A 60,948-nucleotide genomic window follows, 5' to 3' on the forward strand; every position below is an offset into this window, starting at 1 on the left:
GTTCACCCGAATAAAGCCGTGATTTAGGAGCTTAATAGTAAATGACTCCAGACTCGAAGCCCAGACCAGAACCGGTCCACCACATCATTTGATGTGACCCGTAAAAGCAAAATCATGTGCTACAAATCAGAAACTCTTTAACCGTCATACACAAACGCTCCCCCCCCCCCCCCTCTCGCAAATGCGACCGATCAACCCCAGCCAGGCGGACTGTGAGTCATTCCCATTTCTTCCCGCAAGGGGGCGACAGTGACCGATACATCCCCCAACGAACGTGTTGTCAGTCGATTTTTCCGGATGCACGAAATGTTTTAATGTGAGCGCGATAATCAAACCTTGACGTGTTCATTCTCTCAAAACACACTTGGGCAAATCATGCCGAAAGAAACACAGACGCATTGTTGAATGAATTTATGAATAAACCTATTTGACATGGAACCATTTGCAGTTGAGAGAACGGATGAGATCCCCACGACGACGAGTGATTCTGCGCAGCGATTGGTCAAACGACGCCCTGTGAAGGAAACGGCACAAGCTGTCAACAACCGCCACCGACGACAACCTTCTAAACTTTTTTTTTTTTTTTTTTTTTACAAACGGGCAAGTGCGCACTTTGAAATTACTGCGTTCTGTCAGGCTCGAACATGCTCTTTCCATTCTGACTCAACTTGATGGATTTGTGAGACAGCTGAGCAGCCTGGACAACACCCTGGCGGACAAAGAGCGTCAGAAGCGAGGACGACGTGAGCACAACAGAACAGTCCTCCTCCTCCTCCTCCTCACCTTGAAGCTCCTCTTCCTCTTCTGGATGTTGCGCTCGGGCTGGAAGAGGATGACGTAGAGTTTGGGAATGTAGAGCATCCCGAGGGGAACGGATGCACTGAGAGTCATGGACACGGTCAAAGTCGCCGTCTGGATGAACATCTGAGCAGAGGACGCAGCGTTTAACGGGCTGGAATGGAATCCGGATTACAATGAGTCTCAATTTTGAGTTTTGAGTGTTCCATTAACCCGCCGAGCATGTTTTTGGAATGTGTGAGGAAAGCGGAGTACCCGCAGAAAAGCCACACAGGCACGGGGACAACATGCAAACGACACACAGGAAGGCCGGAGCCGCAATCGAACCCCGGCACCTCCTCCTGCACTGTGGGGCGGATGCGTTAACCATTTGATCACTGTACCGCCCATATTACATCTAACACAGCTGATATTTATCTCATTTAATAGAGGTTATGTAATCATTATTTCTTCTGACATTTTCGTTTGACGTGGGCTTTGACATTTTTCAAATGTAAAATATAGCAAAGGATGTGAAACACAAGTCTAATATCAATATTCAGCAGCTCTAGACTAGACTAGACAGAAACAAGCTGCTTGGTTCCATAATTACAGCCTGCATCAGATTATCATTTTAATCTGTCCAATCCCAGCCGGTGTCGCTTGGATGACTGCAACACTTTTCTCCAAAGACCATTAAAAGTCTGCTTTCCTGACCTCAGACTGAACGACACCCAGCCCACCCCCCACCCCCGCCCCTTCTACAAAAAAAATCACTCACTAAAAGCTTCATGAATCCCAAACAAACATCACAACGGATTCCGTTTTTCATTACCTCAATTCGGCCACAAGATGGCGACAGTGAACTTCACAACATCGGGACACTGTCGTTTGACTTTGGTTACCATGCAGAAAGAAAGCCATTGTTTCTGTGTTCTGCACTGCATGCAGATCTTTTGCTTTGACTTTTTTTCTCCACCATGGGTCCGAAGCAAGCGACGTGTCAAATGAATTAAAAGCTTGAACTCATCGACTTTGCAAAGCGGTGCGTTTTTTTGAAAAATGACACTCCAAAGCACTGCACTCAAAGGACCTCGCCTAACGTCAAGATTTTTCTCTTGCCGGCGTTCATTCATGCAAAATCTATCAATCAGATGACTCAATTATTTGATTGGATAATCAATTCCAAAAATATGAAATAGAAGGAATTTAGGCTCGATTCTCAAGCGGCACTGTAATAGCAAGTGAGTTGGTTGGTAGGCACTCGGGCCCGAAGGATTAATTGGCTCGCTGATTTAATCGGCCGATATTAACTTTTTCTAAATCAGTGCACACACAAAAAAAGGAAAAAAAAGATTTTTTTGGGGTGTGGGGGTGGGGGGTTGTTTTCTTTTCAACACATTACAACATATGACAAAAATTCAAATATCCACTCCTCCCACCCCAAAATATGCTCCGCACCCAAAATTGTCCAGATTTTTCTTTCTGTTGTGGGATTAAAACGAAAAAACTTTGTGAGACAGTCAAAAATCATACTAAGCATTACTGGACCACCCAAAAAAACACTTGATTCCGTTTTTAATTAATCGGCAGATTAATCGCTGATCCGAATTTTATTGCAGGGAAGAGGTCGTGAGCTCCGGTGTACCTTTTCGGTGGATTGGGCCGTCCCGAAGAAGATGGGCACGAAGGCCAGCCAGACGATGCAGGTGGTGTACATGGCGAAGCCGATGGGCTTCGCCTCGTTAAAAGTCTCCGGGACCCCCCGGCTTTTCACGGCGTACACGGTGCACGTCACCTAGCGACACAAATGCGGTGGGTCAGGGCGGTGGTCGCTTGCGCGCCGTGGGCGGGGCTCGACTTCTTACCATGAGCACGATACTGTAGCCGAGGCAGCAGATGATCGACAGGTCGGACATGTCACACTTGAGAATTCCTCGGGCCAAGTCGGGGTTGGGGGGCCGCAGCTCCTCGTAGTCGACAATGGTGTGAGGCGGCACCACGGCGAACCACACAAACACGCCCAACACCTAACACGCGCGCGCACACGCACACCAACAAATCTTGAATCCCCCAAAAAGCAAGTATCCAACCATCCAAGCGGCAAATTGACCGACCATCCTACCAAACCAATCGAGGGACGAATCCAGCCGTTGGTCATAAGTGACGCATGGCGACAATTAGAGCAGCCCAGAGAAAAGTTGGCAAAATTGGTTCTTTTTGCCGAATACCTGAACCTAACGATGGACAAACGAAGCTTCATGAATCACTAAATGGCGTTTTCCATTGCATTTTCTGGAGGAGTCAAAAAGTGCTTCATGAAGCTTCGTTTTCCCATCACAGCCTGAATCGACGGTATCCGTGACGCCGGGGGAGAAACAGGAAGTGGGGTTCTCACCTGGACCGAGACCAAGACGAAGGTGATGAGCAGCTGCGACGTGGGGCTGATGAACTTGGGCGGCGTCACCGAGCGCTTGCCCTGTTCGAAGATGCGATAGATGCGATTGGTTTTGGTCAACATGGCCGAGTACGTGATGGCCATGCCCAGGCCCAGCAAGAGGCGCCGGAAGGCGCACACCACCACGCCGGGCTCAGCGATCATCAGGAAAGTGATCAAGTAGATCAAAAAGATCCCTGAGGGAGGACACGGAGTCGCATCATGAAATCATATATTGCCGCCAGCTTTAGGAAAGATATACTGTATTTTATTTTTTGTTTGAATGGGACTGGGCTCGTTTGATTTCATCTCCTTCAGCGGCACAGATCTTGTAAGTTACCAGTCTCGTGCGGGTGCACCAGTTTTTAGTGTAAACTGGTATTCTGGTCTCACGGAAAACATATTTCATCAAACACAAATATTTCAAGTCACCTCTGAAACGTGTGACAAAGCCTCATTTAAGGCGCCGGGACACTATGCCCATGTTTGAACTTCCTGAAGGGAGCAGTCCGTGCGATTCCTGCAGTCAAGTGTGAGTGATAGCGTGTCACGGTATGCATCGAACTATCGTAGAGCAACCGAATGGGTCCCCTCGATCGCTGGGAACGGTGTGGTGTCCCGTTTGTAGATTAAGCTGCAGTGGAAATCATAGAAATGTCTTTCCGCGTGCGCCCACGCAGCTTCAGGGGAACATTGGTCTCGAGTGTCAACCAACCGGTCTAAACCGGGTACCTGTTCCGAGTGTGTACCAGTCTAGTGTTTGATCCGGATCTTTATACAGCTTCAGCAGATCTTGCTGATGAGATTATCATCCGAATCGAATAAAACGAATAAAATCCAGGATAGAATTGCCCGCCCCTTCCTTAGTGCGCCTGGAGTGCGGACTATCTGGGTTTAGCATGTGCCAGTCTTTCACGTGTCACCAACCTGTCAGCAAAACGTAGCTGAGCTCCCGGCCAGAAGCTCTGACGATGGGCGTGTCGTTAAATCGGACAAAAGTGATGACGACCGTGCAGGTGGCCAGGATACCGAGCATGGAAAGGGAGGCGGGCACCAGGGCCCAGGGCGACTTCCACTCCAGTTTGATGATGGGCGTCGGACGACAGGCGGTCCTGTTGGGGACCGGCCGCATGTCCGCCGGGCACATCTCGCAGGTGAACTGGTCCACTTGGTACTGATAGCCGTCGCAGAGCTGGAGACATTTGGGCAGGGCAGAGAGAGTCCTTTCAGGTGTCAGGAGTATTGATTTGTCTGCTGACGTTTTACTTTGACTCGCGGGTGGTGAGTTTTTCAATCACTGTGGGCTACCTTGATTCATGCAAGTGGGCAAACCGATGCCGCCACGCTTAGAATAATCGCGGGTGTCGGATCAAACCCTCCAAGATCGTGTATTCGGGGCCAGGTCGCGGGGGCAACAGATTTAGGAGGGAAACCCAGACTTCCCTCTCCCCAGCCACTTCGCCAAGCTCTTCCCCGGGGGGGGGGGGGGGGGGATTCCGAGGGGTTCCGGGCCAGCCAGGAGACATCATCTCTCCAGCGTGTCATGGCTAGTCCCCGGGGCCTCCTGCCAGCGGCACGTGCCCGCAACACCTCACCAGGGAGGCGTCCAGGAGGCATCCGAATCAAGATGCCCGAGCCACTTCATCTGGCTCCTGTCGATGTGGAGGAGAAGAGGCCCTCCCGGATGAGTGAGCTTCTCGCCTTATCTCTAAGGGAGAGCCTGGACCCCACGAGGAGTAAACTCATTCTTGGCCACTCCCATCTGGGATCTCGTTCACGGGTGAGGGTGGGAACGTAAATGGAGCGGTAAAGGGAGAGCTTTGCCTACTTCAACGCAACAGACCGATAAAAATCCGTAGGTGCGTTCCAGGTTTTTACAAACTGATTTGATGACTCACTCCACACGTGCGGGTGTTATTTGTCCAAATGATTGACCAATCTGAAGCATTGGAAATGGTTCGCTCTCTTTGACGGCATTTACCTCACAGTGCCAACAACAGGGGACCCCCTTGACCATCTTCTTCCTCTCTCCTGGTTTACACGGTAAACTGCAAATGGAGTCTGGAAGCGACTTATCTCCCCCAGACCACTGCATCTCCTCCACCTGACACACACACACACACACACGTAATGACGTCTCACATAGGCGCACGCTACGCTAGTTTGGGAACGATCGTTGAGCGTTTACGTTGAGACGCAGGTTGTTGGTCCACTGGCCAATGACGTGGTAGCCGGGGTGACTGCGATTGGTCATCTGGAACTGGAAGATGTCATAACGACCCGGAGCGTCTCCGTTCTCGTTGAACAAGACGCTGGTGCCTGCACTTCCTGTTTTGACAAGACACCGCCCCCGACCCCATGTGACCACACAACTCCATTTTGTCAATGTTTTCAACTACAAATTTTCCTCAATTCTCCGGAGAATAAAAATGTGAAAAACCCAAGAATTCCAGGAAAATCCGGAGGACTTGGATCTCTGTAATCTGACCGTTGAAGTGGACGTCTCTGATGTAGCCGAGCAAGGAGCGACCCTCCACGGGGTCCATGGCGCCGCACACGCCGCCGTCGGATTGGTTGCCACAGAGCCGTTGCTGCATGCTGTGCAGGGCGTAGGCGACGGCGTATACGGCGTCAATCACAAACTGAACTTTGCCTTCCTGCTCGTACGGAGAGTCGTGGCCGATTTTCTCCTGGCCTGCAAGGGGGGGGGGGGGGGGTAAATGGACACAAGCACATTGCAATTGGTACGACTAGTGCGCGATTAACGCGAGCCGGTTTACGACGGAAAGCCGCTTGACCTCCATCTACTGGGACGCTCTTTGTCCATTTTTCTCCCATTTTTCTTGCTTTTTTTTGTGTTTTGTATTTTCGACCCCAACTCCTCCGAAAAGCTATTCTTGGAAGCACTGACACATCGTTGCAGCGGGCCAACTCGCATCAGGTCTACTGTCATGTTATACTTCAGCTGCAAAGAGAATTATTTGAGTTCACCTGTGCATTTTTTCTTGTCGGGCTCCACTTCGACGCCAGGTCGGGTGAGTTTACAACGGAAGTCGTCTTCCCAAAACTCATTGAACCAAATGTTCCGGCGGTTGTTCTCCAGTGAGCGAGACATAAAGTACTCGTCAAAGCCTGGAACACAAACACATCCTCTTGCCGGAGTGCACACATGAACAGTATTCAACTCACTTGACAATGCGTGAGGGATTTGCTCCGGGGGGAACCAAATTTCAAAGGCGCAGTTAAGTTGAAGTCCCCACGTCGTAGCAAAAACGAGAACACACAGTCTGTGTGTGTGTGTGTGTGTGTGTGTGTGTGTGTGTGTGTGTGTGTGTGTGTGTTCTTACGGTCTATGGACGCTCGTTTGGGGAGGATGGTGACGGCCCCCTCGGCGACGTCCTCCAACTCCATGACGGGCGAGCTCTTGGCTCCCCAGCTGTCAGAGCCCACAAACAGGAAGTGGCCAGTCAGGTTGGCACGCTTGGCCGCCTCCAGAACCTGTCTGTCACAAGCGAAGGGGCCGGATTATGGTTGGTCGCCCAGAGGACGGGATGGATTTGGCGGCGAGCGTTTACTTGATGTCGTCCTCGTTGGCAAAGATGATGATCCCCCTGGCGTTGCTGGTCTCCATCAAACGATTGACGATCTTGTCAAACTCGCCGTCTGTTGGCTCACGGGGAATCTTCACCGACTGGGCGATACACACGCCACCTGAAACAGATGTCGTTTTATCTATGACTTATCATAGACATGACAAGAATCGCAGCTATAACATTGTAATAACGTGACAGAACCGGGCCTATTACATTGTAATAACACAATTATCAGTTTATATCAATGTATGCCATTCCAAACACAGATATTTATGTGATTTGTGTCTGTGAATGGACAAGCAGCTGTTGAAAGGGGCCGGTATGCCTCAAAGAGAATAGCCATCTGACCGGCCTCTCTTGAGATCTGCACGAAGGCGTCCACTCCGCTCTCGCCGTAGTTTCCCTCGGAGGCCAAGGTGGACACGTAGTTCCAGCCCAGGGCTTTGACGATGTCCAGCATGGCCTGCGCCTGGTACGAGTCCGGCGGCACCACCCGGGAGAAGAAGTCGTAGCGGTTGTTGTCGCTCAATTCCGGTGCGGTCGATGCGTAGCTCACCTGAGGGATCTGAGCGACCGGCACAATGCGTCAGCGACCGATCCAGATCGGAAAGATAGATGCGTGCGTGGAGGGTAATGCCAAGACACACAGGGACATTCTTAGTGTGAATGCATAGCCAGACGATGCATTGGGGAAGTGAATGGACAGACATGTTTACGTTTCGCGTGTGAATGGATAGACGAGGTCCGGACAAAGACAAGGACAAACGGCAGTCAAAGGGATTACGGTCGTTGCGCAACAAGCCCAAATATGTGCCACGCTTCAATCAAGGGAGTAACAATCACATTAGGACGCATTGTGTGCGTTGGCAGATTAACATTTCACAAAAGCGAAATGAGATGAGCGGAAGGTTACCATGGCGACCGCGTTAGCGTGTTCACGTTAGCCTGCTCATCACTGTTGGATTATTTCCTGTGACGGACGTCTTTCAAGTTGCTTCTGATTGCCTGTTGCGTGTCAGCCCCGCCTACTTTCACTGCACTGCTCTTGGACGCCCCCCACCCCTACTCCTGCCCTCGTGTGTGTGTGTGTGTGTGTGTGTGCGTATGCACACACGCTCGCAGTTAAGAACATTAAAAGCAGCAGTGAAGCAGACACTAATTGCTTCAAAATTAATCCGGCATGCATAGTGTGTGCTTTTCCAGTGGAGAAAAAATAATAATAATAATAAATTTAAGCGATTATGATAACCAGCATGTATGAAATTAATTTATTTGTGTTTTGGATCAAATGAATTAATCAATCGCTAACTAATCGATCATCAAATGAACTGAAAACGACTGTGATAATCGATTCATCGATGATTCATCTTAAAAATTGGCCAAATGGTCCGATTTGAGCTGTTCAGAAGGTTTGATATCGACTCGTGATCTTTTGCGTTGAGACAAAATCCGACTTTGGAGAACAATGAACATTTCTGGTAGAGAGCAAAGCAGAAATTCCATCATGATCAATTCGTGGGGAAAAAATCATTTAATCTGTGACATTAAAAAAAACGGGCTGCGCAACACATTTTTGGACTTGACCTTTTCATGCATGTAAACTTTTCAAGATGGAATTTTTTCACAACAATTCTGAATTTGCCTCAAGCAGATCAGGTTTGATCGCCATCATAATGTAATAATATTGTAATAATATAATAATATAACATGTATTGTAGTCCTATATTTAGGGTTAGGTTGAGCAACAGGTGGATTTTTTTCCCCCCTGAAATTTTATCGCAATAAATTTCAACACGTGGTAAAATGTGCATGGCGCAATCTAAAAAAAAACAATAATCCAAACAAAAACCTGTTGCAGTGGACAAAAATATGACTTTTTTTTTTTTAAGCTGGCATGAAAAACGCATTTCATGACGCATAAATCCATCATGGATTATAATTTGCTGTTGTTGATTGATGCCATTCGACGAATCAAATCATCTAGACGGTGATCGATTCTAATATTTGATCGGGACAGCCCACATGGACAGCTGGGATAAGTAAAGGGCAACCACCCCCTACAAAAAAAAAAAATCAGGGTGGCGGGGCGAGTTACCTCAAAGAGCCGCAGGATGTTGGCCACCATGATGGACACAGAGCTCGCCGAGGCGCCGATCACCGCCACCACGCGCTCGGGCTTCCGGATGAGGGGAGGCCGTCCGTCGGAGCAGCGGATGTCGGACGTGTCCTTCTGGATGATCGCCTGCACGAAGGTTAGCGACTGCTCCAGGGCGTACGTGTCCCGGGAGCACGTGTCCAGGATGCGAGCGCCCAGCGTGACGTTGGGCAGCAGCGCCGGGTCGCCGTTGATGCGGTCCAGCGCGTACAACATGGCCTCCATGCGGTGGATGCCCTTCTCCTTCTTCAGCTCGCCGCAGGGCAGGCCGTGGGGGCCGCGGGCGTGGATGGGGAACAGGCCGCCCAGGGTGATGTCGCCCGGGATCTTGATGGAGTGGGGGTGGAAATGCTGGTGGGAGGCCCACGCCCGCACCGAGAGATCCAGGAGGAGGAGGAGGACGACCGATGAGGTCATTCTGATTCTGCGAGCCGCACTTGGTTTCTCTTCATCCTGCCGCTGTGTGCTGCCTGCGACCAATCAATACAGGAGCCAATCAATCGCAGACTTAAAAGAAAATCACCCCCTTCCCCCTCCCCCTTTCGTTGCGGGTTTGGACAGTTTGTCTTGATTTTGTTCTGCCTCTTGTTTATTTTAGGTGTCATTCCACTCTTGGCCACTACATGGCGCCACAGCATTTTGTTTGACTCCAAATTGAAAAGAAGACTGAAGTATTTCAGCTCAGCCCACAGACGGATATAATAACCTGGACTGCTCATGACACCTGTCTCACCGGCGGCCATCTTACGTTTCCACCGCCTAAGCTAGCTTGACTTAAAAACAGTGAATTCTCCGCAGCAAGAAGGTGGAAGTTGGACTTTTCCGATCCCCGCCCACCCCCGCCGAGACCAAGCTCAGCCCGGACTGCCAATTGTATCCAAAAAGTCGTTTGATTGCCACAATGCGGTGGCAAAGCATGACCTGAAGCCAGTGATGGGGAAACAAAGCTTCATGAAGCACTTTTTGACTCTTCTAGATGATGCTCTTGGTTTAATGCAATGGAAATGTCCAAAATTCCACTGCATCTTTAAACCGAGAGTGCCATCTAAATACCGGTAAATCAAAAACAAGTGCTTCATGAAGCTTCGCTTGTCCATCAGTCCCCGAAGCTCCTCCCTTCAGTTCCTTGCCACCAACATGCCATGTCTCAACTTCCACAAATCCATTTTTCATACACTTGCCTGTCCAAATCGAACTTCCAGCCACTGCTGCGTCTCGCTACCAAACTATTTGCCTCAACCAATGACATCTCCTTTTCGACGGGGACATTGCAACTTCAAACTGTAGCTCAGAAGCGGCAAATCTGCCCGGTTGGCTCATCCGATTGCGAACCAGTAGGCTCGATCTCACAGAGCCCCGGTTAAAATTTTCCTTCATGTAAGATGTGCACTGTCACCGGGCTCACGTTGAATTTTCACCCTGAGGCTTATTTTTTTTTGAATTATTTCATGTGCACTTCAAGTTGATTATGAGGTGAACCCCCGCCCCCACTCCACCTGCTGCAAGAGCGCAATCTGGATTATTGTCGACATTTGATCCTCAGGAATGAAACACTGGACCAACGTCAGCTGTTCGATGAGCGCTTAGCAAATAAATTGTTTTAACCACAATATCAGTCATCAGAAATAGCCACACGCGTTCAAATGTCTTGTCGTTAATCAAGAAGCTTACTTACGCAGCGAGTGCCTCCTCTCGGGTCAGGTAGGAGGGGGTTGCTGGGGGTTCACGTCCCGGCTGCCCCACTGTGGAGATTCTGCTCTGGTCAAGCTCACCTGGCGGATGGGGAAGTTATCGACCACGTAACGCAGACGCTCCAATCAACACAGAGTGTGTGTGTGTGTGTGTGTGTGTGGGGAGGACTTATGGAGAAGCGGTCGTTGGCTGACAGTGACCTCTAGTGGTGAGGCCATAAATCAAGTCTGACAAATGTCAGCCAATTTTATTTTGGGCAAGTGGCTGAACTCAATTCAATCATCAGGATCCAACTCAAATTTTAAGGTAGATGTTTTATCTACTTTAAAAAATGCAGTTGGATCCAAATGATTTTTGTGCAAACGCTTGGCAAAATAAAATTGATGACATTCAACAAAACGTTTGTCAATGCACCCCAAACCGCCATGATTTTTTTTTGGTGTTACACAGGCTTTTAACAAAGAAAAATAACACTGTATTCTGAAGATGTCAATATTAAAAAACAGACTCAAAATGGCAAGAAATAAAGGATGTATTAATTATAATTTAGTGGAAAGTCTCACACGCACACTGAAGTATGTGTTGAGGTGTGGCTTTAAGGGGCACACCCGAGTGACATACAGTGCAACACAAAGCTTCAAATAAATAAGTAAAAAAATACGATTTAGACGGAATAAGACAAAAAAAAGGATACATCACTTTTTTTTTTTAACCCGTGTTAATGCAAAAGGGAATAAATTTCCCCATTCTTGACTGGTCATCTCCAGCTTCAGATTTTTAAAAAAATGTATTCATAATCTACTCTGTGTTTCAAATGGAATGTTTTGTCTCCATCATGGCAACCAATTAACCCGCCCAAGTTCCGGATGCGTTCTCCTGACTAATACACAAGAAGGAGCTGCAGCATTGAGAATAAATAAAAACTTTTTTTTAATATTTGGTGGTGTAAATATATTGCGAGTACAACACGAGAAGAAGACGTTGGAAGAACGACGACGAGTCCCATCATGCATTGCGCTATATTGCAGAGAGCTTTGGTGTCATTTACCGAAAGGCGCAGAGAAAACAGAATCGCATCTGAAAACAAACATTCAATAAAAATTAAAAGAATCCCTCGAGAGGAGAAAAACCGTGACAGGAGACTGCAAAAATTAAAAGGTTTCCCTTCTTGTGCAAATGAAAAAGAAAAAAAAAAAAAGTCTGGCGAAAATTCTGTTTTCTCTGCTTTTCTCAATAACAAATGAAAATGTAAACTCAGCCAACAATACTACATTCAACAGTCACATGATCAAGTTGGCTCAGCCCACGCGGCGTTCACATTTGCTTTCTTATTTTTTGTGTGTGTGAAGTCAAATCTTTTTCAGCATGAGCCAAAGTATTCCTTCTGATCAGCACCGATGAAAACACAGCCCATTTCCTGAAGCTACAAGTCCATATAAATAATCGTCCTCAGGAAAAAAAAAAACACACAAAAAAAATCCCAAAAAAACAAAGAAACACAGCAATCTAGTGTTGGTGTCGGGACATTCTGTGAGCTGATTGGACCGTTGGGAGAGAAAGATTTGACTTGCTGACGCCAGCCAATCGGGAGACGTGCGATGATGTCACGCTGCCGCGTCAAAAGCTTACAAGACAGTCGATTAGGGACGCCCGAGTGCCAATCCGGACCAGGGATGGGCAAAGTAGATACAGTACCGGTCGTTCTTCGTTGCAGCCTACAGAGCATTTACATCAAGTCCAAAAATATTTGTTTCATACATTTCATTCTAGAATGTCATTATTATTACTTTCTTTTTAATCTCAGTCTATGATGTATTTATTGCTGACAATATCATATTAGTTCTTGGTAAATACACACACATTGATTTTTTTTTTTTTTTTAATGGCATTAAATTGGTGAACTCTTTCGAATGAAATGAACCGTGAAGAATCAAATGGAGTAGAAAGAGAGAATAAAGTGGTCTTTTCTTATTAAAATAAACTATTTTACATCCATTTGAACACGTGTCCCTTGAACACAAACGTTTGCCCAACCCTGATCAAGAAGCCTGAACGGCATGCTGCTCAACTCTGAATGAAAACCTGTTCACACCGCAGCCACGTACGATCCTTCAGAATGTTCCGCGGGGTGGGGGGTGGGGGGGGTTCAAAAGTGACGTTTTCATGTCTTATGTCCAACTTGCTGTGTGTCCAAATTGTCTGGACAGCCTTTAAACGTGAAATGAAGCAACCTAATCCATCAATTGCGAGTTAGCATTTGCTAACTTTTACGCTGGCTCCGGGGAACAAGGCGGCGGAAATGAATACATTGATTTGATTGAACACCTCCGAAGCGGGTTCCGTGGCTGACCCTCACTGCTTTAAAAAAAAAAAAAAAATCCTAAACATCTGGAAAAATAATTTTGCTGTGACAAAAAATGTTTGTCACTACGGCGCGGATGGTCCTTCATGTGTAAGAAAAGTTGTAGCACGGGCAATAAAATGCAAAAATGTCTTTGGTGTCCACATCAGATTCAGTCAGCCCTGATGAAAATGCAGCACAGTAACAAAACGGGGCTTTTGTTTTTTTTTTTTTTTTGGGGGGGGGGGGGGGTAAGTAGCCAAACAGTTGCACAGTCATTTGATAGCATTTTCTCCCATTGGATGCAGTTGATTTGGGCATGCGCCATCTGCTAACTATAATCTGAGTGACCCCCAATAAGACCCCCCCCCAAGGTGTTTTTACAAGTGAACTGACAAAACAAGTCATTTTGATCATGCATATTCTATTTTCATTTTGCATGTGTCCCTGAAATGGCTGTCTCGTGGCTCTCGAATGTCAGACGTTGTGGCGCGTGAAGAAATCGGGAGGCGGGGATTAAGGATTAGCGCCAGGACAGGTCACGTTTGAAAGAGGTTTCGAGATGAAAAGTGATTTTTCTGAGGGGTGGCTCACTGTGGCCGCTGAAAAGATTAGCATGATGGGCTTGGCATGTGGAACTACCCTTTTAATTCTCGGGATGCGTCAGGAGTCATTCATCCACTCAGCTGACGGTGTGAACAAGCTTTCAGTTGCCGCAGACCGAGGGGGCTTTCTGAGGCGTCCCTAATCAACGGGACTGTGCATCATGTGATTATTTACAGTCACCGACACAAACGCTGCTCTCTAGTCACACGCAACAAACATGGCTTCCGGAAGAACCGCATCACCTCCCGTTCGTTACTATTCCTGTGCAAATGCTTCGCTCCAGCTGCGGCCGATCGCTCCCAACACCGTGTGATGTCATCAGTGAGGCGACCGGAACCTTGGACTGACCTCAGAGCGGACGTGATGTTCGTGAAAATGGAAGACCTGTTGCCATGGACGCAAAGTCCCGTCTCCCGTTTGCTCGCTCCTTCGCAATGGCGCTGTGACCATGTCAGAAGAGGAGACTCCGCCTCCTGCTCAGATTATTTACTGATTGCAGAGAAGGGGAAAAAAAAATTAATTTCTTCATCTCTAAACAATCATCTAATTCCCAAGCGCACATTTGTGATGTCACGTCAATTTTGGGCCAGGGTGTTCGTTAGTCCAGTGTCCTCGCGTAGGAGTCCATAAAGGTGCACACATGCATTACCTGGATCTGCTGATCTCGTTGCTTCTCGTTCCAGGTGAATCTCCGGCAGGGAAAAGATGGACGTCGCTGGAATAAACATCAGAGTGAGACATCCCTTCTTTATTGGTGTATTACTCTAATTATAATAATAATAATAATACATTTTATTTGTGGGCGCCTTTCTAGAAACTCAAGGACACCTTACAACAAGCAGTTAAAATCACGAGTACAATGTTAAAAACAACATCAAATAAGAAAAAATAAATACAACATAAATAAATAAAATAAAATAATGGACTACTGCAATAGTAGACGAGCGTAGTAGTGGTCACATACGAGGTGTTGAATAGTAGTAAGCATCGTACTTGTGTAGTAAATGGGTCATAGTCGTCGTCGGACAAACCATTATGGAGCTGCCAACGCGGCACGAGGAAGCGGTGACTGATCTCTGATGAAGGCTGAAGTGACAGCCAAGATTTTCTCTTCACTAAAAGAAGCCTTAAACTTCTTAAACTGTCTTAAAAATAAATATATAAACAGATCGAAAGATTTAAGTGAAACCTAGTCACGTCATCGTACTAGTAGCGGTAGTAGTCAAGTAGTAATAGTTGTGGAGTGAGACCAGTCAAACGATTAAAATATTTAATCGCGATCAAATGTATAATTGCAGAGTTAACTCAGAATGAGCCGTAATTAATCGCAGATTTTTTTTATCCATTCTAAATTTCCTTTTATTTCTTTTTCTCCTATTTTTCCCCATTTCAATCCTCTCATCAACATAGAATCGTGGATCAGTTTTCTTCGTGCAAAATTATGCCACTTCAAATACAAGTTGAAAGAGTGTACAGTTTTTTGGTGAAACCCCCCCACCCCCACTGGTTGAGTTTAACAAGCTCATAAATCAACTGTGTCGTTTCTCGAGGAGCAAAGTCACACAAATACCCGGACAATTCCGTCGTTGCGTGGACTTGTCATTTTCGCCTGCATACGCCAATAAATAACGAGGTGGCTGTCTAGTTTACCGTTAGATCAAATGTATCATACAGGGGGGGGAATCCCTCATTCTAGCGTCATGCTTCAATGGGCCATTCAACCAAAGTGGTGCTTTTTGCATCATCCGCAGGTCATGAACAGGCAACTTCAAAACAAAGAGTCGGATTTGAACTCGGGTGATAATTTTAAAAAAAAGTGTGTTTCGGGACATCCCTATTTTGTAGCAATCGAGTGCAGGACTCTTATCTTGTCAAAGCAATGCGGTAATCGTTCTCGTAGTACCAGTCTCGTGTTTACTTACTGTCAGGGAGTGTGCACACTCGGTTGCCAAGGTTACTGAAGTAGCAATGAGTCATAGCCTCAGCTGCTGAAGTTCTTTTCTTTCCTTCAAACTACACACGAGCATGACAAGAGCACAACACACCGAGTCATCGGTTGGAATTAAAAACGACAATTGGCCCACACATGTGATTGCTGAGTGTGTGTGTGTGTGTGTGTGTGTGCGTGCACGAGGCCTTCGCCGACCTGCAAGAACTTTGACAACAGCTGGACGCCATTGCTGCCGAGCCTGAAAACGAACACACAACCCCAGCCGGTCACAGGATGATCCGTCATGTGGTGCGTCTTGATTGGGCACATTTTTTTAATGGTCCTGTACTGTAAAATCTGCGACATGTGGTAGTAAGTAGTGAGTTACCGGGGCGTGTGATCGCCGAGGTTCTCCGGGGGGTACTGAGGATAATTTGCTGCCACAAATTCCTCGTTGGAACCGATTCCTGGCCAGCTCTCTTCAGTTGGCGTTCCTGTGAAAACACACACACACACACACACACACACACACACACACGCGCGCGTCGTCAACATGCATTTGTGTCACGGCGGATTAAGAGGATCACAAGTTTGGTTCTGACCCAACAACTTGAAGATGAAGTGAAGTTCCTCCTCCACGGTGGAACCAGGAAACAATGGCCGACCTGTTGTCATCTCGTACAAGATACACCCCACGCCCCTACATGCCAGCACGCACACACACACACACACAGGTGAGAGGAAGGTCTCTGTAGATGAGCCCGTGTGTGTTGTCCCGGTCACAAACCACATGTCGATGTGTGTGGAGTAGTCGGTGCTGCCCAGAAGGATGTCCGGCGGGCGGTACCAAAGGGTGACCACCTCGTTGGAGTACGTCTTGGTCGGGATCGACTTTGCCCGGGCCAGACCTGCGAGACCAAATCCCAACTGATAAGTCGTACCGCACGGACAAAGAAGAGAACGACAAGAAGAAGCGCGTGGAATACAAAAAACAACGCCATGGGCAACCACTACAACCACACGAATAACCTTTTTTGACCCAAGATCGACTTTTCAAGCTGGCAAACTCTCCTAATCGACCCTTTAAAAAAAAAAAAATGTTATTTCCGAAGCTCTTCACAATAAACAGACGCCAAGAAGTAGCGTGCGTGCCTGCAGCTCTGTGAGCCTCATTAACTACACCGCTACTAAATATAATTATAATAGTCGGCTTCACAGTGCAGAGGTACCGGGTTCGATTCCAGCTCTGGCCTCCCTGTGTGGAGTTTGCATGTTCTCCCCGGGCTTGTGTGGGTTTTCTCCGGGTGCTCCGGTTTCCTCCCACATTCCAAAAACATGCCATCCATCCATCCATCCATCCATCCATCATCTACCGCTTATCCGGGGCCGGGTCGCGGGGGCAACAGCTTTAGCAGGGAAGCCCAGACTTCCCTCTCCCTAGCTACTTCTTCCAGCTCTCCCTGGGGGATCCCGAGTCGTTCCCAGGCAAGCTGGGTGACATAGTCTCTCCAGCGTGTCCTGGGTCTTCCCCGGGGTCTCCTCCCGGTGGGACATGACCGGAAGACCTCACCGGGGAGGCGCTCAGGAGGCATCCGAATCGGATGCCCAAGCCACCTCATCTGGCTCCTCTCGATGTGGAGGAGAAGCGGCTCGACTCTGAGCCCCTCCCGGATGACCGAGCTCCTCACCTTATCTCTAAGGGAGAGCCCGGACACCCTGCGGAGAAAACTCATTTCAGCCGCTTGTATCCGGGATCTCGTTCTTTCGGTCACGACCCATAGCTCGTGACCATAGGTGAGGGTTGGGACGTAGATCGACCGGTAAATTGAGAGCTTCGCCTTTTGGCTCAGCTCCTTCTTCACCACGACAGACCGATACACACGCAAAAACATGCATGGCAGGCTAATTGAACACTCTAAAATTGTCCTTAGGTGTGAGTGTGAGTGCGAATGGTTGTTCGTTTCTGTGTGCCCTGTGATGAATGAATGAATGAATAGTAAAATGAAAAAAAAAAAACAGAACATTGCGTCACGTAAAACTAAGCCATTATGTCGTATTTGGCAAGATATTTGCACGTTTGGATTATTTTGTAGCTTTTAACCTTTAAATGTAAAAAAAAAAAAAAAAAAAAAGACATTTCACTCGATACCCTATCCATTGAAAAATCATGTGACAGCCCGATAGAGAAGCACGTGGACAAAGAGCGCAACTTCTCACCAAAATCGGCCAGTTTGAGTTCTCCTCGCTCGTTGATGAGCAGGTTTTGCGGCTTGAGGTCCCGATGGAGAACTTTCCGGCGGTGACAGTAGGCCAAACCTCGCAGTAACTGGAAGAGGAAAAGCTGCGAGACGGCGAGGACAAGACGAGATCCGTCACGTCGACGCCTCGACGGGTTCAAATCGCACGCGTGCGTAAATGGCAACCATAAAAAAAATGGGCTGACGCACTTGGACGTTGTGCATGTGGATGACGTTGCCGCAGTCGTCCAGGTACTGTTTCAAATCTTTGTCCTGAAACACACAAATATGCTCAATGGGGGCATGTAAACGATGCAGAAAAAAAAAGTCACAATCGTTCGTTTGTGTCTCACCAGGTACTCAAAGACCAGTGTGAGGGACTTCTGTGTGTGGATGATGTCATGAAGCGTCACGATGTTGGCATGTTTCAGGTCCTTCAGTAGAGACACTGATGCAGAAAAATGAGTCACTGAATGTTCATGGATTGAATTTTTTTCAGAAGGATGACCCCCCCCCTGGACCCACCCCCACCCCAATTGTTTTTTTAGAAGCACTGTTTGATGAGCTTCATGCTAAGTGTGTGTGTGTGTTATTTGAACAACAAAATACAGTCGTCCATTTTGTTGAATGTCGTCCATGGGAAAACGAAGCTTCATGAAGCACCCGTTTTCGACACCTCTAGATGGTGCTCTTGGTTTAAATATAAAGGTCATTCATTCATTCATCTTCTGTACCGCTTGATCCTCACTAGGGTCGCGGGGGGTGCTGGAGCCTATCCCAGCTGTCTCCGGGGCAGTAGGCGGGGGACACCCCGAATCGGTTGCCAGCCAATCGCAGGGCACAAAGAAACGAACAAACATTCGCACTCACACTCACACCTAGGGACAATTTAGAGTGTTCAATTAGCCTGCCACGCATGTTTTGGAACGTGGGAGGAAACCGGAGCACCCGGAGAAAACCCACTCAGGCCCGAGGAGAACATGCAAACTCCACACAGGGAGGCCGGAGCTGGAATCGAACCCGGTACCTCTGCACTGTGAAGACGACGTGCTAACCACTGGACTACCGGGCCGCCCATATAAAGGTCAGTGCAATGGAAATGTATTAAAATCCCCCCCCCGAGAGGAGTCCAAAACGTACACATGCGCTTCACTTGTCCACCACTAGTTGGTGACGCTTTATGACACTTTGCCTTTGAAGTGCTTTGCAACCATCGTTTGGCATCTATACGCGATTCCAAAAATCCTTTTAGAGAGTCTTTCACGAGAGCTCAGGCCCACCATCGATACAACACAGATTTTGGACATGACGACGCACGGGACGTCTACAAGCACCTTCTCTGATAGCCGTACACGGAGCTCCTTCTTCATGTTCCAGACGAATTTCCTTCAAAGCCACCAAGTTGTCTGTCAGCTTACTGCGGCCTTTGTAGACGGTCGCGTAGGTGCCCTAGACACGCGTGTCAAAGACGCACAGGTCACAGACAAGCAGGACGGGCTAAGAAGTGAGCGTTACGTGTCAAAGTTCGGACCTCTCCCAGTTTGTCTAGTTTGATGTAAGTCTCCAGTTTGCCGAAGCCGATCTCCGACTGCATTAAAAGAAAAGGACAGGGGGAGTATTTAACGTTGACGACAAAAGACAAAGGCTCCACGGTCACACAAGGGAGACGGACCAGAGAGACCCTACGCAGCCGCCTGCTGATTGGCTGTTCGAACAGAGCCGGGCCAATCACGTTGCACTTCTCCAAGTAGTCGTCGGGAAGACGGATGTCCGCAGGCAATGACAAACGTTTGTTGATGTCCTGCGAAACACACAAAATAGTTGTATTTTCGGGTGTTTTGTGTAAACGGGGATTAAAAAAAAAAGTGATATGTCCCTAAATTGTAATCGGACAATTCTATTGTTAGTCACTCCTAACACGTGCTGTTCAACGGTTAGCCTGTTTGGCTTTCATTTCTATTATGAACGGGGGTGAAGTTAGGCTATTGCAACTAAGCTAGCAGCTAATTGTTTTCAACTAGCCCCTCCAGCAGAGAAAAGCATACATTTTCACTTTTGGATGCAGCATTTCATCATCAAACTCAATATGAATGCTCGTTTGTCGAGAGCCGCCAACACATTGGCACCGGCCGGCGAGCGGGTCGACACTTCAGACACACGGGGGGGGGGCTCTCAACTCAACTTTATTTATGTGGCGCTTTCACGACAGCTGCAGCTGTAACGAAGCGCTTTACAGTAATATAAAACAAAGCAGCGCCCCCCCCCCCCTGTCTGCTTTTTAGTTTTAAGTGGTTATAGATGAAAGAGGAGTTCTTTAGAAAAGCAATCGGGGAAAAAAAAAGTCTCGTTTACCTCCGTGGATATCTTCTTGGTCCTGAGTCGAACTCGGACTGGACTCTGGACATCGTCTGAAGAGGACGTGGGCTCATTTTCTCCGTCAGAGCTCATCTTCACATCCTCGTGTACGATCTCTGCTTGGACACAAGAAGGAGTGCGAGAACAAGATACGACGCGGGGGCTGGGTTTATTATGCTTTATTTATTTATTTCTATTCGAGTTATTTTTCAGAACTTTTTTTGTGTGTGTGTGTGGCTTTTATAATTCAACGCATGGACCCGCTGACTCCTTCAAATGAAAAAAACCCTAAATTACACATTTTACAATTTTTGTAATGATGCATTTTGTGTTATACATTCTTTCTTTTTTCAAACACTCAAAATGTTCAGAGGCATCTGTGCTATCCATGCATATATAGTTTTTATTAGTTCTTTGAGATTTTTTATTCTTTGAAAAAGGAAAAAAAATTGTGTCTGGCGGTCCCAACCAAGCCATACTACCAATCCCGACCGGACGTGTCTCTGGCGCCACCTAAAAGTTGCACAATTGGAATGACCTCAACCCAACAATGTGGCATGCTTACGTCTGTCCAAGCGAAAACAAAGCGATTGACGTAAAAATCGCGTGAAATGCATGTATACACATTAGGTTTACGATGCATTCAAAAATATGAATTATAATGGGTCTCTATGGTGCAAAATATGTAAATTGTGAAGATTAAGGTATCAAAACGTTTTTTTATTATTGCTGCAATGCCTGAGAATTATCAGCCGGTGGCGTCATAAAATTTAGGCCATTTTAGAACCCCCCCCATACGTTTCAGTTCTCTCGCGTTTTTCCGAATGTCTTTGCCTTTGATTCAAAGACATCATTTTTACATTTATCGCAAGCGGTGCACTACAAGGGATATATAGCGTGGACGAACAACACTGTAGTTTACAAAAGCGGTCAGTGTTGTCAACTTAGCCATTTGGTCGCTCCGCTTACAGCGGAAGTCGAGCCAACGTGTTTCTTTGCAATAATATGTTCTAGGATGGCGGACTAAGAATTCATCAGATGAAACCACCCGTTTTTATTCATCAAGGGCGTGGCCATTTTAACACTGCACCGTCCTCTTCTGTCAACTGGAAATGACGTCAAAGAAAAATTTCCAAGATGGATTTTTGTTGGGGGGGGGGGAGAAAAAGGCAATTCCATTTCAGGCCAACCCTGAAGCTCGAGTCCTACCCAGTCTGCTGCTGTGGTTCAAGTATGAGCTCAAACTGCGTCCTAAACCTCGAGGCCGGCGGCTGTACGACTGGAAAAGAGACTGAACGGAGGAAGACGAGCCTCTGACTTTCACTCCCGCCGATGTAGGACGAATCGTGCCGGTCTCTGAGGGGTTAGAACAAAAAGAATAGAAAGATTTGACTGTCACATCCAGTGTACATACAATGAAACGTTTGTGTTTCAAAAATATAAAATACAGATCATATAATAGTGATTTCAAAAGTCACCCAATTATACAGTACAAATAACAGTAAGGCCTAATGGAATACTGTTAAGCGTATAGTTACCTTTAAATACTAAAAAGACAATATTGCAAAAGTATCAGAAATGTGAAAAAGTCTTATTGTGAGTTGTTGCCGTTTTTTTTTTAAGTTTTGTTCACAGCGGACAGTACGTTATGAGCGAGCATTACCCGAGTCACTGTGCGATGTGACGTCCTGGTGGTCGCTCAGCGTCCGCTCTCCTCCCCCACCAGCCCCTCCCCTCCCCAGGGTGAGTGACAGCTGCCGTTTGATCTTCCTCATCCTCTCCATGAGGGGAGGCCGCGAAGCTGAGGGGGGCGGGGCAGCCAGCGTGGACGACGCACCTGCGCACAGGAAAGTCAACGTCTCATTACGGTACGCTGACATGACGCACAATGCTAACATTTGGTACGCTGACATACAACACAATAGCAATGTGCATAATAAAAGCACTACAGTAGTTAAATCAACGTGCTCTGTTTTGCCCACTTCATTTATTTGTGGCAAGAGGCAAACGTTATGGCTTTACAAGAATTCAGCATTAAAATGATATGAAGCATTTGACAAATTTTTGCACAAACTAAACCGGAGCTTGGTGACACTGATTTAGTGACCTCACGATAACAGACTCTGATACACACCGTGTCAAACTTGGGAGTTCAACGTTGCTGCTGTGAATTGGGAATTTCTCCATTGCGAGACTAATAAAGTTTTTTTCTTAAATATCTACGTCGTCATATCTACTTGACTCACATGACAGATCTGCAAATGAATTGCACATTTCTGAAAACTGACACCATTTTCCCTAGGCGGAATTACACTACAAATATTTGACATGCCAATTGCCCAGAAGAATGTAGGTACAGATATCTGAAAGGTTCCTTTTGATTAGGCAAAACTGAATTGAAGATGATCTGAAGTCACTGCCAGTTATGACGTCACGGCGAGTGGCGACCTCTCCGGCGCGCCGTTATTTACGTCATCCTCCCATAGCATGCTTAGATTTACCGCACTTCCCGAACAAACACACTACAGTACATTCTGATTCAAGCTCTGTCCAATGTATCAAATGAATACAAACGAAACACTTAATGTACTTGTGTTGTGAGGTATTGCTGTACTTATATTTAAGATATTTCCGCGCCGCAACTCAAACAGACCGGAAACGGAAAATCTTTTTTTTTTTGTTTTTTGTTTCGGCGCACGGGCGCAATGCCTCCTGGGAGATATTCGATAATCTTAGCTCTCTACTTAACAAAATGCATTGTGGGACGCAGCGACCGTTGGTGACAGGGGGCGATTTATGATCATTTCATATTCACACAGCACTACAACATGGCAAACTCACTATGTAACGTACGATGTGATTTCAAACACAGCCAGGTTGCAGCTGTTAGCAAGCGACGGTGTCGTCTCACTTTCCGGCGCTAACCGGGATACGACTACGCTCTCGTTTCGATATCGAGTACCTAAATATAAAGCGCGGAGGCCGTCTATTTGCTGCACCTCAAGCCTTGTAAAACGGAGGAGTGGCGTGAGCCCCCGATTGTCCGCCGCCGCAAGGCAAACATCGCGTCCTTTTCCTCCTCTCCCCCCTCCTGTTACGGGCAACGTGAAGACAGCGGCAGGTTACTCACCGGGAGGCCCGGTCCTGGCGTCGCCCGCCTTGTCTTTGGCTCGGTTCAGCGTGACAGTGTGAAGGATTTTTCCTGCTCCCAATAATCTGCCGCCATGTTGCTCCTTCGCACATCAGTGACGTCACGCCCCCCTCCCAAACGTCTTGCGTGCGCATTGTCTTGTCTGTAGTACTGTACTACACTTCTAACGGTATATATTTTTATAAATACATCGGGGAAAAAATCATTCCTCCACATCTTTAATTAAACGCATCATTTTGAGGAAAAAATCTTTACTCATTTATGCTGCTGCTCCTGCCGGCTCCTTTTCACAATGACTTCTGAAAGCAATTTTATCCTTGTTCTCTACCACGGCATTTTGAATGTGTTTGTATCAGTCGAAAAACAAAACCTGAAAATTTACAAGAGATAAATAAATTGCTTCCGAGCGAGAAGGAACATTGGCTATAAATTACATTTCAAAAGTTTTTTTTTATTTAGACATCGGGGGAATTCACAGTTGACATGGTCATTGACGGACTGGCTAATCAATCAAGTTTTCTCTTGCTAGGCTTAATGGCAGCCATGACAATGAAATGCATAGCGTGCTAAAGAGTGATCTTTCGGTGGATGGCTAGCCATGACTCACACAACCCAACTGAACATTTTTTAAGACAGTCCTGCTATCTTTATACACCAATTTATCCTCATGCTTTATTCTCCAAATGCATAGGTTCCGCTGAATTATGAATTTTTTAAAAATGAAATTGGTGTCATGCGTCCGTGTGCGAGTTAGGCTAAACCCCTTGTGGATATCAGTCGCTGCAGTTTTTTTGCGATTGTTTTTCCAAGTTGCTCACTTTTCTGCAACCCGGAAATATCCTGGCTCTGATTTTTTTTTAAATTATGAAGAGGTCTATTAGGCTATGTTATCTAATTAGCATAGTAGCGACTGCACTTGTAGGCTTTGCGGTGGAATATGTCGGGGTCGACTATATTGGCTATATAGTGTGTTACTAGCACTCCAGCCACGTGGCAAGCAGCATTTACTCCATACCTTTGACACCCGCATTAAAGTCAATGTACTGGTACATTTGTTGCAGCTCATTATTCGGATATATTAGTTAGTTAGCATGTTAGCAACCTCTCCACTCGTATTCAATTGCACAATTTTGCACATAATCATTGAGGGTGAAAAAAAAAATATATGTAGAGTATATATTTTGTTTCTTCACCAGCTACTAAGTTTGTTGGGAGTTAAAAATTTTGGCCAGCAAGGAGACGTTTGATTGGCTCTTGAGGTGGTGGAGGTGGTCCTTCTCTTGTGGCTTCCGGCTCCGAGAGTCCATCATCGTCATCATTGTCTTTTTCTTCTTCTTCTTTGCTTGGATCTCCTCCTCTGTCTGGCGTTGTGTGAAGTCCCACGTTCGCTCTTCGGCCTGACGACGACAATAGGGCGTGAATAGATAGCGTGACAATAGTTAAATAGCAAAAAATGTGAAAGAAAAATGATAAAGATCGGGCTAGGAACAGGAAAGAAAAAAATTGAGGAGAACAAAAGAGAAAGAAATCCAGGGATACACGCAGAGGAAAAACGGAGGTAGTTGAGAAAGTGAAAAAGAAAAGAGGCAAACACAGCAAGCGAGGCAGAGAAAGGGCGAAAGAAAGTCAAATAGAAAAAGAGTGAAAGATAGAAAAAGACAGCGGGAGAGAAAAGAGATCAAGCCCAAAAAAATACAACTGAGTGAATAAAGAGAAAAAGGAAACGCACAGACAGGGAGAAGGAGAAAATTAGAGAAGGACAGAGAGTGCTAACAAGAAAGAAGAAATTACAGTGAAAGACCAAAAAAAAAAAAAAAAAAATGGGATGTAGGGATAAAGAGAAAGAAAAAAGGAGGATGATGATTGGGTGAACGAGAGTGGACAAAAAAGAGCTTGAATGAAAAGAGTGAAAAAAGCAGGTGACATGTACAGTGAAAAAAAGAGCAAGACAGAGAAAAGAGAACAAAAAAAAAGACAAAGAAAAAGCAAGACAGAAAAAATTGAAAGGAGCAACGAGCTAGTGCAAAACAACTCTTCCCCCTCCCCTTGTCTCTTTCTGTCATGTCTTTCTGTCCGTCTGCGCGCATGCCGGCAACTCACGTGCTGCTGGGCGTCCGTCTTCTTCTTGCCCTTCTTGCTCTCTTTGTCCATGCGAGCACTCTTGTCCACGTTGTCCATGTAGAAGTTGGTTTCGCGCTTGGCCTGCGACACTTCGGTGCGCAGGCGCTGATGAAGAACCATCTTCTCGTACGCCAGACGCTCGCTCAGATGCGTCCACTGGAACCTGTGCAGGTACTGCCGCGCCCACGATTTCCCTGTTAGCGAGCTCTTAGCACGGCGAATGGCGAGCGGTCGCCGTACCTTGATGCACCACAGGTCGGACACAAAGGTCTGGCGTTTCCGCGTCGCCATGGGCGTGTTGTGAAGAGACGCCGCCACGCGCTTAGCCACGCGCTTGTCACGGAACTCCACCCAGCCCTCGGTGAAGTCGCTCCTCCTGGAGCCCGATCGCTTCTTCTTCGCCTTCACCTGGCCGTCTGCACCCGCGGCCAACAAAACACAAAATGGTCGCTTAGAGCGGTTGGCAAAGTTGTCAACACTGTACTTTGGAAATCTTCTGGTTGCCATTTTATGTAGTGGTGCATTAGTGGAGACGAGCTTGAAGCAGCATAAAAAAAATTATTCACGCGGACAAAATTCATCGATAGAATCAATACGTCGCCTATTCGTACCTTCGGGTTGCAGGAAGATTCGTCCAATCTCGCCATAGACAGACAAAAGATTTCTCATATGTTTGGGCCTGAACCTCGGAGGGATGTGACCCAGGTACAGAATTCCTGGGACACACTTTTTGTCCGAGGAAGAGGAAGTCTTTGCCACCCCTTTAAGGGTTAGCTTTTTACGCTTTTCTTCTTTTTGAGTGGAGAGCTTCCCATCTTCCATCTCGTCCTCTTCTTCTTGAGTTGTAGTTTTCTTCTCCCCCTCCTGCTCTTTTCCTTGGGTTACAATACCATCTTCCTCCTCCTCCTCCTTCTCTTCTTCTTCGGCTGTAGTATTCTCCACCTCGTCCTCTTCTTCTTCTTCTTGAGTTGTAGTTTCCTTCTTCCCCTCCTGCTCTTTTTCTCGGGTTATAATATCTTCCTCCTCCTCCTCTTTGGCTATAGTCTTCCACTCCTCTTCCTCCTCCCATTGAGCTGTCATCATATTCCCTTCTTCCATTTCTAGTTGAGCCGTCTTTGTCTTTTTCTTCCGCTTGTCCATCTCGGTTCACTAGAAACGACAAGATTTGGTTAGAAATAAACGGAGGCTACACGTCTATATGGAACATAGCTGGTACAAGTGTACGGTTCTTTACTGCATCTGATATTTTTGTTACTACGTTCTTTTAAAAATAGGTTGTAAACGCGTCAACACAAATTAGTGTAAGCGAAAGATTCTGTTCATTTCACAAAGCAATGACGTTAATATTTTTCATGTTTTATGTGGTATAGTGTAGAAACGTTCACCAGTATTAAAAAAAAATCCACATCGCATAAACCCATGGGCCATGACTAGACATTGTTGTCTTTGATAAATTTATGATATTACATCTCCATCAGTGTTATTTGAAGTTTTGTATCCAAAACGAATGGAAACGCACTTACACAGCAAAAAAACAAATCCAAACACTGGACCGTGAATATCATTCCTCTTCACGTGCAAAAGACGTCGCATGGTAGTGACGACAAAACAACGACGCAGGCACATTTCCTCTTAAAACAGGCCCTTTCATAATTAAGGCATGGTTTACATCGCGATTCTAAGAGGTGGGGGAAAATATTTCAAAATGTGTTAGCATTTAATACATATAATTTTGATTATACCATTTAAATATTTATTCGTGATGTTGAAGTTGGTTGAATCCAAACATGATTTGGAATAACAGTAAAATTCATTCATTTTGTTTTAAAAAGAGGGCATAAGCCACCTAGAAACAAAATCTAACTATTTGGTAGCACCAAAACACGAAACATAAGGTCATTGCTGAATTTTTAACAATATAGCGTAAAACAATTGGATTTTATTTATTTAGAGACAATATCCAAACCGGTGTACTTTTATTCTGAAGTTACATTTATGGGAAGTGAGTTGCCGACATTTCCGGGTCGACACGAACATTCCAACTTGATGTAACTTTCAATCCATTTCTTTGCAAATTTATTTTGGAGGTAGACTTAATCCAAAAAGTCGACGAAGGCTGATTTTATGGTTTTCTTTTTTTTTTTTTTACAGGAGTTTGTGTCGTGGATTGTCAGGACAAATGTTGTGGCACATTCTGGACGCTCGAAGCTATCGTTGAGCTGCAAACAAGATGCAGAGACCGGTGACCACTCTGCGCTTAAGTCCGCAGATCAAAGTCAAAGTCCTCAACGCCGGTTTTCAGACGCTTGATGACGTCACACAAGTCAGCGCACTCGAGCTTAGTCGAGGTACATACAGTATTCGTTTTCCTCCCATTCCACTACACAAAGGGCTTTGGCTGAAGAGCTAAAAATTGGTTTCAGGTTGCACACACACACATAAATAAAATCAATGAATATGAAATGAGTCTGATTGGCTGGCGATCAATCCAGGGTGGCAACCCGCCAGCGACCCAACATGAGCACGGGAGATGTTAATGAGGACGAGCACGATAGAAAATGCATCGATAGTATTTCAGCAACCTAAGAACGGAGTAAAATGACCAAGACCCAAAGATCTTTCCATTTCAGAGGCGGGTCTGAGCCAAGAGGAGGCGCTGGAGGTGCTCCAGGCCGCGAGGAAGGAGGCAGGAGCTGATGAAGAAGGAGCAGGTGATGGCGCTTCTCTGACCGCGCTGGACCTTCTGCAGAAGGAGGAGGCGCTAACTCGCATCGTGACGTTCTCCTCACGGCTGGACGCCGCGCTTGGAGGAGGACTTCCTGTTGGGAAAATCACCGAGATCTGTGGAGTGCCCGGAGTGGGAAAAACACAACTTTGGTAAGAGAGAAACACACAAAATCTATTGGACCTTTTGAGGTGGTCCTAATGGAGATGGTCCCAACTGCTCAATAAGCCGCAGTAATGTTCTTCGCCGAGGATAAAATGATTGAAAGTGCAACGATGGCAGATGTGACACAAATATGCCCTCAGTCTCCAGCTGGCCGTGGACGTTCAGGTGCCTCCTTGTTTCGGCGGTCTGGGAGGTCAGGTGGTCTTCATCGACACGGAGGGAAGCTTTGTGGTCCAAAGAGCGGTGGACCTCGCCGCCGCCGCCGTCCGCCATTGCACCCTGCTGGCCGAGGAAGCGGAGCAGCGAGACGCCGCGGCCGCCTTCACCGTGGAAACCATCCTGTCCAACATCTTCACGGTAAGGTGACCGACTGTCGCCACCCCCTGACGCAAAGTCCGGGTGTGGTGATCATGAAGATCATTTCCCGTCCCCCCTTGGTAGGTGCGTTGCCATGACTACGTGGAGCTCCTGGCCGAGATCTACCTGCTGCCCGACTTCCTGTCGAGTCACCCGAAGGTCCGCCTGGTGGTGATCGACAGCGTGGCCTTCCCCTTCCGTCAGCACTTTGACGAGCTGCGCGGTCAGCGGACCCGCCTCCTCAACGGCCTGGCCCAGCAGCTCATCTCCATGGCAACCAAGCATGACGCGGCGGTGGTCCTGAGCAACCAGATGACCACGCGGCTGCAGGGCGACCGATCTCAGCTGGTGCCCGCTCTGGGGGAGAGCTGGGGCCACGCGCCCACCCTGAGACTCCTCCTACGCTGGGCAGGTCCACAAAGGCAGGCGACCATCTTTAAGTCTCCCGATTGCGAGGAAGCCACGGTCTGCTACCAGATCACGACGGAGGGCTTCAGGGATGACGACGACGACGACGACGACCGATCGGAGCGGCCGCCGAGTAAACGCCCCCGAACGCTCGCAGGCCAGTCGGCCGCCTGCTAGAAACAAACAAAAAAAAAAAGGACGGCGGCTTGTCGTGGTGGTCGAAGCGGCCGTCCCGAGGGGTGAACCGATCGGCGCTTATTTGTAAATAGGACTTTTGTCTCCATTAAAGATATCGAAAAAAAAAGTTACACAGGTTTATTAATCCCCAAAACTCCCCAACAATGCAATACAAAATAGAAAACATCTTTACATCTTTACACGCAGAGGTGGGCAAACAACGGCTCGCGGGCCAAATCCGGCCCGTTGCTCTTTTCAATCCGGCCCGCCGAAGGTTGGTATACAATTAAGGTTGGGATGTCAACGACTGCAAAAATTTCATTTGGACTTGTAATGATTTCAAGTCAACACCAGGTGGCACAGTTACTTGAAGTTGCAGAGCATAGGGAGGAAGGGGGAGATGATACGGAAGCCCGCGGTAGCGCCAAGTCAAGCGAATCCCGTTCGATACGACGGAATAATGTACTCTTAAAGTCTGAAAAACGTACCAAAAAATGCAAAATATTGCTTTTTAAAATCAAGAAATCCAATTCATATGATGTCGAATTTAGTTCGCCTTTTTGATCCGGCCCTCCATAATGTTTTCTGGTTCTCATGTGGCCCTATGCAAAAAATAATTGCCCACCCCTGGGGGTCAATAAAATTAAAAAAACTCTTTAGACAGTCCCAATTAGTTTCCAAATGATTTTCAGAGGCGGCCTGACCCGGTGGCGCAGTGGTTAGCGTGTCGACCTCACAGTGCCGAGGTCGTGGGTTTGATCCAGACTCCGGGACTCCCTGTGTGGAGTTTGCACGTTCTCCCCCCGTGCCCGCGTGGCTTTTCTCCGGGTGCTCCGGTTTCCTCCCACATTCCAAAAATAAGCATGGCAGGCTAATTGAACACTCAAAATTGTCCGTGTGTGCCCTGCGATTGTCTGGCAACTGGTTCAGGGTGTCCCCCCCCCGCCTACTGCCCGAAGACGGCTGGGATAGGCTCCAGCACCCCTTTTGAGGATAAAGTGGATCGGAAAATGGAGGAAAGGATCATTTTCGGACATTTTGTAAAGAATCCCAAGAAAGTCTTAACAAGTCAATAAAGACTCAAGCAGGGGCGGGCAACTGGGCGGTCCTCAAGTTGCCGTTTGAAAAGTCTCGTTTGAAATTCTCACACGTCGATGTCGCGTGCGCACCTTCAACTTAAAAGTCTTCAAACCTGGCGGTGGCGATGGAAGGCGTCGTCGCTAAAGGCCGCTGTGCTCCCTGATCCAGCCGCGATATCGCGTCACTCGCGCGTAGATGCCCGGCTTGTTGCCGCGAGCGCAACCGTCGCCCCAGCTCACCACGCCAGCCAGGAAGACCCGCCCACTCGGGCTGACCACAGACAGCGGACCCCCGGAGTCCCCCTGACAGGAATCAAAAGATGAAGATGAAGACTTTCGGAACTCTTGAAGACTTGGAAGTATTGCGTGAAGACTTTTTCAACGAGGATGGGAGAAAGGAGCCTTTTGAGAGGCCATCTTCACCTGGCAGGCGTCCACGCCGCCTTCGAGGACGCCGGCGCACATCATTCCATCGGTCACCTCGTCGTTCATGACGCGGTTGCACGGCGAACTGTCGATGATGCGAACTCGGGCTTTCTGCAGGATGCTCCCCGCCACACCTTTAAAGTGACACAAGGACGATTGATTGACACTTAAAAAGAGCATCAAGTGACCCCCCCCTAAGCCCCGCCCCCACCTCACCTCCCTCTCTGCCGGCGCCCCAGCCGGTTATCCAAGCCTCCTGGCCGGCAGGGAAGCGGTGCGCGGGGGAGGGCAGGCAGATGGGCCAGATGTGCTGGTTGAGCGGCACGTCCGAGTCCAGTTCCATCAGCGCCACGTCGTTGTCGAAAGTGAGCCGATCAAAGTCGGGGTGGGCCACGATCCGCATCACCTTCCTCCTCACCGTCCGCTCGTTAGCGCGGCCCAGCACGCGCTGGCCCAGGAGGGCTTCCCATTGGTCGGCCCGGGAGTGCCTAGGACGCAAAGCGATTGGTCGTCTGCTAACGGCTGCCCGCCCACTTCAATTCGATGAGTGGACACGCTTTGATTGAGAGTCTGCTGTTCGACTCGTCGGGAGTGACTCTTAAATGAGTCACGTGGCTCTTTTTAGACTCGAGTCTGTCACAACACTTCCAAAAAGTTCAACTTGTGTTTTTGCCATTTTCAAAACTCTTCCAGCTCGTTTGTAAAAGTCGGACTTGTCAGTTCTACTGGTCCTTCAAGACTCAAACCAGTCTGCGAAGGCTCTTGAGAAAGCCCGACTCATCTGCCGACTCTTTCGTTCGTGTAACTGATCTAAAGATTGTGCCGCAACTCCGAAGGCACTTCCTTAGGAAGTCCAACGAACCCGTAAAAACTCTTTGGAAAAAACGGACTCTTCTCTTAAAAACTCTTAAAAGTGGTCTGGAAAGGTTTTGGAGTCTGAAGCAAATTTGACTTGAGTTCAACCGGTTCCTGTGCTCGTACCTGAGCGAGCCCTTGTCCTGGACGCAGTGGGCGGCGGTCAGCAGCCAGCGGCCGCTCAACACGGAAGCGCCGCATGCGTGACCCTGGCCCGCCAGCTGGAGGCTGACCTGCCAGGGCCACTCGCCCTCTTGCGACGCCTCACCGCCGACGATGCGAGAACTTCGGTATGGCCGTAAACCGCATTCTGGGTGGAGCAAAACAAAACAAACAAACAAAACACACACACAATTATCTCTTGTGTTTGTTTCTCAGGATAGCAAAGTGCTCTCATGTAGCGGGGGTCAATTTGACCCGTGATCCAAAAGGGTCCGAAAAACAAAGAAAAAACATGCAATGTTCAAGGTACACGGACAATTAATTATGTGTATAGATTGTACAGTATGTTGAAGTCCTATTGGAAGATGATCGGACACCTTTTCAAAGTAAAAGCTTAGCGAGCTAATTTGTACGCAAGATAAGTCACGAGGTATTGAAGATGTTGAAATGAAAGTAACAACAACAACAACAAAATATAATTGTTTTAAACCGGGTATTGAATGAGCTTCAAACTGCTGTCGATTTGTCTTGAAAACGGGTCAATTTGACCCATGACGTGACAAAAACGCTGAACGGTGCGCGAGCGCTCGAGATGGACATACCACAAGCTTCCTCGTCGGACGCATCCTCGCAGTCCTCCTGGCCGTCACACTCCGGGTTGACTTTGTCCAGGCAGCGTCCGTTTCCGCAGCGAAAGCTGGAGTCCGGGCACGTCGTCATGGCGACCGCTGCGGGGACGTCACAAATCAGTCGATGCGATGACGTTTGGGTGTCATGATTGGTTTTCGACAACCGATCGTCGACACACCGACTGGTCGTTTTTGACAATTGCGTCTCATTTCGAGACGAGGTCAACACCAAAAGCGAGGTCATTCGCACATTTTTCACATTTCAACTCATCAGAGCCGTCGGCGCAGTCGTCTCTGCCGTCGCACACCGTCGCCCGCGAGACGCAGTGTCCGTTCCTGCAGTGGAAGGCGTTGGGAGAACAGGCGCCTGCCAAACACGACAGAGCGGGTCAAAATTTTTAGAGATTGAATTTTTGAATGAAAATGACAACGTCAGCACAGTCCACACACAGTCTTGAAGTCTCATGAGTTCAATTGCAATTACACACACAAATATGGATTGTTCTCATTAGCATCATATGGCCGAACCAACCCCCCCCCAGCCCCCTCTGTCGCATTCCCATTTCAAAATGCCAATTTCACGTCGTTCATTTTTCATTGGCCGATGTCGCTTTTACAGTTGCAGTCTGTTATCACGCGAGCGAAGATTGAAAAAGACGAGGAAGCTATTGGCAGCGCAATACTGCCACCTTGTGGTCTGTTACAGGTTTGTGCATGGAACTAAGCGCTGTTACGTCGTGCGGCGGTCAAACAGTCCGCAGTGTAAAATAGTTCATTTTATACCCTGAATAACACAATGTGATCAAATATATATATATTATATATTGTAAATTATTACAATAAATTAATCAATTATTATATATTGTGCCCGGTAGTCCAGTGGTTAGCACGTGGGCTTCACAGTGCGGAGGTACCGGGTTCGATTCCAGCTCCGGCCTCCCTGTGTGGAGTTTGCATGTTCTCCCCGGGCCTGCGTGGCTTTTCTCCGGGTGCTCCGGTTTCCTCCCACATTCCAAAAACATGCGTGGCAGGCTGATTGAACACTCTAAATTGTCCCTGGGTGTGAGTGCGAATGGTTGTTCGTTTCTGTGTGCCCTGCGATTGGCTGGCAACCGATTCAGGGTGTCCCCCGCCTACTGCCCGCAGACAGCTGGGATAGGCTCCAGCACCCCCCGCGACCCTAGTGAGGATCAAGCGGCTCGGAAGATGAATGAATGAATTATATATTGTACTTATTGTAAAGTGTCCTTGGGTGTCTTGAAAGGCACTTATAAATAAAAATGTCTTATTATTATTATCTAATTATTGAAACAGAAAACTCACGGCAGTCTTCTTCGTCGCTGGCATCCCCGCAGTCGTCCACGCCGTCGCAGCGCAGACGAGAGTCGGCGCACAAGCCGTTGGTGCAGCGGAACTTCCCCGGACAAGCTGCGGCAAAACAAAACACCAAAAAAAACCATCGGAGTGATCAATTGTCACGATTTTGCATACTGCGATTGATGGCCTATTCAGTCACATCATGACCTCAAAAGCGCAATGACACAAAAAACTCTTCATAATTTGGACAGACGGGTTGAAGGGCAACTCGATCACACAACGAAATACTCAACAGTCACTCGGGATGAAGGCCTCGAAGGCGGCGGAGAAACCCTGGTGCACATATGAGCAATCCGAGTTGAACTTGACGGTCATCCGGTTGCTTCTGCTGGCCACCGCCGTTCTTGCGTCTTTCGCGCCGCACAGCCTGCGATGCAAAAAGGACGTCTTTGAAACGCACGGGTCGTGAAATATGACGCGAATACGCTACAGAGGCATGACATGTGAAAGGCGCCCTAGAAATAAAAGATGTCGTGTATTGTGCAGGACGTGGAGCATGATGTGCAGTAACAGAACAGCACAGAAGCAACATGCACATGACGGGTTGATTTTTCGCAGAATATAAACGCAGTCATATTGGCTACTGACGAAATCCAGAAGAAAATTACCTTCGGCCGTTGACATCCACATAATCTCTTGAACAATCACTGGAGTCATTTCCGACATAGAATTTGCTGAACTTGACTTTGACCAACTTGCCCTTGGAAACCTGGAAAACACACACACACAAACAGCATTTTAGCGCATGTCAGCGGGGACACGCTTTGAACTACACAAACTCCCCCCCCCCCCCCAAAAATACTGTATTTTCCGCACTAAAAGGCGCACTGGATTATGAGGCGCACCTTCAATGAATGGCCTATTATGTATTTTTTCTTCATATATTGCACGGACTGCATTAAAAGGTGCAATCTACAATGCATCCACTAGATGGAGCGACGCTCCTTCCGTTGGACTGGAGAGGCGTTCATGACCACCTCCGAGAAACGAAAATTCGCGATTACTTCAATGAAACTACGAAAATAATGCATCAGAACAGAAAATCAAGCGAGGAAATCACAAAATCAATTCTATAGCCACCGCCCCCCCACCCCTACAGAATTTATTTAGGCATTTCCTTGAGCGTAGCTCCAATGGAACGATCAGGTGTCAGTAAAATGTAGGAGACTGGACTGTCTCAAAAGTGCTTGACATTTATTCCTTTGTCGTGTACTGTATTCACAAACGAGGAAATCACAAAAGAAATTCTGTGGGGGTGGGGGGTATAGAATTGAATTCTAAATAGGATATATCCCAACAAGTAAACCTGAAAGGATTGGTCGCCCAGCCCTAATGGCGAATAGCAGGTACTGGCCTGGATGTTCCACACGCACAAAGTCTGAGGAGGGTAGCTGGAAGGGAAGTAAGGCGAAGAGAAGACGCCCACGTCACCGCTCAGAGTTCCTCCGCAGTCTGCCGGCGGCACGGAGGTTAAAAGCCCCATTCTGAACACCTCGCCTTCAAATGAAAAAAAACAACAAGAGTCGGGCACCCACCTGGTGGCGCCAGAGAGACCTGCGAAAAGTTGGCGACGAAGCCCGGAAAGTTCTTTTCCTCGTTGGTGACCAGGGTCAACAACATGACGTTGCCCGACGACACGAAGGACAGCGAACGGCGAGGAAGGCCGCAATGTCTGAAAACACAACAAATAAACTCGGATGGCGTCTTGACACAAGAGCTATTCGGATGCAGTAAACATAGACGGAAAAAGACCGCGGTTGAAGAGATGGAGATTGTGCAAAATGGACAACGTAAAGATGGAAATCAGAAAGATTTAGGTTGTCGAGCTGGTGGCCATGAACGATGTAAAAATTGAAGTCATAAAGATTTCCGTCGCAAAGACGTAGATCGTAAACTCAAGTCGTTAAGATGGAGATTTAAAAAAAATATACGGGTGATGTAAAGACTGAAGTCGTAAAGAGGGAAATTGTTCAACTGGGTGATGTAAAAGCTCAAGTCATGAAGATGGAGACCCCCAAAAATGGATGACGTACAAAGCTGAAGACAAAGGCGCGGCTCATACGTCATATCATGAAGATGGAACTCGTCAAATGGCGTGACGGGATCGATCGACGAGGTCAAGATCGTAAAACGTACGATGTGACGTCTCGGTCATAAAGATGGATGCTGAGAAGATGGAGATCACGAACATGATGGAAAGCAAAGGTGTCAAACTCAAGGCCCGGGGGCCAGATCTGACGCACCACGTCATTTTATGCGATCCCCCCCCCCCCTGCCCCCACTCTCAAGGAAAATCATCTTGCATGATCCTTGGTAAAATCTGCGCCAAACAAACTGTTCAACAAGACGAGTACGGTTTCCTCTATCCCAACCTGCCCTGGAGAGGGAAGACGTAACGCCGACGTGGCCCGCGACAAAAATGAGTTTGACACCCCGTACATCAAAGACGAAAGTCCTAAAGACGGAGAGTCTCACTCCGCGATGGTGTTTTCCTCGATGGGCGCTAGCGAATCATAAATCCTGACAAAGTCGTGTTGGCAGTTGTCCTCCAGGATCAACGTTTGGAAGTCCAGTCGCACGCGGTGGGCGGCGTCCGCTCTCAAGCGCCACTGCAGGAAGATGTTGGACGGGTATGAGGAATCGGGGAAACCCGGCGACCGAATGACTCCGCCCTCTCGGACGTGCACGTCAAAGGACTTCTTGACTGAAAAAAACAGCAAATTAGAAACCGTGTTATTCACACTAGCTCAGTGGTTCTTAACCTGGGCTGGATCGAACCACAGGGGTTCGGCGAATCGGGTCTCAGGGGTTCGACGGAGCCATGGAGGTTTAAGACACACCCAACTGAACATGTCAATGAGTTATGACACTCCCGCTTGGCCATCACTGGCTGCAGACGTGACGTAGCTTGTCCAGTCAGCGCTGCGGGAAATTTTGTTCGCTCAGTAGTCACCGTGTGACTGTCGTGATAGTATGTCGTGTGATGAAAAAAAATTTGTTAATAGATGCTAACTATGTCGAGCAAAAGAAAAGAAAGTGGTCGGACAAATCGAGATGACATGCATCACAGACCGTGACTAAAGGAACACTTCTTGAAACTGCATGGAGAGTCATTTTGTAGTGGTGAAGCTTCGTGAAGCACTTTTATGCACAAGTGCTTCACGAAGCTTCACTTGTTTTTGACTCCTCTAGAGGGCAGTCTCGGTTTAAAGATTCAGTGGAATTTTCATACATTCCCATTGCACTAACCTTTATATTTAAACGAAGAGCACCATCTAGAGGTGTCAAAAAGTATCACAGGTGCTTCATGAAGCTTCGTTTTACCATCATTATCATTTTGTGCACACAGAAAAAACGTATACCGTGAACGTGTATTTACTTTTTTCTGTTTTTAACAAATGCATTTTTTAATGTCTTGAATTTGTAAAAAAATAAATCGTATTTTCATTTTTCACGAATGAAGGCTTCGATGAATGTGCATATCATGCATAGGGTTCTTAAACTCTGACAAGGTTAAGAACCAGCGCACTAGATATGAGGTTAAAACTCAATCGTTGGACCCAAAAAATGTATTTTCCAAAATGCTTGTCCTCATCAGAGTTGGCTTACGATGAGCCAGAGCCTGACTTTGGCCACGAGGGCAGCTACGACCCAACGTGGGCAAGTGGCCGATCAATGTCACGGCATATATGGACAAACAAATCGGGAGCCAATGCCAGGACAGACGGACACAAACAATTGGACTCGGTGCCAACCAACGGCATTGACAGGAAAAAACAAACAAACAAGAAAAACGTATTCTTACCCAATAAGGACGGTGACGTCATGCGCGGATCGATGGCTGCACACAAAAACACACACATCTATAAACATGGACATCTCAGACGCTTGATTGACAGTCGAGCGGTGCGGGAGAGCTGACCTCGTGTGACGACAGCGTCGACCTTGAGCCAGCGCTGCGGTTTCAGCAGCACTCTCCCTCGTCGGCTTTGTGGACTCCCCGCCGCAGTTTGCAGCGACCGGGCGGCCGTGTCGGCCGAGGCCTGCTGCGACGCGGGGACGCTGAACTCGGAGCGGTAGTACGCCGTCACAGAATCGCCGCCGCCGTCGCTGCGGTGGGGGAAAGATGGCGGCTGATATGACCTGATATCTGATATTTGCTTGAGGTGGAAAAACCGCGACAACGATGTGTTATGCCGACTTCAACCACTGCAAGTTGTAGAACAATTGTCTTCATATTTTGGATTTTATGGACATCCTTGTAATATTTTTTCGAATATGAAGTGGGCATAAATATAGATGTCCACATACTGTACGTTTTGGTGGCGACTGATGGCCGAAATTCAGCAACGTTACGCTTTGCTACATTCACGTCGAGTACTTTAGGCCAGGGGTCCCTCAACCTTTTTTACCCCACGGACCGGTTTATGTCAGACAATATTTTCAGGGACCGGCATTTAAGGTGCGGCGCAAATAATACAACAAAATAATATGGTACGAGCTGCATGAAAACTGTGGCGCTTTCGAAATATATTGACAATAAACACAAGGAGTGTCTAATCTGGCCGCAACACTCGGATTTAATGCCTTCAAAATACGATACCATGCAAATTCAAAGCGCATGAAAATGACAACTCACCACAATACACTTCAAGTGTGTGTTTTATGTCCAGTCTACTTTGTAATTTTGTTTTAGTCGCCATTGCTGCACAAAACCCCCGCCTCACACAGGTAGCATGTGGGAAATAGCAACAGTGCTATTGTGGCGATCTCAGAATATTCAGCCATGACTATAAGCCAGTTGGCTGGAACGTCCTTTTAATGCCGCCGTCATTTGAGATCTCCAGCAGTTTTTTTTTACTAATTATAAACTCACGTGACGCAGAAGCGTGGTTTGACACATGTCAAGCGGAGAATCCGGTAATTTTCAAAATAAAACATCTTTCGTATTCCGAAATAAACAAAACGGAAGTAAGGCATGTTCTTTCTGTACGGCCCGGTACCAAGTGCCCTGCGGACTGTTACCGGTCCGCGGACCGGTGGTTGGGGACCCCTGCTTTTAAGGCTGTTCTTTAGACCTGAAACCGAAATCGCCTTGTCACGTGACTCACCTGAAGGCTTCCACCGATGAGCGTTGGAAGTATTTGCCCAACGGCGCCTTTGTGTCATAGATCACTTTTAGCTGCAAAATGATGAAAAAGTTTTGCTTAGAGGCCACAGCTGACCGCCGACCCCCCCCCGTATCCCCCCATGTCTCGGGGCCACACCACCACTCACCTGCTGACTGACGAGCGTCGCCATCTTGACAAAAGGCTCGCTGCCGGGGTCCTCGTAGGCCGGCAGGAAGCTCTGGTTGCCGATGGACATGGAGCCCACGTAGATGCGCTTGGGGGCCCCGTCGCGGTGCACTAGCCAGATAACGACACGCACATGCTCGGGTTACAATAGTTGCGAGTTTTTATCTAATTTTGTTTGAAATGTATTTTTTTATGAGTTTTTAGAATGAGGTTGTTTGTTTTTATCTTTCAAAAATGCTCTGTTTATTTTGTTATTAGTTTTAGTATTAGTTTTTTTTTTTTAAATATGTGTTGCATTTGTGGAGTGCAAGATAAAAGAAAAAGGCCACAGTTTGGTTGTCATAAAGTATATTAAAATTCCTCAAATTTCCTTCTGCACCACGCGAAATAAATACCGCTACATTTACAAGAACCCACAAAAGCTACAAAGGCCGTTTTTTGCTATAATTACAGTCTAGTTACTTTTCTAAATGTAAAATGTGGTTATGTTAGATTTTTTTAAAAGCACTCTCAGTTTTACCACTTGTCGTTCTTCTCATTGGTTGTCATTATTTCTAATAACCTAAAAAATAAACAAATTTTTAAAAAGGCATTTGCTCACAGTGGAAGCGCCACACAAGCATCCCGGTGAGCAGAGACAGCCCGGCGGCTGCCGACACCAGGCCGGCGGCAACCCACAACTTCCTGTGACGCACTGCCCTCTTCTCCAGCTTTTTGGCATCTGGGGCGGGCAGAAACTGAAGGCTGGGATCCAGGTCCAGATCCTGATGGAAGCGCAGCAGGTTGCCGTTGGTGATCCGGTCAGATAAAATTGTCATGAGACCAGATTCCAATCGAGAACACCGAAACTGGCTTACTTACGTCTAAATGCTAAGCATGTGGACTGTACGCACTCACACACACACACACACTTCGAACCAGTTGGTCCGGTGGTGACGTCACTCACCTGTCTCAGGCTGAACTTCTGTCCCGTCTCCAGCGGATCCATGATGACGTCACTGTTACCGCCGGGATCACTTTGTCTCCCCCCCCTCTCCCTTCTCGTTCACTTGCCTCAAGCCCCGCGCTCGCGCTCCCCCATCGCGAACGGACGAGTGCGCGCGTGCGTGTCTACATGTGAGAAAGCGAGCGCGAGAGAGAAAGACACACCGAGAACGTTTCCAAAGATTCTGTAAGAAGTGAAAGCGGGTCGAATATGGTTACCCCTCAAGCTAAGGGGCACAAAGTGTTGCTCGGGATTTTAGTCTCCCGCGACCCCTTACGAAAAAAAAAACCCCCACTCAAAAGCAGGGGGGGTGGGTTAAAAAAAAGAAACGTTGGTCTTTCCCGTCGACGAAGCTGCTCTTTTCCAACAATGCATTGCGCGACTTCACCTGTGCTGGGCGTGGCTTGATTGAGAGAAGGGGCGCGGCCTCGGCGTCTGGCCTCTTCTCATAGGTTATTTGTTTAAAATCAAAAGTAAAATGCGGAAATTGCGATGAAAACGCCTCACTTCTCTTTTGATTTATAAAAATAATTTGATATACTCATTTATCAGAAAGATGCCAACATTTCTTGAAGATCATGGTAGCAGGTTCCTGAATACAGATGTTTTTTTTTCTTAGTTTTGATTGTCTGTTAAAAATAATCAAAAATAAAACATAAGTTAAAAAAGGAGGCATAGCAGGTTTTTTTCATGTCATTTATTGGTGTCATGAATATACATGTCTGTGCTTTAATCGTAGTTCATTTATTCATGATTAATTTGTTCACTGAACTCCCTCACCTTCAAAATGCTTACGCTAATGTTAGCTCAAATTACAATTCGGAAGCTCGCCGTTGTCGGCGTGGATATCCTGGACCCCCCAGTACTTCCTGTGTAGGCACAAAGACTATCTTGAAAGGTGCTTATAAATAAAATGTATTATTATTATTATCGGGAATTAGCATCGGTCGTCACTAAGGGTAGCTGTTGTTGGTCAATTAGCATGATCAAAGAGTGAAGCAAATTTGCGCAAAGGTTAGCCTTTGTTATCGTGCACATCTTGGACTCTCGAGCTTCTTCCTGAGTGAGACACAAACATAAGCGAAAACAGATGCGTTTGTCCTTCACTCGTTCCTGTGTGAGGGACAAATCTGCACTTAATGTTAGCCGTTATTGGATGGTCCGCATATATGCTGAATGACGTGCAGCAAATTAGCATTAGCAAAGCCCGATGCAAATTTGCAGTCATTATTGACTCTCCGCATTGTGGCGCGGCTGTCATTGGGTGGCGCCATCGCACAACGGGCCTGTTACATAACTGAAAAGACTGTCCATACTTTGATGTCATGCCTTTGTTGGTCGTAGTTGCTTCTTAGAGCGATGCTAATGTAGCTCAGACTATAGGAGACATATTGATTGTGTGTTTTACACACAAAGTACATGGCCAATAAATATAATTCTGATGTTAGCTCATTGTTGGCATGGCGTGGATGCAAAAAGAGCGTCAATAACCGCTAACGTTAGCCATTGTAGCTGCGGCCATTTTAGAATGTAGTGAGATGACAGAAAGGTTATTTGTGTCATCATGTTGATGATAAAGTATTCTGAAATTAGCATCGATGGCGCTAACATGAGCACGGTTCACCTTTTATTGGCGTGCCTGTCGGAAGAAGTCCAGTGAACAAAGAGTGCGTTGAGATCAAATACCTACAACGGTATCCATGCATAGTAGTGACGTCTCTCAGCATTCCGGGCCAGGATCTTTCCTGAATGATGCCGCGTCTCGGTGGTTGAAAACAAAAATCATAAGAAAGTCGTCATGCAAAATAAGAAAGGACCATTTCTGCCTCATTATATGATTCTTTTCTTTTTTTTTTTGGAATACGCTGACTAAATTTGAAGTCTTACGAGGCTCATGCACAGACCGGGTTGCAATGTCGAGACCTACCTTTTTTTTTTTTTCAATTTTGGGGGGTCGGAATTGATTGACAGGTGGTGCAGGTAAATGTCTATGATACAAAATATGTTACAATTTGTGCTTGGTCAAACGCTCACATACGCATCGCTTCCGAGTGGCCCGAGAAGGAAACTGAGGAATGTCAAAGTGGCCACGTGCACAAGCGGCGCTAATATTTAAGCTAGCAGGCAGTCGGGTTTAGCTTCAGTTTTCTTCCATCGCGACCCCCCAAAAATAAAAAATAAATAAATAAAGTGACTTCAAATTGAATGATTATGAATTGACAATCAATGTCAATCAATTTGATAAATTATCAATGATAAGACTGCGATTGGCTGGCCAACAGTGCATTGTTTGCCTGTAACGTTTCCTGACGTCGACTGGCGACCAGTCCATTGTCTTGATTTTCCTTGACCGCCAGTCGATTTCAGGGCACCTACTTTGTAGACCCAGGTTGGCCAAGACCGGTCCTCGAGAGCAGTTTTAGATGCCCCCCCACCCCCCACCCCCTACCTCCAACACAGCTCATTCAAATGATCAGATCATTAGCTAGCTTAGCAGAAGCCTGATCATTTGAATCAGGTGACATGTAAAAGCGGCAGGTGGACTGGTCCCCCAGTCTGTGTCTGAACACAGACAAACAAGCGCTCCCTTTGATAGTCACACCTTTGTCTTCATGCGAACATGTTTTCAGAAAATGGGGGGGGGGGGGGGAATGCATGCGAGCGCAGCGACGTGATGCAAACTGCATAGGAAGGCCGCAGCCAACATTCAAATCCCAAAACCATGACGCCAGACGTACCGGCCGGGCGACCGCTGTGCCGCTAAGAACCGAATAGCCGAACCAAATTGCTACACGTGACACGTTTCTTCATTCTGGCGCTTTTGTTTGGTTTCCTTTTCTTCGACGTCATCGCGTCAGCATTGTCAAGAAGCTCCTTGTCATAACGATGGAAGAAAGCTGACCTCGGGATTTTGGCTTCATTCGCCGTCTCGTTGCGTTGATGTCAAAGGCGCCGCTCGCAAACATTGCGTCCTATTGTTGATTATTGACGAGTCCACTTTGCATATTCGGATGTCCACTTCATCATCATCAGCAGAGGATAAAGCCGTTAAAACGCGGTGCGTGTTTTTTTTTTTTTTTTTTATGTCTGCGAGCCGCCATCCTTGGCCAGCTGCTGACCGTGAGCAGCCACGCGGGCATCGGGCAAGAGGATGCGGGGGCGCACGGGTCGGGCCCGCCCTGGCAGAGGTTACAAGGAGGAAATGTTGACGGCGTCGGGGGTGTAGGCGGTGGCGCGCGTATTGCGCAAGATGCCGCCCGGGATGGCGGCGGGCGAGGGCGGCAGGCTCTCGTCGGGCGTGTTGGCAGGCGGCGTGGGGATGCTAATGATGGCGGCGCTGAAGTCTTGCTCGCCGCAGTTCAGCTTCAGGTTGATCTGAGCGTTTAGGCTGGAACGACTGAAACACATACGGCCCCCCCCCCCCACCCCCCGTCAGCGACGACGACACCAAAAAATGACATTTGTGTCGAAAATGCTGAGCGAATTGACGCTTCACTAATGTGAAGGAGACGAGCGAATTGTTGAAATGTAGACGATGGGGGGGTTGGGGGGAGGGGGGTCGTGAACAGTTTGAAGTTGGAATTGCTTGAATTGCTCAAGATCAGTTAAATATGTCCAATAGGCATATTTATTTTTCCATTTAGAAATGTTATTGTAAAAATGTCGAACGTGCTTCAGCATTCCCACAAGAGCGGCGACGTTATTTGCGGATGTTTTGCGAGGTTTTACGTCTGCGGCGGTCCGGGCGGGGGGGCCTTTCCTTGCAGCGTGTCGAGCTCCTGCACGCTGCCGCGGCTGACGGACACGGTGGAGTTGGCCAGCCGCATGGCCGCTCGCCTTCGGACGCGGCGGGGGCAGCAGCCCGTCGAGTGGTTTGGCGCCCCCTGCTGGCTGGACGTGGAGGTGCTGCGGCTGGTGCGGAAGCCCGCCGACTCGGTGATGCACAGCTCACTGTAGTTCAGCTCGTCCGTGAACTCGTGGTTCTGTGGAGAGAGAGAGGCCGCAAAATGACAGGATGATCAGGCACTCTCAACACACGCAGCTGACGCGACTGTTCCTCGGCTGGCTTCCAACTCGCGTTCCGTCCGAGGCCATCTTGCGCTATTTGCTATCCGTCACCTCACTTCTTCCTGTCCCATTCTATCGTCTTTACTACACATCTGATCCCTTCCTCACGGAGTGCAGCATTCCTTGGCTCGAGTCTTGTCCTGTTCCGTCCTGTTGTTCAAAGTGGAATAACACTCGAAGCGCACTGACTGATCCGCTAATCCTCCCGAGGATCACAGGCGAGCTGGGGCCTATCCCAGCCGTCTTCGGGCAGTAGGCGGGGGACACCCTGAATCGGTTGCCGCCAATCACAGGGCACACAGAGACAAACAACCATCCACGCTCACACTCACACCTAGGGACAATTTAGAGTGTTCAATCAGCCTGCCACGCATGTTTTTGGAACGTGGGAGGAAACCGGAGCACCCGGAGAAAACCCACGTAGGCCCGGGGAGAACATGCAAACTCCACACAGGAAGGCCGGAGCTGGAATCGAACCCGGTACCTCTGCACTGTGAAGCCCACGTGCTAACCACTGGACTACCGGGCCGCATGATGATTTTAATTTATTCTTATTCTTATTCTTATTCTTATTCTTATTCTTATTCTTATTCTTATTCTTATTCTTATTCTTATTCTCACATGGACGGTCCAGTGGTCCAGTAGACCTCAAAGTGCAGAGGTACCGGGTTCATTTCCAGCTCCGGCCTCTCTGCGTGGACTTTGCATGTTCTCCCCGGGCCTGCGTGGGTTTTCTCCGGGTACTCCGGTTTCCTCCCACATTCCAAAAACATGCATGGCAGGCTGATTGAACACTCCTGATTGTCCCTAGATTGTGATTGTGAATGGTTGTTGGTCTCTGCGTGTCCTGTGATTGGCTGGCAACCGGTTCAGGGTGTCCCCCCCAACTACTGCCCGAAGACAGCTGGGATAGGCTCCAGCCCCCCCCCCCACCCCCCCGCGTGACCCCTGTGAGGATAACCCCTGTGAGGATAATCGGGTCGGGAAATGGATGGATGCTTGGATGATATTATTATCATCATCATCATCATCACATTAGCATTTAGCATTGTTGCTAAAAGTGTCAAGTATGAGCCTTAATTAATGGAGGCTTCTTTCTTCTTCCTTTCTTTCTTTTCTGATTGATATAAAAATGATTTATTAGATATAAACACATAACGGGGTAGGACTAGATACGTTTTTTTACTTCATCCTACTCCCTTGAACATAATAGCTGTGTTGAATGAAGACCGATTTCTTTTATTTACCTTATTTTCCGTCAAATTATTACCGTATATGTTTTACGTTCAATATAAACAAACCAAACTAATGAGAATGGCTTTAGCATTTTCTACTGACCGTGGTCTTCTCCAAACAGTGAAGAAGGTGGTGATGTTGATGTTCGAATGCCGACTTGTTCCTTACGCACAAAGCGCCGCTGTCACTGTCCCGGTCCTGCAGACACACACACACACACACACACACAAATATATCATCAGAAAGTGTGCAGTGTGACGTTCTGCAGTGTTGTAAAAAATACAGCACATGCGATGTGGCGTTTTGACCATTTGGTATTGGTTGAAGCTTCATCCCGTCTTCAAAACAAAATACAAATTTTCACGGGACATCCCACAAACACAAATGATGTGCGTTGGGTGAATGTGCCCCGTCCCCGTTGTGTCCGTTGTGCGCTCGCACGCGTCTCACCCCGAGGGCTCGGTCTTCTTTGTACTGCAGGAAGGCATTCGTGGTTCCTTTCTTTGCCATGCGGATTCGAGCCAAACGCACTTTCTGAAACACACATTTGTTCTTGACGTTGTTGTTTGGCAAACACCCTGCAGTCACCCGCCGTGTCATAAAAGCAACGCAGTGTGATGGCGTCGATTTTCCCGCCGCCCTGACCTGCTGCGCTCGCATCTTGTCCGCGCGCTGGTTCTGGTGGTAGATCCGACTGAAGTTGGACACGATGACGGGCACGGGGAGGGCGATGACCAGCACGCCGCTCAGCGAGCAGATGGAGCCGAAAATCTTCCCGGCGATGGTGTTGGGGACCATGTCGCCGTAACTGCGGACCGCAATGTCGACATGAGGAACTGTGGCTTCGAAGGCGGCAATGTCATGTCGCGTGACGTCATCCCCCCCCCCCGACACGTAATGTCACCCCGGTGGCACGTCATCTTCACTTTACCCGATATCACCTGACGCCAATCCTGTCACATGATGTCATCATGATGTTATCTTCATGCCACCTGATGTCACCCTCATGTCACATCATGTCACATATCATCCACATGTAGCATAAACACGCGCATGCACACACACACACACACACACACAAACACACACACGCACACACACACACATTCCTGCACTTAATGTCCTCACTTTGTCAAAATGTCCTCACTCTGTTGGTTAAAAACTCCTGCCGGTCCTCACAATGTGGAGAGTACAAGAACACACACACACACACACATCCTTCAAAGGAGAGCAGAGGGTGATGTTCTAGAAGAGCGGCAATGAGAGACCCCCCCCCCTCCCCCCCCAAAAAAGATGTTGGAGTATTGAATGGTGGCCATGGCAACTGTCAGACAAACGAGACAAACAAAAAGGAGACAAGGTTGGGAGAAAAGGAAGGAATGATGCAAAGTCCTCTAATGGGCCTGAAAGTAAACAATCTGATTCCAGATCTGATAAATGGAAAAAAAAGAAATACTCTATTAGTGGCCAGCTGGCCAACCAGGCGCTCGGCTTGATGCCTATCAACCAATCACGATTCGGCACAGACAGCCAATGCTAATTGATTTATGCTACATTTCACTCTGATGAGACCCCAAAAAAAAAAAAGTCACCGAGTTCTACTTTCAAGCTTTTTCATGGTCATGCAGTTGTCGCCCTCTCATTTCATCCACGAGTTGACTCTCTCGGCTCTCATGTGGTAATTGACTCTTGAGGCTTTTGTTTTGTATTTTGACTCTCGTCCAAACTCTCATTTTGGGGTTGACTTTCTTTCGGTTCTCATTTGGTATTTGTCCCTAATGTGGGCTCTCATTTCGTAGTCGGCTCTACTCGTCTCTCCTTTCGAAGGTGACTCTCATTTTGAAGTCGACTCCCTAGGCTCTCATTCTATATTTGACCCTCGGCTGTCATTTTGTATTTGACTCTCAGAGATCGGAAATTCCGTTGCAGAATGGAAAAACCCTGCCACGGTTCGGCTTTAGCCACACATGCTTCTCCTCAACCGGCAGGCGAACCAGCTTGCTTTGAAAGTCGACTCTCTCGACTCTGGTTTTGTATTTGACCCGAGGACTCTTCCGGCTCTCATTTTGTTGTTGGTTCTCCAGACTCTCATTTTCACATTTTCACTTTGAGCACTAATGTGATCGTTGACTCTCTCGTCAGGGTTTCTTCCCTTGGTTCTCGCAGTGACCTTTGGCTCGTATTTGACAATCTGTGCTTTCGCCTTTTAGATGACTCCCAAGTTCTAGGTGACTTCTTTGGCTCTCATGTCGTATTGATTCCAGGTTCCCTGTTATCGTTGAAACTCTTAGGGTCTTATGTAAATGGTAATTCAATTCCCATGACAGAATATGGTACAGCGGATTCAATTTGGCTCAGCAGTTGAAACCATCCGCTCGCTGTCTCGACTCCATACCATTTGACTTTTTCAAAGCTTTTATGAAATCTCTTCAAACCGAGTCGTAGCAAATAACCGACTGCTCACCAATGGATCGTAATATACTGTTGAAGGGGTTGGAAACACGGGTGGGATTGAATGAAACAGTCCTAAAATGGTTCAGGTCCTACTTTTGGAGGAAAGGGCTTTCTTGGTGACCACTTTTGAATCTGATTGAATGGCTGTCACATGTGGGGTCCCTCAAGGGTCAATCCTTGGACCCCTTTAATTCAGTCTTTGTATGTTATCTTTGGGTCAAATGCTTCGGAACGCCAATATTGGCTGTCGTGGTGATGCAGATGGCACACATCTTTAACAATGTCCCCGAATGGCAACAGTTCAATAGCGTCACAAGAACGAATTCACAAAAGTATGAAACATAATTTCCTTCCTTTTGGAAATACAGAAAAGAGGGTTGCTCTTCGAAAACACCCGGTGTCACTGTCTTTCGAAACCAAAGACCAAATCTGAAATCTTGGGGTGCTCACAGCTGACTTTTCAGCACTCAAAATCACAAAAACAGCCTTTTCCCCACTGAAAATCATATCCGGACTCAAGGACTGTGTGATCCAAGCAGACCACATCAACGAAAGCTAAAGACATAAACACACAAATCTTTTTTTTTTTCCCCCCACCCATTTCCTCCTCCCACCCCTTGCGGTCGACTTGGGACCAGTCCGCTGGCTCCCGGTCGATTGCGATCAACGTATTGGGCACCCCTGCCTTAAAATCAGAGGTAATTCACTGACTAGCTTAGCACTTAGTGCCGTTCTTTGCGCATGAGCGGTGATTCAGTCATCTGATTGGATGCCCTCTATGTCAATCAAGTAACGGGATTGATGATAGGCAGACGTGGGGCGTTCTGTGTATTTAGCGCCTTTGTTTGAATGGCGCAGCCACTGCTGAGATATTTTCGACACTTGTCGTGTGAAAGCCCGGGAGCCGTATCGAACCAGTCAACGAGCCGCATGCGGCTCACGAGCCGCGGTTTGGCCACCCCTGCTCTCAGGTCTCATGTCGTAAGGCCTTTTCACAATACGCGCTAGCAGTACACATGATGGCACCCCGGTGGAAGCAGGGAGTAAACAGACCGGCTTTTCCCTCCGCTTCCGATGAGGAATAGTAGACCGCCCCTCTGCAAGAACGTATGTGTCATTGTTCCAAAAGAAAGCACTGTGTTTTCTCATTTTAAAGAGGAGGAAGATGAGATGACTGGCAGAAAAACGAGTTATGGGCGCATCCTTACACTAATGGACCAGTGGGAACTTGGAGAGTTTCATCTCATTCGTGAGCTCCAGTTGCACCAAGACGAGGGCTCGGTGGTCTTATTTCAGGCCGAGCGGGGAGCAGTTTAAAAGCCTCCTGCAGAGAACTGGCACAAGCTTCACTGCATCTGCGGTCCCGCCCCCCTCAGCCCATGTGCACAATGAGCGGCTTCGTTGATGGCGCGCTGCTAAGTGCGGCGTGAAAAGGGCTTTCGATGACTCTCTGCTCAGACTGTGGTTGACTGTCTTGGCTCTCGTCGAGCGGTTGACTCTCTGGTTGCAGTTGCCTCGCGAGTCGCAGTTGACTCTCTTGGCACTCATCTCGCCTGACGGTGAAGGAGTTGTTGTAAATGCGTCGTCATTTCGTGGTCACCGTCACTAAGATGTCAGTATGGAGGCTTTGTTGATCAGTTCCAGTGCGTCTTAAAGAGCGATGGAGTCCTGTTCTTCTTCATCCGCCTCATCTTTTGTCCTCTGTGAGATCTCCCCCCCCCCTCCTCGTCGGCAACCATGTTTAATTGTTAATGTGATGATGAAAGTTGCAGGAGGGAGGATGCTGGTTCCGTGTTTTCTCCCCACCTGCTGAAAATGTGACTCTCTTTCTAGCCATTAGTTTTGAATGTACTTCATCTTCGCAGGATTCGATTGTACTACACCGTCTCTATTTCGTCAAATGTCCTGACGGAAAGACATACGACAGGATATGAAATTAAATTACTGTCCTGTTATTTTTTTAATATAGTATGCTTCGCAGTCACGGTACTGGTCAGATATAGAATGCACCGGAACTTACTTTGTCTTTTTTACAATAGTGCGTATAGTCCGAGTTGACTTTACTTTCCGCTACACAAAAACCGACGCAGCTACACTTACGAGCACGCTCAATATCACATACGGGTCCACTGTAACACTCACCAGCACAAAGTACAGTAAAACTCCTCTACAACGAAATCACGTTTGCAGCAAGAAATTTTTCACAACAGGGGACTTTTCACTGTAGCGAATTTTATCTCAGACGTAAACATGGGCACACTCAAAAAAAGCATACGTGTACTTTTTATTTTTATATAAAAAAATAAAGAAATGTAAATGACATCATAACTTCTCCTCAGCTGCCGGTTAACCTGGCTGAACTTCGACCCACTTTTCTGTCACTATGTTTCACCATTTTCTGTTATTTCTTCTATTATTTTCTAATCTTTTCCTTCTTACTGCTATTTTTAATTTTTCTTCTTCGTGCTACCGCTATTTTATTTTTATTCTTCGTGACAGGGGTTCACTTTGCCCTGGGGAGTCAATTTCGCATTCACTTCAGTGGTATCTGGCGCCATCTGGCGTCTTGAATGAGTATAATGTCTAGACCCCGAATATAAGACTACCCACACTTTCTTATTTCATATAAAAAAAAACACAACAATCTTATATTCGGGCCAATACGGTATATGGAGGCCTACCTGGTCCCGGTGACCCAACCTACGGGCAAAGGAAAACATGATCCAATACTCTAACTCATCGTAAATGGTCCGTGAGCCGCGCTTTGTGTGGTCCGTCATATAGGACGTGTTCGCCGGGGGCATAAAAGCCCCAGGCAACTTAGAAATCCTCGAATCATTGGGGACACACGAAGCCCTCCAATATGGTCAGGTGACGGCTCACGGAGAGGCTGAACACGACAGTACAAGATTAAAAAAAAAAAAAGGATGAATACAAAGTGAAAGTGGATATAAAAGTCTGCTTCTATATTCAGCTCCCTTGGTTATTTATAGAGCACAGTTTGAATAAAATGTCACATCTATCTGCATATCTATCGATCTATTTCTCCGTCCGTCCGTCCAATCATCCATCTGGCTCGCTGGCTTGGTATCTCCAATTCAGGGGGTCACCAATGTGGTGCCCGCTGGCCTGTTGTAAAACAGGTGAACTGTTGCATATTGACACTTATGTGCTTCATAATTATCGTGAGAAAGCATTCAATTGATTAGAGTCTTCAAATATTCATTTTTGAATAATGACATATAATTGTCGAACCTTGCCTCTTCCGGCTGTCTGTAGTCTGTTTACTCATCAATAAATCAACCGAGTGATTGGATACGGGTCATGATAAAGTTTTCTTGTTGCCGCCGACTATAAGTTCTCCGTCACGGTCTTCGTCGCCGTGGTGGCGGCCAGGGGAGCAGAGCAATAAAAAGACGAGATGATGAGGAGAAAAAAAATATAGTGAGCCGATGCAGAGTGCCTGTGATAACAAAGTCAGCAAACAAAGAGCAGCGGGGAAAAAAAAAAAAACAAGACTCGGAGATGAAGAAGAAGCTTCTGTGATTCAGTACAACAGCTGCTTTGAGCTGCATCCGGGAAGCTGAACCCAGAATCTTTCCACTATGAGACAGCCAGGGCTCTGTTTTTATTCCGAGCGCAATTTGAGCCGCAAAGCACAATCCAATTGTGTGCCACGGTTTGTTCTTTTGGTATTTTGCTCGACTTTGCGCAGGTAGAATTGGTCATAAAGGGAGGGGGTGGGGGGGTTGCGCCGTTGTGGGACGGAATGTAACCTCTCAGTTCTCATTTGCATTCAAATCAGGACAATTGGACGCCAGGGCATGTTTGACATTGCAGAAACGGAAATAATCGCATTGAGTGCATGACATTGGCAGCTAGTGCAAGATCCCCCCTTTGCGGATGAGGCAGCTGACTGCGCGTGTGACGTGGACAATTGGAAACCTCTGAAATTGCACTCTTGAGACCATATAGTCCTCCCCCTCCTCACCGCCACCACCACCACCACACAGTCAAGGCAGCGCTATTAAAATGTCCATGATTAAAATTTGTTTCCTGAATTGATTTCACAGAAATCGTCATTGTCCCACATTGTCGTCATGAAATAGACGGCATCCACCACGCACCGCGTCTGCCTGCGCCTTGATCAAATACAGCAAAATCACACCCCGCAACCTGCGTCACACGGCAGACCTCCTAATTAGGTAGTCTAAAATGTAGCCTCGTTTTTGTCGCCTAATTGCAAGATGTACCGCTAGGCATAGCAACTCGCTAAATGACACTCGCCCCAGCACTGAAAAGGAGATTTTTCAGTTCAATTCAATTGTATTTATAGAGCACATTCGAACAGCCATCGCTGCATACTAAGTGCCGTACATGGAGCAATTTAACATATAAACAGTAAAACAAATCGCTAACAAAGACGGTAGAAAGCACCGAACAGTATAAGCAAGAACAAATCTAAGTCATGCTAATGCGAGTGTTACCAAGCCGCATCGGCGTCACGGCCGGTGAGGCGTAACATGGTCGCAAACACGCTCGACTCGACTTCTTTTGGTATTTTGCTCGACTTTGCGCAGGTAGAATTGGTCATAAAGGGGGCGGGGGGGGGGGGTTGCGCCGTTGTGGGACGGACTGTAACCTCTTCGTAGTAACAGCTCTCATTTGCATTCAAATCAGGACAATTGGACGCCAGGGCATGTTTGACATTGCAGAAACGGAAATAATCGCATTGAGTGCATGACATTGGCAGCAAGTGCAAGATCCCCCCTTTGCGGATGAGGCAGCTTTGTTAGGTGGTGGTGGACTATATGGTCTCAAGAGTGCGATTTCGGAGGTTTCCAATTGTCCATGACACACGCGCAAGAAAATTGAGATGCGTCCGTTTTGACGCCGAACACTCGAAAAAAGAAAATCTGTTGCACTCAACTCCCATCAACATAGTTCATTGGCACTGAGACGCCACGCGATGGAGGCAAGGCACCACTAACGAAGCCCCCTTATCTCACGTCGACACTTTGACTCACTCTTCCAGATGTGCTGCGACTCGCAGCAATCAAAGACAACCGCAGGGGGCTGCGACTCGCGAAAACATTCCCCCAACAACGACGGACAACGCGCCGCGACACTGTGCTGTGACTCACTACTACTGGAAGGGCAGAAAGTGCGCCTTTGCCCATCTGCGGCGACACACATCGGTTAAGGCACCGCGACCGTACCGTACGCGCGTGGGCGGCCGGCGGGATGCGGATTGGTCGCCGCGCTTGAGCAGCGCGGCGTGGGCGGCGCACTCAGCGGGAGACGCGTGCGCGGTCGCTATGGCGACAGGCAATGGGAGAGAGGTGGGGGGGTGGGGGGGGGCACGACGGAGGTGCGACTCACCCCAGTGTCGTCATGGTGACGATGGTGTACCAGAAAGAGGCCGGGATGGAGGTGAAGGTGGAGCCCTTGGTCCCCTTCTCAGCGTAGAACATGACGGTGGCGAAGATGATGATGGCCATGGTGAGAGAAAAAAGCAGGAAGCCCAGCTCCGAGGCGCAGCTCTTGAGCGTGTAGCCCAGAATCCTCAGACCTTGCGAGTGACGCGAGAACTTGAAGATCCGGAAGACGCGGAAGACCCTGAGCGTGACAAAGGCCCCGCTCACGTCCTCGTTCTCGGGCATGACCAGGCCGATGTAGTAGGGCATGATGGCCACCACGTCGATGACCGACATGACCGAGCGCATGAACTTGCAGCGGCTGGGAGCGGCGAACAGACGCATCAGGTACTCGAAGGTGAAGATCAGCACGCACGCCGTATCCATGCAGAAGAAGGCCAGTTGGTACTTCTCGCCGCACGGGAGGTCCTTGACGCTGCCCTTGGGGGGCCGGCAGGGGACCGTCTCCACCACGTTGGCGATGACCGACACGGCGATGAAGAAGCCCGTCACGTAGTAGAAGACCAGCGCCATGGTGGACGTGTGCGGGTTTTCGAAAGCTCGCCACAGACGCTCTCTGGGGCTACTGTGCGGGGGCAGGGGGGCGTCCATGGCTTCGTTGGCTTCCGTGTCCTCGGCCAGACGCTCCTGGTTCTCCTTTTTCCGGTCTCGATATTCCTTGGAGGCAGAGAAGGGGGGTTGGGGTGCGGCGGAGGGGGGGGGGGTATATACAGTAAGCTTAGTACGCGCCACAGTGTGGACAGGGACGAGCTGGGCCACAAATGGCAGGAAAGTAACTCAGGTCATTTAGAATTGAGGCCACAAGATGGCAGCAAACCAATCTGTTTGTCTAAATGAAGCGCCGCTACTCACTTCAACTTATACATATTAGCTTGGCACCCGGAAGCCACGTAATGGTGTCAAAAGACGATTTTTTGTCCACGGGTAGCCCCTTTCTTGCCTCAAGATGCCATAAGATGGCGTCAAAGTTCTCTTTTTGTCTCAATGATGTGCTTCATTTCGCCATAGTGGGGTGGCGCCAACATTCTCAACTCAGCTCAACTTTATAGCGCACTTTAAAACAACCACCGCCGTATACGTGGAGCAAAAAGAATTCGTACGACAACAAACAATAAAACAATAATCCGAGAACAAAGAAAGTAGAAAGCTCAAAAACAGTCCAACTGAAAATCATGCCTGTTGTTGAAAATGAAGCTCCCTGGCTCACTTCAACAAAGTTCCTTGGCATCGAGATGCCACAAGATGGTTCCAAAGCACAAATGGTATGGAAATAAAGTGCCTCAACTCACTTCAACCTGAAATGAGGGCTTTTGCTTACCTCCATGCAACAGTCACCGATGATTTCGGGCACGATTCCGTAGAAGGCCAACTCCTCGTCGAAGGCTTGGATGCATTCGTGTCGTGGGTAATGTAGCTTCCCGGTGCGGTAGAAATTGAGGATGTGGCGGAACATTTCGGGGTCCCTGTCGAAGAAGTACTCCTGAGTATCGTCGTTGTAGAAGAACTCTTTTTCCGAAGAGCCTAGCAGCGTGTCGGGATAGCGGTCCAGTGTATTCTTCCATGTCTAAGCAAACAAAACAAACAGACGGACAAACAAACAAGTATGTTCGGTTCACGAGTGAGTGGTGAGGATGTGGTTCGGCTTTCGGTGTTGCGGAGGGCAGGTGGAAGACGTTGTGGAGGTGGTTGAGTGTTAAGATTAGCGTTAGCTAGCTAGCTGACCAGCCAGCCAGCCAGCCAGCTAGCTAGCTAGCTGACCAGCCAGCCAGCCAGCCAACCAGCCAGCTAGCTAGCTAGCTGACCAGCCAGCCAGCCAGCCAGCCAGCTAGCTAGCTAGCTAGCTGACCAGCCAGCCAGCCAGTCAACCAGCCAGCTAGCTAGCTAGCTAGCTGACCAGCCAGCCAGCCAGCCAACCATCCAGCTAGCTAGCTAGCTAGCTGACCAGCCAGCCAGCCAGCCAGCTAGCTAGCTAGCTAGCTAGCTAGATAGACATTTTTCCACCATTAATCTGACGTATGACCTGTACACATATATTTAGCACAAGCGCGCACGGTTATAATTGAGATGTTAATGATCTTAATACATAAAAAGTGATACAGACCCTTTAGGCATAGGTTAGGGTTGGGTTTGGGATTATGAGATCCGTTTCAGACTTAAAAGGGAAGTCACGTCCAATATTTACTTTACAATACATTCTGTGCAGCCCCACTCGTCTGAAGACGACATTCTGATTAATATTATGTTTGTGGAATGTGAATCCAGCAGTCAAATGCACCCATTTTTATCGATCTCAGGGGGGGTGGGGGTGGGGGGCATTTTGCCTCTTACTCAAATTGCTCAGAGCTCATCTCGTGAGCGTCACGTGACCAAACACAGGTGACCCGTGATCGCTCGTTACCTGAGCCCTGAGCAACTGTGATGTTTTCAGTCGACCGCACCAGAGGCAAAATGGCCGCCGTCAAGATTTTTTTGTTGTTGTTGACTTGGCGAGAGTTACTTTTAGGGTCGCAACCTCTTCGGAGCCCCCTTACCTGAAAGCGGACCCCGCTGACATTGACATAGAGGATTTCGTCTGATCTGGATGAGTTGTCCACAGGAGGTTTGGGCATGGTCTTCTTGGCCAGCGGCAGCCAGCCCACGGCCGCCGCCCGCGCGAATGGCAGCCATGTTGCCACGCCGGCCGCCATCTTGCATCAAACCCAATCGGACTTTGGGGGCTGCGGGGCGCGTCACTGACCCGGCCCTGACTTCCTGCTAAGGCGGGGGCTTATCATATTGATGAGGGGGAGGGGCATAGGGACAGGGGGGAGGGGGGGGGCAGTCGCCGCTGGGCGTCACGTCATTCAAAAAAAAAATTGATGACACTCGGGGGGTGGGGGGGGGGTGACGAAGAACAACAATCGACCTGCCGTTCGGATCCAAATAAAAGTGTGCGTTTGCGTGGGCGTGTTGCGACGCCGCAGTCTTATTAAATTGTGATGATGCTGGTGAAGTTTGCAAGCTCGACACAATCTCCTCCTCCTCCTCCTCCTCCTCCTCCTCCTCTAAGTGTTTCTCGGCTTCATCTGCGGCTCCACGTCGCCGCCGCCGCCCTCGTCCTCGCTGGTCCTAACTTCCTGTTGCTGTGCTCCCTGCTCTCATTGGCCGAGCGGCGGCGGGTCGGCGTCCATGTTTGGTCGTTCTGTCAGACGGAGGGTGGGGGGAGGGTGGGGGGGCTGGGGGGGGGGGAATAGGGACAAAGTGAGAAGGAGCAGAGACATGGGGAGAAAAGGATGGAGGGGAAGGCTCTCAAAAAATCTACAGTAATCTGATTACTGACTCTGTGTGTGTGGCTGTGTGTGTGTGTGTGTGTGGCTGTGTGTGTGTGTGTGCATGCACATTGAGAGCAGCTAGTCAGAACAGTCCAGTCAGGCTGAAAGTTTGATTCATAATTCATGAACACACTTTTGACTTGCACCGTGTGTGGATGTGTGTGTGTGTGTTGAGGAGAGAGGCTTGAAACTCTAACCTGAGGCCAACACTACCACAAAGGCTGAAGCATGTCAAAGACCGAAAAAATATCATCCGAAGCATGTAAAGACGACTCATGAAACCAGACACACAAGTAGAAGATGGAAGGATGTTGGAGAGCGAAACCCGTAGACAGAAAAAAAAAATAGCACGTATACAACGTAAGCATGTGTAAGACCGAAGCATGAAGAAGCATGAAGATACAAGCTTGTCGACTGAAGCGTGTCGACAGAAGCATGTTGACAAGCACATACAAGATGGAAATATGCACTCGGGAGCATGAAGACATGAAAAAAAACCAAAAAAAAAAACTGGACAAAAAGCTACAGAAGAGCTAAACTGAAGCATGTTTGGAGACCGAAGCAGGTGCAATGCAGAAACACGTCCATGCCGTCACAAAGACAAAAGCATGCAGAATATAACACAAGCATGTTCAAGACTGAAGCCTGAAGAGAGCGAGAGAGAGCGAGAGAAGCACGCGGACGACTTCTCCAAGCTCACATTGACAGAAAGCGAGGAAAGAAAGCCTCAAAAACTCCCGCCCAGTCACCGAGCGGACTCGTGCAGACTCAAAACGGACTTGAATAGACTCAAAGTGACTCGTACTGAGTCACGCTGACGGGTCAAGCCTCAGGCTGATTCGTACAGACTGAGGCTGACTCGTAGAGGGTCAAAAAAGACTCTTGGGCTCTCATGATTCGTCAAAACTGACTCGTATCGACTCAAAAAGAATCACCTTTGTCCGAAAACGAGCTTGCAGAGATCGATACCGCCCGATAAAGACCCGCTCACACACGCACTCGCTGAGTTACCGACTTGCTCGCGTCACACTTTGTCATTTGAAGGAAGCGACTCTTAAACACACAAACCGACTCTTCGAATCAGACGTCGACGGACTCGCACTGACTCGTTCGGACGTCCACTTGCCGACTCGCACGGACACGACCTTGCGACTGGCGAGCGACGTCACCCCGCGAATGCGCGTATTGACTCGCGCTCATTGACTCGCAGCGACACACGCCGACTGGCCAAGACTCACACTGTGTCGTATTGGACTTTGATTCACCGAGTCATACACTGGCTGAACGGACTCGAGCCATCTTGTACTGAAACACACGGAGGCAAAACTGACTCATGCGGACGGCAAGTGGTAAGTGCGGACTCGGATTCGAGGACTGCACTATGGACTGACTCTGACTCGAGTAGAGTCAGACTCAAGAGTCACTGACTCTGATTCGAGAGTCACTGATCTGACTCGAGTAGAGTCAGAGTCAGCAAAACTGACTCCTGCGGACGCCAAGTGATAAGTGCGGACTCGCATTCAAGGACTTCACTATGGACTGACTCTGACTCGAGTAGAGTCATTGAGTCTGACTCTACTTGAGTCAGAGTCAGTGACTCCCAAGTCACTGACACTCACTTTTCTTGAGTCAGAGTCAGTGACTCTCGAGTGGCAAAGATTTTTAATATCATTTTGTGTGAAATTTTTGAATGCCTTTGAACTTATTGGAGGACCATTATGTTTACAGAATGTGTAGAGTAGAGTCACTGACTCTGACTCGAGAGTCACTGACTTTGACTCTACTTGAGTCAGAGTCACTGACTCTGACTCTACTCGAGTCAGAGTCAGTGACTCTCGAGTCAGCAACGGCTTGCGTCTCGAAAAAGCAAAGACGGTTACCGGGTATCAAGAAGAAGAAGAAGAAGAAGAAGTAGAGACTCTGACTCTACTCAAGTCAGAGTCAGTGACTCTCGAGTCAGAATCAGTCCATAGTGAAGTCATCGAATGCGAGTCCGCAATTATCACTTGGCGTCCGCAGGAGTCGGTTTTGCTTCCGTCACATTCCTTGACCGGCAGAGCTCGACCGAGAGAAAATTGCCGTTGGACTGCGTTCTTCCCGGACCGGAAGCCGCAACCAAGCCCGAGAACGTCGGACTTGACTCGGCGGTATTGACTCCAAAGTGACTCGAGAGTCAAAATGTTACGACTCGATGAACTTTTGGTGCTTCTCAAAAAGGTTCATTTTCAGCCGACTGGAAACTACCGAGGCAAGTGTGTGTGTCAGCGTTCATCAAATATTCATACGAATCGCGTATGTGCGTGCGCGCGCGCTCGCCAACGTAAATTAAACACACCAAAGTCCATCACTAATTCATACGACTGGATTATGTCACACACGTGCGCGTGTTGTGTGTTGTCTTCTGTCGCCTTCCCTTCTACGATGTTTGCCCCGTTCGTCGTCCGCTTGCAGCTTCTGCTTCAACTTCTCTTCTATTCCGTCCCAATCTATTCTGGGCGCATCGGTGAATGTGGAGCACATCTCATCCTACTTACCTCTGCTGCTTCTAACGCCCTTCCACCAGGAAGAGGAGGAAGACGAGGAGGAGGAGGAGGACGATGAGGAAGGAGGAGAAGAAGAAGTTTCCGGATGGAAAGAGGAGGCGGAGTGATGAAGAAAAGGCGGACGGGTCTTCTTTTTCGTTGTCGGGCTGTCGTGCTCTGCCGCCGCGGCAACAAGCACATCTGCTGTCATCCTCTCTCGCTCTCTTTCGCTCTTCCCTGTACACACACACACACACACGCACACACACACACACACACATACACGTCTATACACACAAATGGAGGCTCCACCTCCACCGGCTCGCTCGACCCTTTTGCTTCTCTCTCTCTCTCTCTTTCTATTTCGTGTCATTTCTCACCTCCTCTTTTCCTCAACATACACACACAAACACACACACACACACAAACAAACACAAACAAACACATGGGCATATGTACACGCATACACACAAAGGCATGCCCCCCCCACACACATGCGAACATATACAGTATGCACACAAACACACTCACACAGTCACTAATACTCATAAACATGTATTGTACATACACACATACACACACACACACATCTGCACACACACACACACACGCACACACACACACACACAAAAAGTCACACGCCGGTCATCACCTATGATCCCATCGCGGCCGCCACGTTGCTATGTACTTTTATTGCCCTCGTCATCATGGCGGCGGATTTCACGTGTTAAGGCCGCAACGGCTCGCGTCTCGCAAAGACGGTTCCCGGGTATCAAACCTTCGAGCAAAATTGCACACGCGCACTCAATAATGAATGCCAGGGTGCGCTGGTCAGCTGTCGTTTTGCCGACATCGCACTGGCCATCATCAAAGTTTCATGGCTTAAAAGTGAGCACCTCAGCACTATGCCACGTGGCCACTAGGGGGGGCAGTGTGCCAACGTGGTCTCGTCGACGGATGCCCGCAAGAAACTTGACTCAAGACAGCGAATTGTCAAGAATCAAAACTAAATCGTCGAGACTAAAAAGGGAATTTCGGGCTCACACCCGAAACATCAAGACCGAGTCGTATCGACTCACATGGGACTCTTGAAAGACTCCTGTGGACTCATCCTGACACGTACTTCCTCGCATTTACTCAAACCCAATGCCTTGTGTTGACTCAAATGCGCTGTTAAGAGACTCCGCTGACTCATCAAGAGTCAAAACGACTCGAATCAACTCCCACTGACTCGTATGGACCGGAACGGACTTAAAAACTCACTGACTCCTACGGAGTCACGCTGGATTCTAAAAACTCAAACTCAGATAAGACTCCCATTCGCTTGTGTGTACAGAAACGGACTCTTGAAGACTCAAACTCATGCATACGGACTTGTAGAGACTCAAAACGACTCTTCAAGACTCAAACCGACTCTTCAAGACTCACACTGACTCCTACAGAGTCACGCTGGATTCTAAAAACTCCAAATCAGGTAAGACTCCCATTCGCTTGTGTGGACTGAAAAGGACTCTCGAAGACTCAAACTCACGCATACGGACTTGTAGAGACTCAAACCTACTCTTCAAGACTGAAACGGACTCTTTAAGACTCAAATTCACGCATACGGACTTGTAGAGACTCAAACCGACTCTTCAAGACTCAAACCGACTCTTCAAGACTCACACTGACTCCTACAGAGTCACGCTGGATTCTAAAAACTCCAAATCAGATAAGACTCCCATTTGCTTCTGTGGACTGAAACGGACTCTTGAAGACTCAAACTCACGCATACGGACTTGTAGAGACTCAAACCGACTCTTCAAGACTCAAACCGACGCTTCAAGACTCACACTGACTCCTACAGAGTCACGCTGGATTCTAAAAACTCCAAATCAGATAA

General features: G+C 48.0%; 6 protein-coding genes across 7 annotated transcripts; 1 reads left to right on the forward strand and 5 right to left on the reverse strand.

The window, feature by feature from the left end:
• Nucleotides 1-396: 396 nt before the first annotated feature.
• On the reverse strand, nt 397-10,776 carry grm6a (glutamate receptor, metabotropic 6a). Its single transcript, XM_052054443.1, has 16 exons — nt 10,638-10,776; nt 8,903-9,432; nt 7,156-7,372; nt 6,790-6,925; nt 6,562-6,716; nt 6,206-6,346; nt 5,703-5,909; nt 5,403-5,542; nt 5,196-5,318; nt 4,142-4,406; nt 3,176-3,411; nt 2,646-2,807; nt 2,426-2,575; nt 784-924; nt 613-709; nt 397-514 (listed from the first exon to the last, which is right to left on the reverse strand). Exons 2-15 carry the CDS (start codon nt 9,377-9,379, stop codon nt 620-622), a joined length of 2,640 nt encoding a protein of 879 aa, XP_051910403.1. The 5' UTR covers nt 9,380-9,432; nt 10,638-10,776; the 3' UTR covers nt 397-514; nt 613-619.
• A 2,991-nt stretch (nt 10,777-13,767) lies between these two features.
• Nucleotides 13,768-23,403, reverse strand: LOC127593588 (cyclin-dependent kinase 16-like). Its single transcript, XM_052055141.1, has 17 exons — nt 23,254-23,403; nt 21,787-21,960; nt 21,333-21,479; nt 20,121-20,239; nt 19,441-19,569; nt 19,300-19,356; nt 19,103-19,217; nt 18,122-18,216; nt 17,979-18,041; nt 17,749-17,872; nt 16,319-16,439; nt 16,134-16,231; nt 15,920-16,025; nt 15,748-15,790; nt 15,524-15,614; nt 14,251-14,316; nt 13,768-14,090 (listed from the first exon to the last, which is right to left on the reverse strand). Exons 2-17 carry the CDS (start codon nt 21,905-21,907, stop codon nt 14,053-14,055), a joined length of 1,533 nt encoding a protein of 510 aa, XP_051911101.1. The 5' UTR covers nt 21,908-21,960; nt 23,254-23,403; the 3' UTR covers nt 13,768-14,052.
• An 887-nt stretch (nt 23,404-24,290) lies between these two features.
• On the reverse strand, nt 24,291-27,011 carry abt1 (activator of basal transcription 1). Of its 2 annotated transcripts, none has more exons than XM_052055348.1 (5): nt 26,921-27,011; nt 26,007-26,544; nt 25,636-25,811; nt 25,375-25,569; nt 24,291-24,671 (listed from the first exon to the last, which is right to left on the reverse strand). In XM_052055348.1, the coding sequence occupies exons 2-5, from the start codon at nt 26,533-26,535 to the stop codon at nt 24,474-24,476; spliced, it is 1,098 nt and encodes a 365-aa protein (XP_051911308.1). In that variant the 5' UTR covers nt 26,536-26,544; nt 26,921-27,011; the 3' UTR covers nt 24,291-24,473. The 2 variants fall into 2 exon arrangements, with proteins under 2 accessions (XP_051911308.1, XP_051911302.1); XM_052055342.1 differs by having other exon boundaries at nt 26,007-26,539; nt 26,923-27,003.
• Nucleotides 27,012-27,386: 375 nt separating this feature from the next.
• Nucleotides 27,387-29,309, forward strand: rad51c (RAD51 paralog C). The gene is made up of 4 exons (XM_052055403.1): nt 27,387-27,743; nt 28,026-28,272; nt 28,426-28,642; nt 28,727-29,309. The coding sequence occupies exons 1-4, from the start codon at nt 27,626-27,628 to the stop codon at nt 29,225-29,227; spliced, it is 1,083 nt and encodes a 360-aa protein (XP_051911363.1). The 5' UTR covers nt 27,387-27,625; the 3' UTR covers nt 29,228-29,309.
• A 41-nt stretch (nt 29,310-29,350) lies between these two features.
• On the reverse strand, nt 29,351-40,428 carry LOC127593203 (suppressor of tumorigenicity 14 protein homolog). Its single transcript, XM_052054477.1, has 18 exons — nt 39,999-40,428; nt 39,654-39,816; nt 39,033-39,163; nt 38,867-38,937; nt 37,678-37,865; nt 37,561-37,596; nt 36,231-36,459; nt 35,291-35,427; nt 35,062-35,207; nt 34,364-34,464; nt 33,989-34,122; nt 33,702-33,806; nt 32,629-32,745; nt 32,352-32,477; nt 31,714-31,897; nt 30,949-31,220; nt 30,730-30,866; nt 29,351-30,609 (listed from the first exon to the last, which is right to left on the reverse strand). The coding sequence occupies exons 1-18, from the start codon at nt 40,038-40,040 to the stop codon at nt 30,448-30,450; spliced, it is 2,481 nt and encodes an 826-aa protein (XP_051910437.1). The 5' UTR covers nt 40,041-40,428; the 3' UTR covers nt 29,351-30,447.
• A 1,223-nt stretch (nt 40,429-41,651) lies between these two features.
• Nucleotides 41,652-59,336, reverse strand: kcnd1 (potassium voltage-gated channel, Shal-related subfamily, member 1). Its single transcript, XM_052054813.1, has 9 exons — nt 59,079-59,336; nt 55,765-56,414; nt 54,552-54,797; nt 53,178-53,890; nt 45,987-46,149; nt 45,792-45,875; nt 45,444-45,539; nt 43,767-44,020; nt 41,652-43,434 (listed from the first exon to the last, which is right to left on the reverse strand). Exons 2-9 carry the CDS (start codon nt 55,918-55,920, stop codon nt 43,227-43,229), a joined length of 1,920 nt encoding a protein of 639 aa, XP_051910773.1. The 5' UTR covers nt 55,921-56,414; nt 59,079-59,336; the 3' UTR covers nt 41,652-43,226.
• Between the last annotated feature and the right edge of the window lie 1,612 nt (nt 59,337-60,948).

This window comes from Hippocampus zosterae, chromosome 2 (assembly GCF_025434085.1).
Source record: "Hippocampus zosterae strain Florida chromosome 2, ASM2543408v3, whole genome shotgun sequence".
NCBI lineage: Eukaryota > Metazoa > Chordata > Actinopteri > Syngnathiformes > Syngnathidae > Hippocampus > Hippocampus zosterae.

Bases quoted from the DNA above. Each gene is read 5' to 3' on its own strand.
- kcnd1 (XM_052054813.1), bottom strand. From the start codon at position 55,920: ATGGCGGCCGGCGTGGCAACATGGCTGCCATTCGCGCGGGCGGCGGCC. The intron at 46,150-53,177 runs GTGAGTCGCACC...TGCGGTCCGCAG, and splicing joins GTCACCATGACGACACTGGG to TTACGGCGACATGGTCCCCA. The intron at 43,435-43,766 runs GTAAAACCTCGC...TATGTGTTTCAG, and splicing joins CCGCCCGGACCGCCGCAGAC to TCGTTCCAGCCTAAACGCTC.
- LOC127593203 (XM_052054477.1), bottom strand. From the start codon at position 40,040: ATGGATCCGCTGGAGACGGGACAGAAGTTCAGCCTGAGACAG. The intron at 33,807-33,988 runs GTTGAGTATTTC...GTTTTGCCGCAG, and splicing joins GGCCTTCATCCCGAGTGACT to CTTGTCCGGGGAAGTTCCGC. The intron at 31,221-31,713 runs GTACGAGCACAG...TTTGCGTCCTAG, and splicing joins CAGGACAAGGGCTCGCTCAG to GCACTCCCGGGCCGACCAAT.
- rad51c (XM_052055403.1), top strand. From the start codon at position 27,626: ATGCAGAGACCGGTGACCACTCTGCGCTTAAGTCCGCAGATCAAAGTC. The intron at 27,744-28,025 runs GTACATACAGTA...TTTCCATTTCAG, and splicing joins CGCACTCGAGCTTAGTCGAG to AGGCGGGTCTGAGCCAAGAG. The intron at 28,643-28,726 runs GTAAGGTGACCG...CCCCCTTGGTAG, and splicing joins TCCTGTCCAACATCTTCACG to GTGCGTTGCCATGACTACGT.
- grm6a (XM_052054443.1), bottom strand. From the start codon at position 9,379: ATGACCTCATCGGTCGTCCTCCTCCTCCTCCTGGATCTCTCGGTGCGG. The intron at 7,373-8,902 runs GTAACTCGCCCC...CCGGTCGCTCAG, and splicing joins ACATCCTGCGGCTCTTTGAG to ATCCCTCAGGTGAGCTACGC. The intron at 4,407-5,195 runs GTAAATGCCGTC...AAATGTCTCCAG, and splicing joins CCTGTTGTTGGCACTGTGAG to CTCTGCGACGGCTATCAGTA.
- LOC127593588 (XM_052055141.1), bottom strand. From the start codon at position 21,907: ATGGAGAGGATGAGGAAGATCAAACGGCAGCTGTCACTCACCCTGGGG. The intron at 16,440-17,748 runs GTGAGAAGTTGC...TTGGTCTCGCAG, and splicing joins ACTCAAACTGGCCGATTTTG to GTCTGGCCCGGGCAAAGTCG. The intron at 15,615-15,747 runs GTCGGCGAAGGC...GCTCGTGTGTAG, and splicing joins TGTTGTCAAAGTTCTTGCAG to TTTGAAGGAAAGAAAAGAAC.
- abt1 (XM_052055342.1), bottom strand. From the start codon at position 26,960: ATGATATTCACGGTCCAGTGTTTGGATTTGTTTTTTTG. The intron at 25,812-26,006 runs GTACGAATAGGC...CCGCGGGTGCAG, and splicing joins AATCTTCCTGCAACCCGAAG to ACGGCCAGGTGAAGGCGAAG. The intron at 24,672-25,374 runs GTGAGTTGCCGG...TGTCGTCGTCAG, and splicing joins AGACGGACGCCCAGCAGCAC to GCCGAAGAGCGAACGTGGGA.